Genomic DNA, 72,089 nt, shown 5'->3' with positions numbered 1-72,089 from the left:
AACTCATCTTGTGTAATCCATGAGTTATCTTCAACTGGTTTATCTTTCCACTAAACTAGGTATTCAATGTAGCCTTTTCCTCTTGTACTCTTGCTTATTCTACTATTTAGGATTCTATGAATGTCGTCTTTCTATTTCTTAAGATAATCTAGGTTATCTTCAATCTCATCATTGGACTCATAGTACTCAAAGAAATTTATAATGTTCAATATCTATAACTTGAAACACATAAGTCCAAAATCTTTTTTTTTTTTGTTCCACTCGGTATACATGTCCACTATAACATAGTTCAAAATTAGACCAAAATGTGATCATTTGCATATATTTGTTTGGTGGGAACGAAACTCTATATTTTTAGCATTTTTAAAAAATTAGAAAATATACTTAAAAAATTTAAAAAATGATAAAATTTTCACTCAATTAAAAAAATATATAAATATTACAGGTATATACTTCATCAAATTTTACACCTTTCATTAGTTTACATCATCTTCAAATTCTAAACACAAATGTCCCTTTTTTGTCATTAAAGTTGAATAGTTTAAGTTCTGATATCCTTTTCCTTTATAAAAGGTGACACAGTTTTGCACTTTTATCCAAGTGTTCAAAGTCGAACTTATCATAAATTGACTGTTTTTTTTTCCTGCCAAACATTTTCTATCAAATTTACATATTTAAAAATAAATAAATTACATATTCTTGAAGATGACTCTCTCCTCTAGATGTACACATAAAGTAACTTTTATTTTTTAAACATGACTTACTATTTTTTTCTTTTTTTGAATAGACATCTTCTTGAATCTTAAAAGACCTAATTGTAATATTTTATAAATATAACATATTATAAATAATCAAAATACTACAAAATTTCTAAGACCATAATCTTCACTCCAAGATCTACAAAAGGGTATTTTTAGTTTTTGAAAAAACTTTGATTTGTATGGAGAAATCAATATTGAAAGTGAAAAGTTTGGAGAAATTGCATCTTTTGCTTGTGTGGCTGCCACTTAGGATGACACATAGACAATTACAGTAAAAACCCCTTCATCTGTAACAGTTTCAGTTGTAACCCCTGTCAGCCCAAAAAACTTGGTAGCAGTTACACTGGTGGTTTCATATAAAATAATTTATTATTTATTTCAATTTATAATATGTGTATAGTAAATTGTGAAATTTAAAGGAGAATTTTCAGAAATAAATACTTTTTGAAGTTGTATTCATCAATTGTTTCGTGGAGTTTAATAACAATTACAAAGGATCGTCAATAAGGTATTTTTTCACCTAGTTATTTTTATGTACTCTATATTGAAGAATTGAATTACACTTCTAGTGGAATCTAAATTAAAATATTTTCTTGTAGGTCAAAGTATTAAATGGGTAATAAAAAGGCTAGATCGAGGAAATATGATAGAATAAGAGATGACAAAATGAAAGTTCATACAAAACATAATCAAAACCAATCTACTGAAGTTAATAAAGAAGATGAGATTCATGAAGATGACGAGATTCATGAAGAGGGTGAGATTCAAGAAGATGAACAAATTGGTAGTTCTAATGATAGAAACACATTATTAGGTGTAAGAAATTTGATGGAATTGGATGAGGACCTACTTTTTAGTCAAATTCCATCTACACAAATGGTAAAAGAGAATACTATGAAAAAGCATTGCCAAAACATTTGGGATGAATATTTCAAAAATAAAAGTATATTTGGAAAGGCACAATTATTTGTCAAGTTATTTAGGAGAAAAGATATGAGGCCTATTTTGGAGTTGTTGGGTGTTGATAATAGGAAAAATCATGTGCATAATGTTAATAAAATAATAGTTCAAAATTTGTAAACTGCTTCTAACAAAATTGACAACACAACTCAAGGAGGCGATTTAAGCATTGAACATAGAGCATTGATGACTACTATATCTAGTAGAAAGTTGACACAGCAAATAAGTACATGGAATTTTTGATTTACTACATATATCTAGAAGAATTGTTCAAAGATACATTAGGAGGAGAAATATGCTAGATGAAAACATTGAGAATAATTGGGTGAATATTTGCAAAGTTCCTCGAAAAGATATAATTTATGAAGATGTAAAAAGATAGGTTATTGAATTTTGGACCACATCATCTCGTGTTTCTTCCAATAGATGTGATACTATACAAATTAAAGATCAAGAGACAGGGGTAAAAATTCAATATCCAAAACATTTTATAGATATAACACAAAGTAAATTATTTCAAACATTCAAGCAAGAATTCTCAAATGTGAAAATATGTTAGAGAATGTTTGAGAGCCTATCTCCTTCCTTTGTACGCATAAATAAGATATGTGAAACTTTTTGGTTTCAAAACCATGTTGAATTTGGTCTACACTTGCAATCATATAAAAGTATTATGGTAGTACTTGATCCAATTTTGGTCATACCTAGTAGTACGTCACAATTTGTGAAGTCTATATTATGTGATAAATTAGAAGATTCAGATGAGTTCAAAGTACAATGCATCATAAATCAATGTCTAGATTGTGGAGATTTATGTAAATTTCCAAAGCAATTTGAGAATGTTGATGAATCAACACTAGTTTCATGGATGACTTATGAATATAAGACATACCAAAATAAGACAAGAGTTGAATAAAAAAAATTGTATTCAAGGAGAGTGAATTGTGGTATGTTGAGTTGAGAGATATCATACCCTTTGAAACATTTGAAAATACGAGAGTTTTCTGGTGAATGAATAATCATTAGTAAAAAGTAACAAGCAGGAAATAAATTTTGAAAATTTCATGACATTTGGAGAGATCACCTAGGTTTGGGTCCATAAGCAGTGACAATTCAATTGCCCTATGAAGACCTGCTCTTGCTATGGTTCTGGTGGGTTCCCTTAACCAAGCCACTACTATTGACATTATAGTCAAGTTTTTTTATTAGTGACACAAACACACTTATTCAACTAGTAAGTAGGTACTAAGCTTATTGTATAGTTAACAGTGTTAACCAAGTAATCTAGACTCCACTGAGTTCTATAGTTGCTACCGAGTTCAAGGAACATGATTGAGTTTGCACCGAGTAGCTTCTACTAGGTTGTTGATTATCAGTGTAAACTAAGCTTCTTAGTGTTTACTGAGTTTCTCAGTGCAAATTTAGTTCTACAGTGGTTACTGAGTTCAAAATTATAGTGATGTGAATCCAATGTTGACCGAGCCACACAGTATCAACCAAGTGATTTAGTTTATACTAAGCTCATAGTGATAGCATTGATTGAGCTATGTAGTGTGAATCAAGTGATTCAGTTTATATGCTAAGTTTCTCAATATTCACTGAGTCACTAGTGCAGATCAAGTTTAGACTACTTGGAAGTGATTAGTATGGACTGAGCTTCTACATCTACCAAGTGCATGACAATGTCGAGCATTAACAATGGATGTCAAGTATCTCAACCTCATTGAATTTGTCTTCAGAACCAGAGTTCTTGTATTGTAGTCAATTATGATGAACTGGTATATATGTAATGCATTGTATCACATCCAAAGTAACATATAAAGTATTAAGAAGACACACTAAAGAGAAAAAGTGTGAAGTAAAAGGCTACAATAGTATAAGGAGCAACAAAGAGTTATCTATCACAACAAGGTGATCATTACACTCAAAGGAGTCTCATTCAACAAATCAAGTTGTAGATCAATGATTAACCATTGGTTCATCCAAATAGGTGGAATTTTTAAATCCTTTCACAAGGTAGACTTAACAATCTTTTGTAAATCTCTTTATCGAGTGCATACTTCATTGTATGTTTGTAAATCCTTTTCCAAGGTGGACCTAATAGTCCTTATTTCTCCTAATAGGGTAGATCATTAGAAGTGGTCATTGTAAGCCTTAACATGCCAACTTTACACTGAAGTACTAAAACTTGTGGGTATCATCTGTACCCCAGTTTTACTTTCTATTTGGAAGGTTTCTGGGTCACCATATTATGTGTCAAAGTGTCATGAATGTTTTAATGCTTTTAGTTTTTCATGCATGCAATTATATCATAATACACATGAAGGATTAATTGGTAAATAAAGATTAAGTTTTATTGGTTATTGATTTACCCCTCCCTTCTCAGTAACTTAGCCTCTCATATGTTTCAAACAACTACTTATAAGTCACCGGCTCATTCTTCAATAGGCATGTGGTCAGCTCCTACTTGATTCGATTTTTGTCAAACAAAACAATTTTCTACATTTCATGTTTGTTGTTTCTTCCAGACAAGTGCATTCATTTTTTATTTTGTTGTTTCTATCAAAAAAGGAATCAAAGCAGGTCGACTCCTCCCACTGCTTAAAAGCATTATAGTTTCATATTCTATTTCAATCCCCATTGGGGGTTCTTTTCACCTTTCCCTCAGGGTTCTATTTTGCTATCAGTCACCCAGGAGTATTTAGCCTTGCAAGGTGGGTCCTTTTTTATTCACAAGGGATTGCACATGCCCCATGCTACTCTAGTTAGAGAATAATTTATGACCAAGTTCTATCCTTTGATATATCCACATATCCAACATTGTCATGGTGCACGATGACATGCTAAACAATTTTATGATTCAAAAAATTGGTTTCCAAGTGGTTGTATTGTTTCAGTTGTAGATTTCTCTAAGAACTATACATTTTCACCTCAAGTAGAGCTTCAAGGGAAATATTTTCATTTTGAACAAGTTGTAATATTTGTGCAAGTGACTTATAGACATTCACAATTTGTAGTGGATGAGATAGAAATTTTAGTGGAAAATGAACACATTATATCAAGGAGGTTCACTTCTATATTAGTGTTGATAGAGCTCATGATAGGAGCTATGTCGCTCATTGTTTTACAATGTTCTCTAAAGATCTTAGAAATCGTGGAATAAATGTTTTAGAGCAATGGATCTAGTCTGATGGTTGTGTAGGTTAGTGTACATGTGTACATTTTAATTTAACTTTATTTAAAACTTATATCAATTTGTACACGTATTTCAATTTGATGTATATAATTATTTTTAATCTCATTTCATGAACTCATAGGACAATTTAATTATACAAAAGCATTTAATTGATTAGCCATGCAACATATTAGAAGCAATGTTAGGTTTTTGTGGAACTTCTTTGAAAGTGGACATGGAAAAGGGGAGCGTGATGGAGTAGGAGCATGTATAAAGTGCACACTTCAACAACATGAACTTGTAGGTACATATGTACATACATTTAGTGTCTTCTTGATATACTTATAACATATATATGTATAGATTCTCTCTAGAGATCCACACACACACACACACACAAAGATTTAGTGTATTTTAAATTATATATACATTCATGTTACACATTCAGGTAATAGGATAGAGAGTGTGAAAGAAATTATTGAATGGTGCAAAGATCATTTTGCTACTTGAGATACTAAATACAATAAGTGTTATTTTTGGGAAGTGAAAGGTGAATATTATATATATTTGATATAACACGCATGTGTATATTCTTATAATTCAAGTTTTTAATTATATATTAATTCGAAAACATGATCATTAATTAAATTATCCATATTTGTAACATATATAGATCGATCTAATCCTTACAATTGCCAAACAATTTTTGGTCTTAGAAGTTTACATAAAGTGGTGACTACAAGACACCACAAACCTCCAGTGATTGAAGTACGAGAGAAACCATATTTTTGTGATGATTGCATGAAGGACAATCCAATGAGTGTATGTGAAAACATTGTGAATGGATATCTTTCACATTGGGATTTGAAAGACATAGTCAGAAAGCCTCCTTTTGAAGATGCTGACATTGACATTTATATTCATGATCCTATATATTTTGCTAATTATGAGCATGTTTCTTATTTAGTTATGGCAAGTTTGTGGAATATGTACATATATATGACGCACATGTATATTCATTAAAATAAAGTTATATATATTTAATTTTTTACTTTATAAACATGTCTATTTTTATATACATGCAGGAGATATTTTTGTTGTCTAAGCCTTAGTATATAATGTAGAAAATGCAAACTATTATCTTCTAAGATGCACAAAATCAAAACACAAGTTTCTAGAAGGAACTATAGATGTTGATGGACAGTCATATTGAATTGGATCAATTGTTGTTGAAGGAACATATTATCAACAAAATAGAATAACTAACAGTGGTATTGAATTTATTGAATACATGCCTGCAGAAAAGGTTTTACAATATAGTAACCATGTTATAGCAACAAAGTTTCAATTTGATGCAATACAAAGAAGAGGACATCGTGGAAATCAAAAGTTGAAATTGTCTATTGAAGAATATGAAAATATTCTATAGATAATAAAAAAGAGAGAGGATCATAATAATACAATGTTTGTGGAGCTCTAGTTTAGCTATTTGTAGTTATTTTCTATACGTCTCTCGTACTTTCATATTTACTACATACACATTATTTTAGATATATGTTTTGTAAATTTATATACATTTGATCATGGATCTTGGATATATGGTAGAAATTATGAACATGTATTGTTATTTATATTTTGTGTATGATTTGATGTATATATGTATTTTGGAAGATGTTAAATTTATGCTTTAATATTTAATGTTTTTATGTACATGCTCTGCTAGGAAAACCTCTTAGGACTTCCCCTTAAGACAACCCCTTAAGCCATCCCATTATTACTTCCCTTAGGACCTCCCCTTAAGACTTCACCTTAAGACAACCCCTTAAGACATCCCATTAGAACTTCCCCTTAGGACCTCCCCTTAAGACAACCCCTTAAGACATCCCATTAGGACTTCATCTAAGGACCTCCTCTTAAGACAACCCCTTATGACATCCCATTAGGAGAACCCTTTACTGATTAAATGCACTCTTATTAGATTCTATAGAATGTATTACATTCTTTATGTTCATATGTATTCTTTGTGTTCTTATATATATTAAATTTAATGATTAAATGTTGTAACACATGTATTCTTTACTAGTACTCTTTATTTTCTTAAATATATACTAAATTTATTGATTAAATGTTGTAGCACATGTATTCTTTACTAGTACTCTTTATGTTCTTAAATATGTATTAAATTTATTGATTAAATGTTGTAACACATGCATAAAATAACACAAGATCTATGAAATAAAAATATGAATATTGAAAACATACATACATTCTGTTGGAATTACAATAGGAAAGGTAAACTTCTAAGAGGTGGGTGGGGGGGGGCGAGGGTGGGGTGAATCAATAGATAAAACTTGAACCTATAAAACTTTCACTACACATCCATCTCATGCATTCAATAGATAAACTGAAATAACATGTAAAGCACATACATATAAATCATGTAAACACATAAGCAATCACACACATACCACCGGATATGATTACCTAAAAACCCTCCAAGTGAGAAGGTAGATCTGGGGTGGGGATGACACCCACAAATCTTCAGTACTATAGTTGTAAAGTGTATCCAATTAAGGTTACAATGTTTTGACCATGAATCATGATCTACCCTGTGAAAGGTCTGCCCTATTAAAGGCTTACAAAGACTGTTAGTTCTCAACTTGTTAGAGGATTTCAACACCCTATTGGAAGTGTGCCTTGTTAGAGGACTTCAACTTACAGCTAAGTAAGCACCCTGTTAAAGGATTTCATACAACTTGCTAGGACTATTCTATTAAGAGATTTGACTGAAATTACTTGTTAAAATGTTTGAGCATAGATCCTGTGATTGGCACTTGCTTGCCTGATGAGAAATTACCTCTAAAAACTTATCTTCTTGATCCTTCTCGATTAGATGTCTCAATGTTGTATCCTTCTCTCTATCCTTTGTTCTTCTGTAAATAATTCTATAGTTCACTCTTTCTTCATAACTTCTAAGTCTCCATGAATGCTCTATTTGTGCATGCAAACTTCTCTATGCTCCCCTTCAATTCCTTACACACTCATTCAACATTCATATGAAGTTTAGGGTTTTGTCCTCCTTAAGAAGACTAGGAGACTTAGGGTTAGGTATGAATATAGGATTGAGAATCATCCATATTTCCATTTAAACCTTCCCATTTTCTAATTGGATGCATTTAATTGCATAAGGAATCCAAATAGAGATTTGTCCTTATCTCGAAAAGATCATAATCTATCCTTAAGTCAACTCAAAAATGGTTTACATAGTTGTTTGTGCCATTACAAAAAAATATGTCCAAACTGTGTGACTTGGCATATGAAGTCTTTGATGCTCGACATGCACTATATTTTTGCTCTGACTTGACACTTACACTGCTTGGCATCCATTGTTTACTCAGCTCTTGAATCATCCGACATCCACTTTTCTCAAGATCTGAGAAAATATTATGACTCAACACCTTGAATTGGCTATTGTCATTTGATTCAATCTTCTCTTCATCAGAATCTAGCTATGACACATACTTCCTTCTTTGTTTCTTTTGTTCTTGGCCTCCTTGATTTGTTATCTTTTTCTTTTCCTTGACCTTATGAGTAGTTGCTCATGTGCTAGCTCTAGTGGTAGGAGAGTGGGCTTGGCTGGGTGAGATTTGACAATCTTCTTTTCCCTTGCCACTAGCTATGCCTTAGCCTTCCTTTTCTTTGGCTCGACAGGAGTAGGTGCTTCCTCAACTTCTTCTCCCTCGGCACCTTTAGTTTCATTCTCTTCCTTGTCTTCTCCCATGCCTTCAGTCAATGCAAGAAGTGCCTGTGTTTGTGTTTCTTCTTCCTCTTCCTCCTTGGCACCTTCTCCAAATTTGGCTTTAAGCTTCTTCACTATCTTGTCCTTCTTAATAGCTAATGCAATTTTCACTTCTATGGTAATCTTTGACTTTACCATCTCATAGTTTCCAAAAACTTTTGTAGTCTTATCTATTTCCTCTACTAGTAGTGTTGTTATAGCTGTTGATGCTTCATCTATATTAATTTCATACCCAAGTGGTCTCAACCATATTACCCTTGGTGTGGTAGCTTGCACAAAAGTGTAATCAACATCAACAAGAAAACATATATCATTATAATGTTTCTAAACTAAAGAAATAGGTATCCTCATTCTTTCCTTCATTGATTTCTTGAAATCTTCAAAGTAATTTATCATCAAGGTTTCAGATTTTTCTCCCATCTACTCAATGTACTCATTGATCTGCACTACAATTGATCTATAGGTCTTCCATCCTATAGTACCAAATGAGGGCAATGTGTTTTGTATATAAAAGAATATACAAACCAATAAAGAACCAAACTTGCATTGTGCACTATTCCTTTTCCTGATTGCTCCAAGCTTTTCCATCAATTGTTACAATTGTAGCTCTACCAGATCATATGTAAGAGTAGTAAGTCCATTTTATTACAACTCCTAAGAGGGTTGAGACCTCTAACAAGGTCTAATCCTTTAACAATGAAATGTATGTAAACACTCCTAAGAGGGTCAAATCTCCTAACATAGAACTTTCAGATTACATTGTTGTAGGTACCATCCCTACCAGAGTTTTCTCTTGGCCAGGGAAAATAAATCATGGAGTTATGAATTTTTTATTGTTGCGTACCTTACTTTTTAGTTTATTTATTTTTGGATGCATATGATTAAGTCTTGAAATATTTAGTAGTTGTGAAAGTTATGGATTCCCAAATATTATCTACTTTTTAAAATACAAAACTTATATTAATACTAGTCATGTTAAAATACAATTAATTTTTTTAACATATTGATTCAAAATATATTTTTATGCTTAAAATATTTTGACAATCTTAACAATAGTTAATTATGAATTTTGGCTTTAGCTATATAGTCCAATCCTCCAACTCTAATTATTTTAAAACAACTTACTTGCCTTCAAAAATTTATATAAATTACAATCAATAACTTAATTACTAAAAATGAATTTATAAAATTTTTATATAAAACTATAGTCGGAGCGCTCTTTTGGGAGACAGCTCTGATTTCCACAGCCGATTTCTGTTTTCATTCCGAAAAAAGCTACATTTTTTTGGAAACATTTCGGTCAATTTGAATTGAGACAACGGTAAGATGTATAGCTTTAAAGTTCGATTTGAATTTGATTAGGTTCAGTACATAATTACAATTTGTTTTAAATCTAGTCTGAAAAAATTCAGGCGTCTTTGTTTTGTATTCGCAGTATTGTTGAAGCTTTTCGATTCATCATGGAGAATATTTTGCAGGATTATTTTGACGCGGCTCTGTGGATTTTACTGGTTAGCTGTAAAGTAGAATTTTATGTTCTTAGGTTTTAGCTTCATGTTATTTGCATTTTGAGCCATTTTAAGCTGCATATTTACATGCCCTAGCATAAATCTTGAAGAAGATTATACAGGGTAACACGTTTGTTAATTTTATGTTAGAAAATGACACCAAATTTTTATTTATTTTACAAAAGATTGGTAGTGTTGCAGTGATGCGGAAGTTATTTCCATTGAAAGCAGTCTCTACACAGGGCAAGGTATATGAAGAAATAGGGAACTTAGCACTTAGGGTTTCTTCTGAAAGATCTTTAAGGTTAAATAGGGGAGAGATGGAATCTCGCATAGAGATGTTGGAGAACGAGAAGTATACTTTGCAGGAAGCATTACAAAAGGAAATAGACATGCGGTCGAATGAATGGGCATCTATGCTGGAGAAAATTAGGTCTGAGGAGAGGAGAATGAGAGAGAGGGCCAGAGATCTTGCAAAGAAAAATGTAGAACTGCAAAGAGAAGTTTCATCTCTAAATAACCAGAAAATTCACGTAAAATCTCAGGTGAGGGAATCTCAACAACGTATTTATTTCTCTTGCTGATGCTATAAATTTTGACGATTTGCATTTTTATCTGCAAGTTCAGAGATTTTTTAGTGGATGATATAAATCGAACAATTTTTCCTGAAAAAATAGGTATTGAAATATCTTCTATATGCATTTACATGCTTTGGTTATCAACTAATATTCTGCATTGCTGTTTCAGAGTGAGGAGGATTTCAAAAAAATGCAACAAGAATTTAAAGCCGAAACTTTACTTGTCAATATTCTACGGGATAAATTAACCTCTAGTGAGGCTGATTTAGAACAACTTGAGGAAGAAGTTGCAGATTTGGTAAGGAGTCAAGATGTTTTGACAAGTAACATTGAAAGTCTACAGGGCAGGCTGAGTAGCTCAAGCCTAAAAGAGATAGAGTTGGAGCTTCTGGTATGTATCTTTTACATTTTAGGACGTCAAAGTTCATTTGCAAGATGACATTTACTTTTTGTTTTCGGGATTGCATTGTGTATCAGTAAATGATTCATCAGAAAAATTTGAATTGCAGATTATGTCTTATAAAGGAGAATTCAATAAAAGCAATCAAGATAAAAGAAAAATAATATTTTAAAATCAAAATTTAGAAAAGAATCCCAATGAAGGAAAATTTTTAAATCAAAATTTAGAAAAGAATCCCAATGAGGAAAAATGAAAAGTTCTAAAATGCATAAAAAAATCATTTTGAAACTCTTCTCATTGGCTCATTGCCTTTTAACTTCTTTCCATTGTTTGAATGATTTTTAGTTTTTCTTTTAATTGTGTTGATTCTTCTTTTGATTCTATCTTTTAGAAGGCTTAATTTCTCATATTAAGCTAGAGTCCTATGGAAGGCACTTCCTTAAAAATAGAGTGGGTAGCTATTGAGAATTTTAGGAATATTAAAGGCGAATGGTTTCATGTTTTTTCTTAATTTCTTTTTAGCTTAAAAATTTTAGCTCCTAAATTTGAGGAAGCTAGTTGGAATATTATTTGAAGAATTTAAATTTATGATATCATTATTTTATTATTATAATAATTAAATTATTAAAATAATTAATAAATTATTGACATGTGGCAAAAAAAATATTTGGTTTAAAAACAACCCCACTCCATTTTCACCATTTCAAATTGAAATGGGTAAAATGTCCAAGCTTCTATTTTGTAAGAAATAATTCTAATTAAACCTTTAGCTGCCTCCAAAAAATTATCATGGAAGTACCTGCTCAAATGGAGCCCAAGCCATTCCCATGGGACCCCTGCCCTATTCTTTCTATTGATGATCATTAGTATGATTGGAAACTTAGAACAAATAATCATACAGAGTCAAATCCTAAAAGAAATTACATTCTGATTCATAGGTTTAAAAAAATTAATTCTATAGACTATTATTAGTGTTGTCACTTTTGAATTTGATTTCATTAGTGTTGTTACTTTTGAATTTGATTTCATGATTTTTAAATTAATATTTCCAGATTTGATTTCATGACTCTTGCATTAACATTTGTTTTCACATTACAATAGATTTGATTTCGTAATTTTTTAATTAAGATTTTCTTTCAAATAATATTTTATCTACAACTTTATTATATTATTTGTGTTGTGGCTTCTAAATTTGATTTTGCATTAACATTTCCTTTCAAAACACAAGCACTAATGTTATGATATTTATTTTATCTACAGCTTGAAGGGAAGGAGAATACAATCAGATGTCTACAAGCCGACTTACAAGAATGCCTCGAACAACTGACATTGTTAAGAGTTGAAATGCCCAAAGTTTTAGAAGAAAGGGATGACATTCAGCAAGATGCAAAACAACTTTCTAATCAAAACATGAAACTAATTGGTGAAGTGGAAATGCTTAAAATGAGAGAAGAGAAACTTCAAGAGGATTTACTAGTTAGGGAGGGACAGTTATCAATTTTATAGGAAAGCCTTAATACATAATTTTGTAGAAAATATAGTAGTGCCTGGTTTCATTGCTTTTTTTGATATGCATTTTCAACATTCCTGTTACTTCTGCTTATCACAAATGTAGCATAGTTGATGCATTCACATAGTTTTACATATCAAAGGTGTTGAGCAATTCCAATACAACAATTAAGAAATAATGGAATACACATACAGAAGAAATTATGTGGTTCACCATTGTACGGCCACAGAAATAGAAATGTAACACAATTGATGTTTTCAAATAGTTTTACATATCAAAGGTGTGGAGCAATTCAAATACAACAATAAAACTAAACAAGAATTAACAAATAATGGAATACATAGAAGATATTATGTGGTTCATCATTGTATGGCTATATCAATATGAAAAATAGCCCAATTTTGTTCAGTAAGTGTTACAACATATGCATAGTCTTTTTTCATCTCTTATACAAATGAATTTTATTTTTCAAATATGAAGAGACATCAAGTAAATGAAAGAGCAAGGAGAAGAGTAATGGTTCCGTATCTATTGTGGACTTCACACACTTAACAAAAGGGATATAGAGTACAAGTAGTGGGGATTGAATTGACACCTACAAAAAACATTTCCTTGACAGTTTTAAAAGCCATTTTAACAATTTTATCATGTGCTGCTCCTGTGATGATTTCATATCATGAGATGAAATACTCCATTTGTATTTTATATGCAATTGAATTGGAGAATCCTAAAATCATAGCATTACATGAGATAGTGCCTCTTGAGGCAAGCTTGTCAAATAGTGCTACTCTATATCTTTTATTTACTTTCACATTTGTCATGAGATTACATAATAGTTATTTAAATGTTTTCAACTATTATCCAATCATTTCTTTGGGTCACTAAGACTTGATTCTTGGTGACCTCTTTGTGAGCCATTCAACTTCACCAGTCGACCAAGGGCCCATTGACTTTGTTGAAAATTTTGAAAACATTGCTAAAGTTGCTTTGTTTTGCATAGTGACAATTATAATTACACTAATAGACAATAGGCAAGAGCATATGTTATGATGAATATTGTTGCGAAGATTGTGCAATTTTTTTTTTCTATTAGTAATTGCATTCTCTCAAGAAATTTCCAAGTCCTTTTGATTAATACATTCAATGAATATCTTGTAATCATTTCCAAACATAAGATGGAGTTCCCTTCAATCCAATCATATGAATTATGCACATGGTTTTTCTAGAATCCTACATTTCTCTCAAGCATTTCAACAAACATCTACACACCATGTTTGCACTTCACAATTTACATGCATATCTAGAATTAAACTTAATCTTTGAGTTTTGAGCAGTATTAATTAAGTACATTTTCAATCCTTTTGTTTGACTGTTCAATTTTTGAACATGCAAAATTAGGTTGATTTTGCTGGTTCAAATTTTTAGCATTTCAACCCTTTTGGTTGTGTGTGCTCAATTTTTGAGCATTTCTAACTTAGATATTACAGTTTCAAGATTTTTGAGCTCTTTGATTGGGAGAAGATAACTCCAAGAACTGTTAGAAGTTTTAATATTTCCTTGGTATGTTTATAAACCAAGGTTAGACCTCTTTTTTTATTGTTATAATATATTATGATATAAACCAAGGTATCCTAATATATTTCTTTTTTTGTCCTTTTTCCACTACATCTTATTTTTTCATCTGGTGGAATATGTGAGGACAAATATTTATTGTAATTTGTAATTTAGATTATTCCTCCTTAAGAGGAATCTCACACTTGGCCTCACACACTTATGAATGGTGTTATTCATAGACATGGGAGTTATATTCTAACTCCTCTCTCTCTCATCTCTATTTAAGAGATGACCCTCCTCTCTTATTTCTTATGAGGTTTCTTCCTCTTCTCAATTATTGTATGAGAAAGTATAATTTGCAGGAAGCATTAGAAAAGGAAATAGACAGGCGGTCGAATGAATGGGCATCTATGCTAGAGAAAATTAGGTCTGAGGAGAGGAGAATGAGAGAGAGGGCCAGAGATATTGCAAAGCAAAATGTAGAACTGCAAAGAGAAGTTTCATCTCTAAATAACCAAAAAATTCATGTAAAATTTCAGGTGAGGGAATTTCAACAATGTATTTATTTCTCTTGCTGATGCTATAAATTTTGAGGATTTGCATTTCTATTTGGAAGTTTACAGATTTTTTAGTGGATGATATAAATCACACAGTTTTTTTCTGAAAAAATACGTATTGAAATATTTTCTGTATGCATTTACATGCTTTGGTTATCAACTAATATTCTGCATTGTTTTTTCAGAGTGAGGAGGATTTCAAACAACTGCAACAAGAACTTAAAGCCGAAACTTTACTTGTCAAGATTCTACAGGATAAATTAACCTATAGTGAGGCTGATTTAGAACAACTTGAGGAAGAAGTTGCAGATTTGTTAAAGAGTCAAGATGTTCTGACAAGTAACATTGAAAGTCTACAGGGCAAGCTGAGTAGCTCAAGCCTAAAAGAGAGAGAGTTGGAGCTTCTAGTATGTATCTTTTACATTTTAGGACGTCAAAGTTCAGTTGCAAGATGACATTTACTTTTTGTTTTCGGGATTGCATTGTGTATCAATAAATGATTCATCAGAAAAATTTGAATTGCAGATTATGTCTTATAAAGGAGAATTCAATAAAAGCAATCAAGATAAAAGAAAAATGATTTTTTTAAATCAAACTTTAGAAAAGAATCCCAATGAGGGAAAATTTTTAAATCAAAATATAGAAAAGAATCCCGATGAGGGAAAATGAAAAGTTCTAAAATGCATTAAAAAAATCATTTTGAAACTCTTCTCATTGGCTCATTGCCTTTTAACTTCTTTCCATTTTTTGAATGATTTTTAGTTTTTCTTTTAATTGTGTTGATTCTTCTTTTGATTCTATCTTTTAGAAGGCTTAATTTCTCATATTAAGCTAGAGTCCTATGGAAGGTGCCGCAGTGGCAGAGAAGAGAAATGCTATAGGAGGCAACATTGTTGAAAATGTAATAGGGAATTTAATGTTATGTTTTAAATGTTTTTAGTTTTTGAAGTTTTTAATAACATCCTACATGTGGTGGCATACCTAGAGTAGCAGTTCGATAAGCTCTCTAGATATAGCCACCTAGGACCAGGTGTGTGGATCTTAAATTAGAATAGTTTTTTTTTAGTTCGTAGGTGGAGTGTTTAATGATTTTTAGAATCCAATAATAGGTAGTAGGCAGTTTTTGGAATATTCCTAACTTAGAAAATGACTGTCTAATATTGGTAGAAAAAAAGTTTCAAAGTCTTATCCTTTTCTTGGATAAAAGACGAAAAAATGTTTCTCATCCTTCTATTAGAAAAGGAGAGTCAATTTTAAATAAGCCAGTTGGCTATGTAAGAGAGGCATTTGAATTTCAGTAATAGAGAAAGTTTCAGTTTTTGCCTTAGAAAGGATATAGATAATTGACTATGGAGTTTGGCAGCAATTTGATCTTGGTCTCTCTTGTAAAAGTGCAAATATATTTTCTTTGAGGACATTCCGGGTTAAAGATCTTGGTGTGCGGGTGAAGATAAACTATGGAGATTTATATATTCTGATTAATCCAATCTTGAGTTTGGTTCGATTTTGATCCTGACTAATTGATGTCATGCCCCTTCAAGTAACTCAGTTGAGTGAGTATTCCTCTTGAGTTTTCCAAGGTGTGGCTTTGCATCATTTTTGGTATCAGAGCTCAGCAAAAGGTTTGGGAAAAAGTAGTTGTGTATATGTTTGTGTGATTGTGAAAGATTGAGAGAAATAGTCTGAGAAGAAGTCCAAGAGACTAGATAAGAAGAAAATAACCTAGCTGAGGAATGATGGGACAAGAAGAAGCAGCTTTATTGTATCTTTTTAGAAGGTATCGGCAGAGAAAGGATTTTAAATAGAAGGAGATAGAGGAAAAGAAGAAAAGAGAGAAAGAAGAAAGGAGAAAACAAAGAGAAGAGTTAAGCAAGATAGAAGAGGAGATAAAAAATTTTAGAAGGAGACTTGAGGAGAATGACGCTAAGTTGAAAGAGAATAAAGCTAAGTTGAAAGAAGTGCAACAAGAACACAAAGTGCAGCAACAAGAAGTGTGGCAAGTATCTCTTGATGAGAGCAGTAACAAGACAAGCCCTATTGGATTTGAATGCAAACAATTTGTGGTTGGAACAGTAACATGTCCTTTGAAAATAGAGAAGAGTACAATGTTGGAAGGTACTCCTATGGAAAAGATTTTGGAGGCAACTGATGAAGCCTTAAATATGCATAATGAAGAAAAATGTCAAGAGGAATGGCATGAAGATGAAGCTAAGGAATGTGTAACAGCAAGTTCTAAAGAAGAATCTGATTTATGGGAAAAATTTGCAGCCATTGTGGGAGAATGGAAAAGGCATGGTGGTAGTATGGAAACTCAGCTTGAAGAAGAAAGGAAAGACTGCAATACTATTATTGTTTTTGAGCAAAGTTGTAATAAGAAAGAGATATTTGAAAGTGAGATTACTACAAAAGATCAAGATGATGATAAATGTTTAATAAAGGAAGAAGAGATAAATATGATTCTTAAGATTCAAGATGTGAAACTAGTTGATAGTCAAGAAGTAGATAAGTTTATGGTTACTATTGATGAAGATAGATATGATGCACATTACATGGTGTATAAGGAAGCTCATATTCAAAAAGAGAATTCAAATAATTTTAATGCTGATGATATGTTTTCTTCTAATAATGTTTATGCAGGGATGCAGATTTCATGTATAGTGAATCATGCTGCAGAATTTTCTGTGACATTTACAGCATCAAAGAATCAAAGCGACAAGGTGGAGAAGTTGGATTTTATTTTTGTTTTTCTTGTAGATATGCTCATCCTAGTGCAAAGAAATTGGAAAGTTCGAAAGAAGAATGAGATTCATTACTATAACACATCATCTCAAGAGGACTTGAGATTCATTCTACAGGGGAGTATGCCGCAGTGGTAGAGAAGAGAAACGCTATAGGAGGCAACATTGTTGAAAATGTAATAGAGAATTTAATGTTATGTTTTAAATGCTTTTAGTTTTTGAAGTTTGTAATAACATCCTACATGTGGTGGCATACCTAGAGTAGCAGTTCGATAAGCTCTCTAGATATAGCCACCTAGGACCAGGTGTGTGGATCTTAAATTAGAATAGTTTTTTTCTAGTTCGTAGGTGGAGTGTTTAATGATTTTTAGAATCCAATAATAGGTAGTAGGCAGTTTTTGGAATATTCTTGACTTAGAAAATGACTGTCTAATATTGGTAGAAAAAACGTTTCAGATTCTTATCCTTTTTTTGGATAGAAGACATTCTTCTTTTCTAGATAGAAAGAAAACGTTTCAATTCCTTTAATTAGGAAAAAGAAAGTTTTAAGGGTGAGCCAGTCGGCTATGTAAGACACGAATCGAATTTGGAGAGATATGGAATGTTTTTTTAATTTTGTCTTTGTGCAAGTTTTCGATGGTCTGAGTTCTAAACAAATTTTTCTTATCTTCTCACTGGAAAAAAGTTGATAGCTTGCAGAAGATTAAAAAAATTTAGGTTTGGGTCGGATTCGGTATGTTTGCAAAAAATTAGTCACAATGCATGGATAATATCTCCCAAATGCACCGTTGGATTTTCATGAGCTTTGGATATGTTATTATAGGCCTAATTACGCCCATCTTCACCAGAGTGATTGAAGAGTTTTGATCTGGTTTAAGAGTTATTCATGTCTGAGTGCAGGCCTATCTAGAGATAGCAAGAAGCAATGTTTTGCAGAAAAATGTACTCTGATGCGTGGTCAATATCTCGGATTTGAACCGTTGGATCTCTCTAAAAAATTTATACACTGTTTGAAACTTAGTTACGCCAAATCTCAACGGTTGGATTGAATAAATCATTTCTGGTTTAATAGTTATTCTTGTCTGAGTGCAGGTCTATCCAGAGGAAGCAAGAAGAAATTTGTGGGAGGATTTATTTTCAAAGTTTTGAATCTAGTGGATGGTTATAGGAGTCTTATGAGTTGAGTCTAAGGTATCTCTTGTTGTGTTTTCATAATAATAATAATGATAAGAACAATTGGTTCAAATCACAATGGGTGGTTATAATATATCATGTGTGATCCTGAAGGTTGTAGATGCCCCTTGAAGCAACTTAGTTGAGTGAGTTTTTTCCTCCTGAGTTTTCCAAGGTGTGGCTCTGCATCAGAAGGCACTTCCTTAAAAATAAAGCGGGTAGCTATTCAAAATTTTAGGAATATTTAAAGGGGAATGGTTTCATGGTTTTTCTTAATTTTTTTGAGCTTAAAAATTCTAGCTCCTAAATTTGAGGAAGCTAGTTGGAATATTATTTGAAGAATTTAAATTTATGATATCATTATTTTATTACTATAATAATTAAATTATTAAAATAATTAATAGATTGTTGACATGTGGCCAAAAAATATTTGGTTTAGAAATAGCCCCACCCCATTTTCACCCTTTCAAATTGAAATGGCTGAAAAGTCCAAGCTCCTATTTTGTAAGAAATAATTCTAATTAAACCTTTGGCCCCCTCCAAAAAATTATCATGGAAGTACCACCCAATCCCTTCCCATGGGACCCCTACCCTATTCTTTCTATTGATGATCATTAGTATAATTGGAAACTTAGAACAAATAATCATACAGAGTCAAATCCTAAAAGAAATTACATTCTGATTCATAGGTTTAAAAAAATTAATTCTATAGACTATTATTAATGTTGTCACTTTTGAATTTGATTCCATTAGTGTTGTTACTTTTGAATTTGATTTCATGATTTTTAGATTAATATTTCCATATTTGATTTCATGACTCTTGCATTAACATTTGTTTTCACATTACAATAGATTTGATTTCGTAATTTTTTAATTCAAATTTTCTTTCAAATCATATTTTATCTACAACTTTATTATATTATTTGTGTTGTGGCTTCTAAATTTGATTTTGCATTACCATTTCCTTTCAAAACACAAGCACTAATGTTATGATATTTATTTTATCTATAGCTTGGAGGGAAGTAGAATACAATCAAATGTTTACAAGCTAACTTACAAAGAATGCCTCGAAGAACTGACATTGTTAAGAGTTGAAATGCCCAAAGTTTTAGAAGAAAGGGATGGGTTTCAGCAAGATGCAGAACGACTTTCTCATCAAAAAATGAAACTAATTGGTGAAGTGGAAATGCTTAAAATGAGAGCAGAGAAACTTCAAGAGGATTTACTAGTTAGCGAGGGACAGTTATCAATTTTATAGGAAAGCCTTAATACATAATTTAGTAGAAAATATAGTAGTGTCTGGTTTCATCCCTTTTTTCTATATGCATTTTCAACATTCCTCTTACTTCTAGTTATCACATATGTAACATAGTTGATGCTTTCACATAGTTTTACATGTCAAACGTGTTGAGCAATTCCAATACAACAATTAAGAAATAATGGAATACACATACAGAAGAAATTATGTGGTTCACCATTGTACAACCATAGAAATAGAAATGTAATATAGTTTTAGATATCACAGGTGTGGAGCAATTCAAATACAACAATAAAACTAAACAAGAATTAAGAAATAATGGAATACACAGAAGATATTATGTGGTTCTTCATTGTATGGCTATATCAATAAGAAAAATAGCCCAATTTTGTTCATTAACTATTACAACAGATGCATAGTCTTTTCTCATCTCTTATACAAATGAATTTTATTTTTCAAATTTGAAGAGACATCAAGTAAATGAAAGAGCAAGGAGAAGAGTAATGGTTCTGTATCTGTTGTGGACTTCACACACTTAACAAAACAGATATAGAGTACAAGTAGTGGGGATTGAATTGACACCTACAAAAAAGATTTCCTTGATAGTTTTAAGAGCCATTTTAACAATTTTATCATGTGCTACTCCTGTGATCATTGCATATCATGAGATGAAATACTCCATTTGTTTTTTTAATGCAATTTAATTGGAGAATCCTAAAATCATAGCATTACATGAGATAGTGCCTCTTGAGGCAAGCTTGTCAAGTAGTGCTACTCTATATCGTTTATTTACTTTCACATTTGTCATGACATTACATAATAGTTATTTAAATGTTTTCAACTATTATCCAATCATTTCTTTGGGTCACTAAGACTTGATTCTTGGTGAGCTCTTTGTGAGCTATTCAACTTCACCAGCAGACCAAGGGCCCATTGAGTTTGTTGAAAATTTTGAAAACATTGCTAAAGTTACTTTGTTTTGCATAGTGACAATTATAATTACACTAATAGACAATAGGCAAGAGCATATGTTATGTTGAATATTGTTGCGAAGATTGTGGAATTTGTCTTTTCTATTAGTAATTGCATTCTCTCATGAAATTTCCAAGTCCTTTTCATTAATACATTCAATGAATATCTTGTAATCATTTCCAAACATAAGATGGAGTTCCCTTCAGTGCAATCATATGAATTATGTACAAGACTTTTCTAGAATCCTACATTTCTCTCAAGCATTTCAACAAACATCTACATGGCATGTTTGCATTTCACAATTTACATGCATATCTACAATTAAACTTAATCTTTGAGTTTTGGGCAGTATTAATTAAGTACATTTTCAATCCTTTTGTTTGAGTGTTCAATTTTCAAACATTCAAAATTAGTTTGATTTTGCTGGTTCAAATTTTTAGCATTTCAACCCTTTTGGTTGTGTGTGCTTAATTTTTGAGCATTTCTAACTTAGATATTATAGTTTCAAGATTTTTTAGCTCTTTGATTGGGAGAAGATAACTCCAAGAACTTCAAAACTTTTTCCTGGCATAAACATGTTTAATGTGAAATAATTAAGAATAAAATGCAATTTTTAAAAATTATTTGGAAAACTAGTTTTAATTATTTGTCATTGAAAGCAAATAATCCTTGTTTGAGTGAGCTTAAGGAAAAATAGGAATGTACGAGAACACCTATTATAGAGTTCACAAATGGGCTTTGGGTCATTAATTTGTGTATACACATCACATGGTTTCTAAAATAAGGCTTTAAATTTGACATAATTTTAAAAAAAAAACTAGTTAATAAAAGTTTGGGCAATACTTTGCTAGTGAAAAAAATCTAAAAAATAATATTCAAGATATAAATAATGAATCTAATTGTTAACATGTAAAGATAAATGATGGTTTGTTCTTCATGGGTAAGTTCCTTTTTTTTTGGTTGCTTTTAATTTCAAAAACATATAAAGATAAAAATAAATATAGAACCAAATTATGTCTCTACGATAATAAAAGAAAGCTAATATAAAATGAATATGACGTTGAAAAGCCATCATTGAACACATGGAAAACCTAAAAAGTAAGGTGTGTATTGGTATGACCTAAGTTTTCTCACCAAGGAGATATGTAGTTGAAAGTGTAAGAATTTGTCTTAGGCTAGAATTCACCCAAGAACTAAGGAACTCAACACAAGCACACAATAGACTAAAATAGATAGAGTATGATCAGAATGATGATATTCATCAATATTCAACATAGCCAACTTGAGAGTGCACTAGGAGTGCCTGTATATAAAGGCCTCAGGAGAGCTTCTAGAATGCATAGAAGTTAGCAACATGATAAGTCATACAACCAGGCACATGTCCACTAGAAATGGGTTATCCTCCATTGAGCACGAGATTAAGTGTGATGATGTGAGGATAAGCCTACAATGGTGTAGCATGCAAATTAGTGGTGTAGACAACATGTGCTAAATAAGGAGTGCAGATAACTGTGTTGTTATCATGAGAATTGAGTGAATGATGCATACTCCTGTGTTGTAGACAACATGTGCATAATTAGAGTTGTGTAACTCAACGAGAGTACACAAAGTCCTAAGTGTCTCACCTCAAATAATAATAAAATAATGCAAAATAATTAAATAATGCATTAACTTAAGTAAACTTAAGTAAGTGTAATAAGTAAATACTTATTTACACCAAAAGAAAGAATGGATATATAGGCTTCTTTTGGAGATTGCATTATAGATAATGCAATGGACTAGTAATGATGATTATGTTGTGTAATTTTTGGAAAATCATATATATTATTGTAGGGGACAACTTCCACAACCCTAAAAAATTCCAAAAAACTCTACCCTCCAGATGATAAGAACTAGAATATAATAATAAAGAAACATAAAAATACAATGATCATTTTATTTTCAATTCAAATGGTCTCTAGTCTATAATATAATCCAAACTACTTTAGATAGTAACATGCCAATTAACAAGAGGATGAGGAGCACCAATTGCACTTGTCAAAAGCAATGAGGGTTATATCCTTGAATGTCAGAGGCATTAATGCCTTTGAAAAATGTGCTCACACCAAGAAACAACTTGATGTCAATGGAGCAGATGTTGGTTTATTGCAAGACTAAATTGTCACAACAAACATTTACTAGCCCAATCACAAAATGGTAGAGATGGAACTCTTTACATGTACCTTCTTTGGGTGATTTGGGGGTCTTTCTATTTTATAAAATCAAAAATTTGTCAATGTATCTCTAGTAAAAAGTGAATTAAACTCGGTCATGCCAAAAAATCTGGGCAGGAACACAACAACAATTATTTTTTAAAAGTTAAATAACACCATATTTAACTGATACAAATTTGAATATGTTACAAAAATTTTAAATGGGATAGAAGTGAGTTTCAGTTGTAATTCATCATGATGTAGAGTCAACATTTTGACCCTACTGCACCATGACAAAACCTTAGGATATGTTGCTACAGGTACACCTAATTCAGGTTACACAATTCGCTTCGATAAAACTCTAGTTAAAGTGTGACATCATATTTGAGAAAACATTAGGCTTCCATGGTTCCTAAAAGTTGAATTAATATGTTTGACTAATTACATAAGATACATTAGGTTTGTTATGACTCCATATGTTCATTTGTTAAGTCAGACAATTTCCTTAGGTGATCTAGTTATGCACCTCCTAGGAGGTGATTCGGAACTTAAAAACTCGATCTTGTTTAGATTCATACTTTAATTTAACTTATTGATTCACTATTTAATTACTTTTGACATTCATTTTATATCTACGAAACCTTCTTATTTCACTAACGGGTCACCTACTTAAGACCTCTTCATTTTTCTTTTGATTCCTATGATCTTAACAATTCGAGTTAAATAACCCATAATTAAACATTATAAAATATTAAATAAAATAAGATACTACAATTATTCACCTAATTAACATTATATACCTTCCTTGATAAAATGACTTGCCTAATAATCTAATATAAGAAATATAAATTTAACACCTAAATAATCCTATAAAAAGAACTCTTTAAGTATAATCTCTTTCTTTTATCTCACAACCTATAATAACATTACTAACTTTAATATTTAAAACCTAAACCCACTTAACTACTAACTAAAACCATTTACCATTATTACAACTAAAATATATCTAAATATTATAACTAATCCTAAACTACCCCTAACATTATCCACTTGCCAAGTGGGCAAGTGTTTTCACCTACTTATTACACACTACCCTAAGCCCTCCTTGCATTCCCCAAGGTATTCTTATGCTTACCTAAGGAGTATGCACGTTACCCAAGTCTCCCTGTCCCATAAAAGGGTGAGGTACACATGAGGTCGAGTAAGGTGGAAAGGGGGAGTAGTAATTTTCTTTAAAAACAAGTAACATTTAACTTTCCCTGCCCTCATGTAAGACATTCGAATATGTTCTTCAGATCAACAGTTTAGCTCATGTAGGAAGTGGAAATGGAAGGGAAGGATGGGTGGGGTGGAGTGCACTCATCCCTATTCATGTGTAAGTTAATACATAAATTTTGGGGCATAATTTGATCAATTTGAAATCTTCTTGGTTCTCCATTAATGTTTTAAGTTGACTTTGCCTCTTTCCCATGGAGGGCTGTGTGAGTTTTGGGGGATGATTTAGTGAGTGGAAAGTTGCGTCCAATGCATAGGGATTTGGGGAGTAGTTATGTTATAAAGACTTATAGGTGTGGGTTGTGAGAGAGATGAGTGAAGAATAAATTTGATTTTTATTGTTTTATATATTTTTTTTGTATTTACTTTTCTTTTCTTTGAATTTTTTAAAAGAATTTAAGAGAGTATCTTTAAGTAATATTCTTTGTTATTTTTTCTTTGAAAAGATTTTGTCATACAATTTTTCTGGAGAGCATTTTGGTTCTCTTAAATAGATAAAGTTCATAAGTTCTCTTTTCTCCTTCAAAGTGCTAGGTTTCCCATAAGAATTTTAATAGTGGCATAGTTTAATAATGTTTAGTCATATTATTGAGTGAATTTGAAAATGCAATATTGATATAAATTTTATATCAAGTTAGGAGTGAGTTTAGATGGTTTATATATATTACAACATAAGGTAAAATTCATTGATTTGAATAAATTTATACAAGCTAAGGTTTTAAGATGCAATCAAGATGATCGTATCTAAATTGAACATTGATTGTATCACATGATCTAAAGGATGACCTATTGCATCTATCTATTAAATGAATCATATATCCATATTCTATAATAAGAAATTTCAAATACAATGAATTAAAGAAATGATTTCATGGAGAAGATAGAGAGTTTTCAACTCAAACTTTTTGTAAATCAATATAATTGAAAGTAAGGTATGATTTAAAATTTAATAACACTTGATCACATAACTTTCTTATTTCACACAATAGTTTAATTTTTAATTTATCAATATTGAAATTACAACATTAAATCCATTTCTTTCATGGTCATTCTCAACTTGGAGATACAATACAACAAGTGGTAGTACAGTGGAGAAACCTCCAATAGCATGACAACAAGAACAACATTAGTGCCCCAAAAAAACTAGGATTGCTCCACCATGAGAAGCTATCTAGACAATCTACAAAATACAAAGAATGACCATGGAGAACTCACTTCCAATCCTAGGCCTCAAAAGAGCACCCACTGATCTAGGAAAACCAATAATATGACCAAGTGAAAAATTCAAAATCCAAACACAATGACACAACTCAACATATAATTCCCATCCAAGGTATGCACAAAAGGTTTCAAAATGAGCCTATGCCTAGGGAGAAGGTGGCTTTTTTCAAGTAGGAGAGGTCAATCAAGAACACAAATCATATGGCTCTTCCAAGACTACCAAATCAAATAAACTTCCATTTATTTCTCTCCCTATTTCTCCAAAATAAACTCAGTTTTGCATTGACAAACAAGGGACCATAACACGTTGCTTTCTCCCTCTGAACATAAGAAGAGACTTTGCATTGACCTGGAGTCTAACTAAATCCCTTCTCCTGTACATGGCCATTTCTTCCCTATTCGAAGGTGAGTAATGCCAACACTCTCCCTTCATAGTTTCCCCAAAAAAACAAAGAAAAGAAACATGAAAATAAAGCAAATAAAACTCATAATTGTAAGAAAACTTGCAACAAAGAATATAATTGTTTCCACATAACCAATAATAGATCTGAAATGAATATGCAATTGAAATCCCCATACAAGAGAAAATACAACATATCCACAAAAATGTGACACCTTGGGAAACCTTTATTGAGGGAGAAAACCTATCCTTCAAAAACATCAATCACCATGTATTATTCAGCAAAAATACCATTTCAATACAACCATGGAAGCCTTAAAAGCCATAGCCATAACCAAGCAATCCATGTGAACAAGCATGAATCGACACATCCCATGTCAAGCTTCCAACCTTCACAAATGCTTCCTTGGGTAAACTATCAATCCTTGTCCCGCTTGACTCTTTCCCTTTTTACCTTCTTTCTTGTCACACCAACAACCACCCTTTTGGTTGCTTATGTAGTAGCAAGTCCCACAAAACTACCAAGTGGTATTACATAAGCCATGTGCTAAAACCATGTGCTACCTAACCCATTGACCCCACATTTAATATTGAAATTTTAATTCTTTTCCCCAATATTAAAAAATTACATGAAATATTGTCACAATGTTACAATACAACTCATCAGGTATATCCTATGGGAATCTTTACATTTTGCACATCCATCTAGGTGCAACATTACATAATAAAATAAAATAATACAATATAACAGTATTATACAATGTGTGCAACACCTATTATCTCAACAATCTCCCACTTGTTGTATTCATTGCATAGAGTCAACTTGTAGCCACATAAATGAACAAGGGAACAATCCCTCCTAGCATATCCACCATCATGGATCAAAGTACACCATGTGCTCCATCCTAGTACCCACAACAAAATCAAAGTATCCAGCATCTCAAACATGAAAGATCTCACCTCCTATTATGCCACTGCCACCGAACATACATAGAAGCCATACAAAGAGAAAACCGCTTAACCCGTCACATTAGAAGATCATAAAATCTTATACCAACTGAAATGCCAAGCACAAAAACTTGATCCAAAGGTAATCACATGTATCCATAGTTATCAAAATATCCATAGCTGAAATAACACCCACAACAAGTGCCAAACCCATCCAACTATCCATACCTCCAAAGGTATACCAAGTGAATTTCACATCATCAACATATCCAATTTGTAACCTACAATCATAAGCCTCAAGAGCAATACCTACCACATATATACCAAAAAGCTTCCACTATGAAAGGTAAGGTCAAATCTATAATCAATCCACTCACAAAATCTCAAAGAAGTGAATCTATGTATGTTGAGATAATGGGTGTTGCACACATTGCATAATATTGTTATATTTTATTATTATATTTTATTATGTAATGTTGTGCCTAGATGGGTGTGTAACATGTAAATATTCCCATGGAATATTCTTGATGAGTTGCATTGTAAATTGTGAAAAATATTTCATGTAATTATTTAATATTGTGGAAAAGAATTAAATGCCCAACATTAAATGTGGGTTCAGTGGGTTAGGTAGCACATGGTTTATGTAATACCACTTAGTGGTTTTGTGGGACTTTCTACTATATAAGTAGCCACAAGGGTAGTTGTTGTAGAGAAAGAGTGAAAAAGGCAAGAGTCAAGCAAGACAAGGCTTGACAGGTTAGCTAAGGGAGCATTTGTGAAGGTTGGAAGCATGGCATGAGATGTGTGTATTCATGCTTGTTCACATGGATTGCTTGGTGGTGGCTATGGCTATGAAGGCTTCCATGGTTGTATTGCAATGGTGTTTTTTGCTAAATAATACATGGTGATGGATGTTTTTGGAGGTTAGGTTTTTTCCCTCAATGAGGGTTTCCTAGGGTATATGTTGTGTCACAATTTTGTGGGTATGTTGTCTATTCTCTTGCATGTGGATTTTAATTCCATATTTATTTTAAATCTATAAGATGGGTTATGTGAAAATTGTTATTTTTCATGTTGTCAATTTTTCTTACAAGTGGTATTAGAGCTATGGTTGTGTTTTTGTAACCCTAGATTGAATCCATGGGAATGCAAGAGAGGATAAAAGAAAGGGCAGGATATATGAATGATTTATTGCAGATCAAAGGGTTTTGGATTTGCTGTTATGATGGGATGTTAAAAGATTTGGGCATGTGAAATTTTTTGGACAAAAGGATTTTTTGGATGTTTCATTTAAAATGAGGGTTTTAGGGGGAGCTTGTAGAATGACCTCCTGGGTAAAAATAGACCTCACCATTGGATCTAGGTCAACATTTCCATAAATTTTGATATATAATATGCCCTAGTTTGGCGATGTTCAGAGGAAATGAAAGAGTTTTTTGGTTTCAGCCCATGATGGCCATCATATTTAATCCTGTTGGAAATTTTATCACAAAAAAAATAAAAAATAAAAAAATCATAGTGAAAATGGTAAAAAGACTATCTTAGTAAAATGACCATAACTTTCTCTTAGACTATTGGATTTCAAAGTTCTTATAGGCATTGGAAAGCTAATTCAGAGCAGTACAACTTGGTGTAAGTTTGGTTCTATGATTTTGATATTTTTCAAGTTTTAAGATCCCTAAATGAAGATGTTGTTTATTTTGAGCATGGATTAGGGCATAACTTGGGCATACAGAGTTGGATTTTGGACTTCGAGTAGTCAATGGAAAGCTGCTAGAAAGCTCTACACATTGGTTTAGATCTAGTGCAAGTTTGACATGATTTATTTGTTGATATATTTATCTGAATAGTTTATAGATATATTTTGACTATGGTAACATTGTGAGTTTATGGCATTGGAGATTTAAGATTTGATTTCATTGTATACTCAATTCATATTTCAGATTGGTCTCATGATGATATGGTTATTAGTGTTTGGTTTGGAAATGTATGATGACTTGGATCTACAAGTTGTGCAGTGTTGTAAGTAGTCTGTACCTATAGGTTGCATTTATAGCTTGGTTATGGGTTGTTTTTTCCCATTGATCTTTCATTATTGATGTATATTAAGATTGGTGACTTGGATTTGGGTTGTCTATGGCCTAAGTCACATGATTTACTATTTTCTTCATGTAGAAGGGATGAGATGTTGTTACTAGGTACAATCATGGTAGAGAATTGTGATTGACTATTTTATGCTGATAGGTTAGACATATTGAGAGCTGGATGCTCGATTCATGGATGTGATCATGGTGTCATGGATTTTGGCATGATATGATTGGATATAGAGGTACTTCCTTGATATTCATTAGCTTGGATTTTTTAATTCAGTTATGGTGGTATATCTTCTTGTTTGAGGATCATGGTTATTTGGTTTCTTTTGAGGAGCTCATGATGTGCACTTTGAGTTCTTTGATGGTTTGATGACTTGGTTGATTCTCATGGTTAGAGGATGGATTTTTTCATCATGATGTCATGGATAGCTTGGATACACAGTTTAGTGGGAGCTTGTGATAGTGATAGTGCAGGATTAGTTCTTAGTTTGGTTTGGATCTTCATATAGGAGATGGATTTTATGATGCTATCCGTGACTTGGTACCACGGTTGAGTGGGAGTTTTTGGCATTGATATATTTATTGAGTGTTTGCAGATGTTAGAAGTTTGTCTTAGATCTTGTTACTATAGAAGCGTCTTTGACATTTTCATGGTACACTTGTTATCTTCATGGTGTGTGGAGATGGTTCTTCCTGGTATGTAGAGATGGTTTTTTTTTCATGGTGTATAGAGATGGTTGCATCTTGAGGACTTATGGATTTCTTGGTCAAGGTGGGATTTATGCTTTTATTCAGCATGTTATCCTTGGTATGAAGATGGTTTCATTATTATGTCATGGTGTACTCTTGATACATTTTTAGAGTTGTGACATGTTATAGTATGTTCATGTGGAGCATGCTATCTCTTTGGTTGAGATGGTTAGATCATGTTGTCATGTTTATGTTCTTGAGGCCATGGTTGGATGTTTGACATTGATCTTGATTTAGTTTCTTGGTATTAAGTACACTAATCATAAGCTGGATACTTCATGATATTGCTATGTTGCATTTGGAGTTGGCATGGATTGATTAGTTATAGGTGCTCATGGATACCTAGAGACAATGGTGATGCTGATTTATCTTTGATTAGAGAAGTATTTGTTGGGATGGTTGATGGTTTCAACAAGAAGTATAAGGGGTAGTCACTAGATGTGGACTTGAGAGGAGATTGTTCTTAGATGAGTCTTGCTTGGAGACTTGGGTATCTTGATGAGCATTCTCATTCCTCACTCTTGGTCTACTCGGTGGTTTTCTACTTGAGAGGTATAGCCCATTGTTTCTCTCAGTCACATTATATTTATGCTTATCTATCATGGATATGGATCTTGAGCTATGGTACACGAGTTAGTTTTGGAGGATTCATTTGAGAATTGGTTTAGCATTGGTTATCTCCACATGCATATGTTGTTATGTTGGTTGAGTTTGGGAGATGTTTTTATATTGAGCATTTTCTTTGGATTAGGAATGGTTATTCCTTGGTTTAGGAATGGTTTTATGAGTTTGATCTTCTTGTGAGAGGCTTACATCCATGATTAGTGATATGGTATGGTTTGGGTGTTGTTGAGGCTTCTTGTTGGGGTTTTATGGAGGAGATCATACTTGCACAGTTTACATCTAGTGGTGTGTGTAGAAGGACATGATATAGGTTATGATTTGCATGGTTTCTCTAGTTTTGGTTATCTTCTTGGATGTTCAATTTTGCCTATATTGGATTTGAGATTGGCTAGAGATTGTGATCACTAGTTTGTGTTCATGTATGTCATGTGAGAGATGATATGGTTATTCCATTATCTCTTTCCTCTGTTGGTTGTGGAGAATTTTTGAGACTATTGGAGACTTGTTACAAGAGTTGTTCTTGTAGGATATTAGTTTATGTATTGTGGATGTCCTTAATACTACATGGATTCACTTCATTGAGAAGTTGTGAGTGGATTGGTTATAGATTTGACATTATCTTTTGCAGTGGGAGCTTCTTGGTATATATGTGGTAGGTATTTCTCTCGAGGCTTGTGATTGTAGGTTATAGATTAGATATGTCGGTGATATGAAATTCACTTGTTATACCTTTGAGGTATGGATAGTTGGATGGGTTTGGCACTTTGATGTGGGTGCTATTTTAGCTATGGATATTTTGACAACTACAGATACATCTAATTACCTTTAGATCAGGTTATTTGTGCTTGGAATTTCAGTTGGTACAAGATTTTATGATATTCTAATGTGACAGGTGAGATCATTCATGTTTGAGATGTTGGATACTTTGATTTTTTTGTAGGTACTAGGATGGAGCGATTGGTGTATTTTGATCCATGATGGTGGATGTGCTGGGAGGGATTGTTCTCTTGTTCATTTATGTGGCTACAGATTGACCCTATGTAATGTATACAACAAGTGGCAGATTGTTGAGATAATGGGTGTTGCACACATTGCATAATATTGTTATATTTTATTATTTTATTTTATTATGTAATGTTGTGCCTAGATGGATGTGCAACATGTAAAGATTCCCATAGAATATTCTTGATGCGTTGTATTGTAACATTGTGAAAATATTTCATGTAATTATTTAATATTGGGGAAAAGAATTAAATGCCCAATATTAAATGTGGGGTCAGTGGGTTAGGTAGCACATGGTTTATGTAATACCACTTAGTGGTTTTTTGGGACTTGCTACTATATAAGTAGCCACAAAATTTGTTGTTGTAGACAAAGGGTGAAAAAGGAAAGAGTCGAGTGGGACAAGGCTTGATAGGTTAGCTAAGGGAGCATTTGTGAAGGTTGGAAGCATGGCATATGCTTGTTCACATGGATTTCTTATTGGTGGCTATGGCTATGAAGGCTTCCATTGTTCACTAGTACATTTGAGGTCATTTTTCAACCATTATTGGTCAAAATTTTGACCCAATTTTTGACCAAATCTTGACCAAGATCAACCAACCCATTGGTCAAATTTTTTTTGGTCTAGTCGAAACCTTTCAAAAATGTTGGCACAAGTTCTGCCAAGAATTGGTCAAAATTTTGACCAATTCTTGGTTGAAAACTGTCAAGTATTGGTCAAAATTTTGACCAATGATTGGTTAAAAATAGCCATGCATTGGTCAAAATTTTGACCAATGCTTGGTAGAAAACTACTTGGAATTGGTCCAAAAAAATTTTGAGGCTCACACTTGTTGAGGTCCACTTCAGCAATGGCCCTTCTTGTAAAATTGTTCTATAAAACCTTTCTAATGAGATAATGTGTTATGAGCTCTTCATCAGTGGGATGGAATGTGAGTCTAGGAGGCAGTTGTGCGTCACCCATATCATGACTATAACTAAAGTTAAGAGCCTCTATTATTGAATTCTCTTAACTTTAGTTACAGTCATGATATGGGTGATGCACAACTGCCTCCTGGATTCACATTCCATCCCACTGATGAAGAGCTCATAACACATTATCTCATTAGAAAGGTTTTACACAAAAAATTCACAGGAAGGGCCATTGTTGAAGTGGACCTCAACAAGTGTGAGCCTCAAGGAGGTTTCAATTCCCTCGTTTATTATTCACTATGCGTATAATCCCACACACCCATTTGATCTTGAATGATTATATGTACTAAATTCTAAGTGTTTGTGTTGAGTGCTCCAAAATGATCCATTTCATGCCTTCATTTGTACACAATGTCTTTCTAGTTTCTTTCTACTCGCACGCCCATTTCATTTCATATGATCATCTAAAAATTGTGCCACTCTAAGCTCTAGTCAACTATTTCCTCTTGATTGATCATCTCATAACTGTTGAATGAGAGCTTTGGGATAAGCTATAGGCATCCATCAAAGCATAAAATATTTTCTCAAATGATTTAGATGAAGTAGTACAAGGATGGGTGACAAGTATTTTGGTAATTCTTTATGTCTTGTTAGATAAAGATGTAATCATGTTTAGCAAACAGAAATCCAAAACTAGTAACATACATTGCAAAAACCAAAAATTTCACGTGACGCGAATAAAAGGATCACTAATTTCAGTATCCCAGTGTTTTAAAGTTCCATTCCATTAGAAGTGAGCTATTTGTGCATAGTAAACAACTTTGCCTTGCCTTAGAGAATCATTTCAATATTATGATACATGTTAACACTATATCCATCGTGACACATATTTGAGGGAAATAAGAATAATTTAAGATACAACATAGATAAATAGTCATTACCAAAACAATATATTAAATTGATTTTGTATGAGAAACCATGTTATTAATTCACTCCCTAATATGTCCAGTTGTTCTACCCAGCAAAGGAGCTAGCTATTAGCACATCACAAATTGCATTTTCCCAATCATGTGTAAAAATAATGAGATGATTAGAGGTATGAGAATAAGATAATACCATTGCAATGCAATTTTAATAGGTGTTATGAGACATGAAGTGAAGATATCAGCTGGAAATTCAGGACTCTGAGGAAGAATCTCATCTACTCCACAAGCTGCAAGTAATATACAATCCTTCATTGCGACTGCAGAGGAAATACCAGAACCCAAGTCTTGATGCTGCACATCAACCAAAGACACTGTCAGGAAATATATTATATATACTCAAACAAATAATTAACTTATAAAGGGGCATATGTATTTCTTTGGATTAAACATAGAAGATTCAATGCACTTCACAATTTATTGAGTAAAACTTATCTCCAAAAATACATTCACAATCATACAAGCAGTAGAATGATCAAACACATAAATTAAGGGTGTCCCAAACCATGATTCTAATTCATAAACTGATAGGGGAATGTATTGTGTGTAATCTTGCACTAAAAAAAAAAAGCCTTTAGCCACCTAACTAGATTATAAGAGATACAAAATTATGTTCTACTAAGCACTTAGCATTAAATGTAACCTTGTTAAACAACCATGATACCAACATTCCAACATGATGTTCTCTTAGTATCCCAGCGATTATTGAAAATTGTAGAGGAGTCAAGTAACAATGAATCTCATCTTTAATTTGCATAAAATAGGAAGGATAGGAAAATTTTCAATAGCTTTCTTCAAATCTTAAATTACACCAAACAAATTTGTATAAAATGCCAAGCAGCCCCACTGCTTTAATATCAACATTTTCTCAGCAAAAATCCATAAAAGCTTACCTTTGCATTCCTTATTCATGATTCTAATGATGCAAAGTAGTCTTGTTGTTGGCAGGTATAAACTAAAGTCTGAAGGATACAATGTTGAAGCAGCTTCAAAAAGATCTTCCGAAGGACATGATATGCTCAGGCTGAAGGAGCTTTGAGATTCATTACCATAGTTGGGAATGGGCTGATATTCAATCTTTTGAAGATTGAAAATGAGACCATTCCTGAGTGTAGTAATGAATCTATAAGCTTGACACCCATCTCTTTGTAGACTTGCACATAGGCTTCAGAATACTGATGACACAATTCATTGTCTATACTATTGGAGCAAAAATACTACTGTAGAATCTAAAAAAGTTAGGCCAAACAGGTAGATTATAGAATCATGAAATTGTGAATCATTACATACACACACAAGAAGAATAGTACCTTGAAGCACTACTAATCAAATCTTCATTAACAGGTGGGCAACTTAAAAAAATCAAGCATGTTGACTTTTAGAGGTCCTGATTAAAGAGGGCTGTTGAACTGCATCCTAGGTGAGCTAAAGCAATAAATATATTGGAGTTAGAATATCCAAAATTTGCATATAAAGCAGTTGCAACACCAACTTCGATATCAAACACATGAATAAACTATTGAAATGCTAAAAAGTATATGACCTCATCTCTATGGTAATCATATTATGGTTTCGCTATTTTTTGGAGGACAATAAGACTAAGTCAATGTTAACATATTATAAAGTTTCTTTAGGAACAATGTGCAAATTTTACAATTTATACAACTATACCTCAAAAACCTATTCATATGTCTTTTTTCAGTCGGTGATATGGAAAAATGAAGTAGTTCACAATAACAGTAAATAATGGAATCATATTCACAGTAATAATCTACAACACATAGGTTCAAAATAACACACAGTTCATATTATTGGCAATTTAGGGAAGAACATCCTTTTATTTGTATCCAAACATGATGGGTGAAGTAATGAAACATACCCTAAGTAACAAGGTCACTAACTTGACAACAGAAACTAGATACAGTAAGAAGGGTTAGTGAACCCATGTCATTCCTTTCCATATACATTCATTAGCCATAAAATTGTATATACATTATACACACTTGAGGTGAAGCATCAAATCTGATAACTGAAATCACAGCCAAACTATCATAATATTCTGAATAGGTGATTGCAATCTAGACGGCACATATCCATCCTACAATTACATCATATCAGAATGAACTTAATATAACTTTTAATCCTATGGTAGAAATATCAAAGCAGGGTAAGAGTTAACACTTGGGTGGGCATGAAATTACATATTTTGCCAACATCAACATGCTCTTTGTGACCACATCTTATGACAATGTTTTGGAATGTATTTTTTGATCATAACTAAAGCTCTTAAATCAAAGAGATTATTTTTCCTTGCCCAGTTGCATAAAATAGTTAGGAAGGAAGAGCATTTGAGGGTCAAATTCTACATAACTTGATGCTATGAAGGAGATGCTAATAAAATATATTTTTTTACCTCAAAGCATATCAAAGGTGTGAAAGGAACACGATCAGAAAAATTGTGTTAGGCAATGGCAATATGATTTTTAATAGAAAAGGAATTAAAAAGATCTTTATCACAAGTCAAATGAGACCTTGTTGTTCAAGCTTCTCTCCTTTAATGACATTCCTAATATCATCACTAAAGAAATTAAAAATATTATATTGTCAAATGGTCACCATGAAGGAGGTCAGGGATTTTTTTTTGAACAAGGCTATAAGACAAGACACCTGAACCTGATGAGATCTCAGACTCTTTTAGCCATTAGTTTTTTGAATTCATTGTGGTTGACCTCCAACTGGTTGAAGATGTTCACAAAGTGGTATGGTCATTGAAGCCATCAATTCTGCCTTAGCATTGGTACCTAAAGAAGAGAACACTCTCGCCTTTAATAGGTTCACGTCTGTTTCTCTTTACAATTTATCTGACAAATTCATAACTAAAATCTTAGCTAAGAAAATAAAAAAGATTTAAGTTTTAACATCCTTGAGGAGTAAGGATGATTCATTCTAGGTAAGTAAATGTATGAAAATATTGTTATTGTTGCACTAGATACCAATAGCAAGGTGATGGTAATTTATCTATCCCAATTCCATTTATCTATCCCAATTCACAAGCTTAAAGTAGATGGTCATTTAGCTCTTCCCACTCATATTTATTGTGCCTAGTTGGCTGTGTACCTAATTACTATTAATTATTTAGAAATAGACTTTCCCAACTCTTGTAATGTAGTCACCCATGAAAGGCAAACTGTGGACTTCTAATCCTGCATCATATCCTAAAGATGGATCTCATACATAGTGCTATCCAAGAACATTTTTCACAATGTTATGAACCATGGAAACTAAATATCTTTAAAAGTAGGTATTGTATGACTAGAAAAAAAATAGCCAAAAGGATATTGAGAATAAAATTTGGCACAAAGTGCAAGCTTTTTCAGTCTTCGTTGTTCTTCTGCAGATTTCAAATTTTTACTGTCCTCCAGGCTATCATTAGCTTCATCTCCATATTTCTCTCTCATCTCAAGATCTTCAAAATCTCCATAGGAAGAGTCATCATCTTCATCACTCTCATCAATTGCTTCACCTTTAAAATAGTGAAAAAGTATGGCAATAATGCCTATCAAATTGATTTTCCTTGTGATCTTAATTTATCACCCATCTTTAATGTATCTAACTTGTATGCTTTTAAATGTGCTGTTATAGATGATGTAGGTACTACAACAGACCTCAAGGAAGAGTTGGGGAAAAACATTCCACCAAAGCCCAAACTAGTTGTGGAAGCCATCCTAGACAAAAGGATTAATTAGTAGACTAGAAGGGGGACTTATTTTGAATATCTTGTATAGTGGAAGGGACAACCAATAACAGATGCAACATGGATATCAAGAAAGGACCTTAAGGCACATGGTTTTGATCCCTCACTTGACACCACTCCAGAGATTGGAGATTCTTTTATGCAGGGGAGAATGGTGCAGAGCACCTAATCTATTGTTTTGTTTTATGTTTTTTTTTATGCAATGTCATAAGGCCTAGGAATAATAAAGGCCAACCACCATTGTAACAGACACAAGACCCCAAGTAACAATATGAACTTGGGCATCAATTGGTCCTAGGGTGGAGTTAGATTCATACCTTTTTTTCTAGGTTGTTTTAGGGGTCTAGAGTCTTAGAATAAACATTTGGAAGGTTTAGAACTTGTTTTGTTTGGAGGGTAGTTAAAATATCAAAAGGAAATGCAAAAGTTGCAAAGTTGCATTAGCAACTTTTTGCAAAATTAATAACTCTTAATAGAAACCACTCCCAAATGGCTACAACTGCCATGGGGTGTTTCTACCCACTTTGTACAAGCCTATAAAGGCTCTAAACATCCATTGGATGAAGAGAACCATTGTACTTGCTTTGAAATTAATAAAATCTAATATTTCTAAGCCTTTTTGACTATTTTTTGCATACTGTATGTACTCCTAAAGGTTTTATGGTGGCTTTTTTGCATTGAAAAGTTGGAGGTTGAATTTTATGAAGTTTTGGCATTGGTTTCAAGGAGAGATCTGATTTCATTTGCAAGTTATATATTTTTCTTCCTTGTTGCCTGTGAAACCTTCAAAACAAGGGTTTTGGCCAAAGGAATGGCCCTAGTTTGAATTCCCACCATTTGAATTTTCTCCAGTTTGGTATGGAGAAAACTAGGGCATTTTATTATCAAATGTCAAAAGCCTGGAGCCAAGAGATTGCAGCAAGAATTTTTAAGAGCAAGCGCTAGGTCTAATAAGACCCATGTATTAGACCTTGTTTTTGCAATTTGATGAGTTAGAGTGATAAAAGGAACTTGGGACTTGGTGTGGAGGCAAGGCATCTTAAATTTGATCAGGAGGACACATTGAAGTTGAAGAATTGATCCATGCACCCATATTTTTAACCTTTTTATTGTAGACCAAGCGTAAAGTTGCTAATTAGGCCAGTGTGCAAGATTAAGGCTAGGGTATGCTGGAGTGGAGTTAGGTTTTGAAACATTGGAGTCTTTTGGCAATTTGAAAAGGGTGTTTGAATTTTTCTTTTCTTTGCCTAGTCCTTTGTAAACATTTTGAGTTATTGGTGGAAAACAATGCTAAGAAACCTAAGCGCTTATTTGGTTGGTTGCAACACTTGGCTTGGTAAGTGGTTGGTAGGGTTTCCAACCTTTTTTGCACCTTTTTTTGGTCATATAGGAGTTGTTCCAAACTATCCTTGGTGCTTGGGAGTTTTGGAGGATCCAATTGCATTCTTGGTTGTGTGTATGGTATAAGATTCAAGTGTTGCAATTTAGGTTATGACTGGTAACATCAAATCTACCATATACCTAATTTGTTTTGGGTGTATTGATGTTTTTTTTGGTTCCCTTGGATGTTAGGAAGGTTGGGGTTTCTTGATCACCTTGTGCCAAGTTTGGTGTATGATGCTTGGGTTGTACAAGTGAGAAGAAGAAGAGTTGCAACATTTCATGAAGTGTTGGGTCTATGACTTAAAGCAGCAGCAAAAAACCTCAGTAAGGTCCTTCTTGTAAGGTGAGTCAAACCTTGTATAACCTTGCGGAGGTTGTAGAAGATTTGGTGGTAATTTTAGTTGCTTTTTTGTTCCAACTCTTGCAATGTAGTCACCCATGCAAGGGAAACTCTAGACTTCTAATCCTGCATCATATCCTAAGGATGGATTTCATACACAGTGTTATCCAAGAAATTTTTTTCACAATGTTATGAGCCATGGAAACTAAATATCTTTAAAAGTAGGAACTGTATGACTTGAAAAAAAAATAGCCAAAAGGATATTGAGAATAAAATTTGGCACGAAGTGCAAGCTTTTTTAGTATTTGTTGTTCTTCTGCAGACTTCAAATTTTTATTGTCCTCCAGGCTATCATTAGCTTTATCTACATATTTCTCTCCTGTCTCTAGATCTTCAAAATCTCCATAGGCAGAGTCATGATCTTCATCAATCTCATCCATTGCTTCACTATTTTCACTTTTTCCTAGCATCTTCTACCCTTTTCATAAACCTATTATGGTCAACCAGTACATTTCTTGCAACATTATATGTAACCACTATTAATGTTGTGTATGAAGCACATGCCATCAAAAAGATCTAAATGATTGTTGACTAGGGCATAGACTTATTTAAGGCAGTTCTCAAAACTTTGCCCTATATGGGGAAAATTAGTAAAATATTAACACCTAAGGCTTTCTTACTATGAAATTATATCGAATGAATAAAAAATTATTATTTTCCTACCTGCCCATAACAGAGGTATTCCCAACCTTAACATAATAGAGCTAATTCTTTAGACAGATGGGAAAAACTTATTTAGTCTGAAAGGAAGAGCATAAAATCCTATTTCAGTTTTCTCATATCCTTACCATTTTGACCATTACGTTAAGGAACTTTAATCCTAGGAAGGAGGATAAGGGTGGTTATGGAAGAGGGGAACGGCTATGGATTCCTCACTAGGTACACCCACTCAAATGGATAGTAAAGGGACACATGAGGACACAAGGGATGGTATCCACTCTTGGGCCTTAAGTAGAGGAATGATTGGATATGAATTTTTCACTAGGTACACCCACTTGTATGGATGGCAATGGCCATAGGAAACCAAGAGTGATTGAATTTTCTCTTAGACCTAGGGTAGACAATTGATTAAGGCACCCTAATATTCCCCTTATCCTACCTCTCCTATAGTTGAAATCCATTAACAAATTCAATATTCCATATGATTAAATTAATTGTCCTAATCCTATTTGGAATGATATATGCTTTAATATCGCAAATAAGGAAGATCTATTTTGGACTATGTGTCAAAGATTTCCTAAAATGTTGTAGTACCAAGTACATGATGTTAGACATTCTATTCTACTTATTTTTCTACTTGGAATCTTTGATTTAGAGCAAATACTCAAGCATTTACAGAAAGGGGACATTACATACAACAACCATATAAATCAAAGTCTTCCTAAGAAAGTAGCACTATGAAAAGTATATGAAAGCTTTCTGTATAACATCAGGTACATGTGTAGTATAACATATTTTAATTAGTCTTTAAAATAAATGTAAACAAGAAAAGATAATTTTTCATAAGGATTTGATACCTTTTTGAATGTATCAGATCCAAAAGATGGATATGTGCAAGTTACTAGTTTTGTGACTAGCAATCATATAGAATTTGAAAGCCTAGCAAACAACCCAATCATATCATATATACACACCACTATAAAAAGCACATTTATAACAAAATAAATGCAACATATATAATTCATAAAAATGTACCACACTTGTTCCTTAAAGTAGGCAACAACACGTTCTGTGCACATTTCAACGCTTTCACCATTTGGGGGAGGAATTTCATAACTGCGACATCATTCATGAACATTCTCCTTTACATATCTATCAGCTATTTCCTATTTGTTGAGGCCTTACAATTCTCCATACTTGCATTGCAGTACAAATTTATGGAGTAATCATTATAAACTTATATTATACAAAGTTTGAAACTATTAATATCCAAGAATTGTTAGCATTAAGCTTTTACATGTGCTTATTGAGTTGCTAAGCTGTTATGATTGGAATAGAGTTTTTTTTAGTATCTTCACTGAATATCCTACTCCATGCCTTGGCCTCCTCACTCTCATTATGTATTATTATTTGTACCTACATCACATGGAATTCAACTTCAAGCTTTAGTCCTATTTAACAAGTCATTATATAAATGTTAACATCCAAACCTAATCACTCATATTATAGATGTGCTACTAAAACCACAACAATAAATTTGAATTTAAGAACTAGAATGACATCCTAAACACCTCAACCTACCTGGGATAGTCATTTCACAACTGCCTCCAAAGAAATGAATCTAATATTTTTCTCAACGAATAAAATTCCATCTATGCATTTGTCAACTCTTGCTGGATACATAATTCCAATTTCATGAGAATGGATATTGAACTCAAGTAATAACCATTTAAACACCTACCCTTGCATATATGGAGAAGAAAAGTAGTTAATGTTGGCATAAACATAAAGTAAAGATTTGACTAAAAAACCTTTTTCTTGTGGTGCTGATTCATCACAAGCATAGCATTCATCTAAGCTTGAACCAATACAAAAGTAAATATCATATCAACTAGAATGTTGCTAATCCTTTTTCTAGCATCAACAACCGCTTCTACTCCTTTTTGAGTTAGGGGTACATCTACACACCCAGTGAATAATTTTCTCATTCCATAATGACTCCTTGTGATGGATCAAAATCAAGGCTACTTTAGCTGTAATTTAAAAGATGATAGAAAATTGCATTATAGATAATAATGCATTTTCCGTATAGGTCAATTCTAGTGCAGGGCACCTAACCTAGGAAGGAGGGAGACAAGCACCAAGGAGGCAGGGGAAAAAGTTGTAGGACACCTCGCCACTCAAGGAAAGGGAGGATTCAAGTAGATTAGGAAGTTTTAACAAGGTTTGGTCCATACTTTAATAAGTTGGTCTTTGTTTGATAATGTTTTGTCATAAGGCACATGTAAGGCCCATGAGAACTTTGGTGTGGTTATAAACCAAGTGACTCCATGGGACAAAAAGGCCTTAGAATAGGGAATTAAGAGTCTACATAGGCCTTGTGTGATGTAGATGAACTTGTTCGGTTCATAACATTTACCTATTTGCAAAAAATGCAAAAATTGCATAAAGTTTTTGACAACTTTTTAAAAACTGTTGATCGGTATTAGCAAAAAGTGGTTGTTTGTTTTTTTTATTGTTGGCAACACCTATATCTTTGTTCCAATGGTCATGTAGACCTTTATAAATTTCATATGTGATCTCAATTTGTAGGAGGAGATCAGATTGTATTGAGGCTTGGAGAAAAAGCCATAAAAACTTCAATCTTCTAGAAATTTACTAGTAATTGCTTGGTTGTTATGACTGTATGGATCTATACGAAACTATTATGATTGCTAAGTGTATGAAATAGTTGTAGGGGTGTGTTATGAAACTTTTTTTTTTACTCAAAAAGGAGTTGTGGTTCAAAAGTTATCTGCATTTTAGTAGCAAGGGGTCTGAAAAGCCTTATTTTCTAGGCCCTTCAACAAATGCAGCCCTAACTTGCATTCCCACTGATTGAAAGCTCTAAAACTGAGGGATATGCAAGTCAAGGGTCCTATCTCAATGATTGCAAAAGTTGGAGGCATGGTGAGAAGGGTAAGTAGTTTTTCAAGCCAGCCCTAGGTCAAGCAAGCCCATGTGCTTGACTAGATTTTGCAAGTTAAATGGTGATAGTCATGGTTGTAGGCACCTATGATCAGTTTGAGTGCTGAAATTGGGTGTATTGAGTGTGTTGGAGATTTCCTTAAGTGTTTGGGGTCTTGGGAACCCACCTTTCCCATTCTTCCTTGAAGCCCTAGCCTAACTTGATCAACTAGGCCTAGGTACCAAGCAGCAGTTTGGAGGGTGCTAGAGTAAGACTTGCCCAAAAGCTTTTGGATTATTAGTAGGTGCAAAGAAGGGTGTTTTAACCTATGGAGAAGTGCCTGTTCTATTAAGGGATATTGGGAGAAAAGTGCAAAGAAGCTAATCAAAAGGCTACAAGGTTTTTAGGCCTAGATGTGCCAAGGTGTATGGTGAGTTTGGTTGAACCGAACAAATTGATGATTTTTGGTTGAAATAGTATGTCCATGATTGTCTCCATTTCCAGTGACATTTGGTGAAGCTTTTGAAATAGGATTGCCTTGTTTGGCTTGTGGTTGAGTATACCCGGTGTGCGTAAGAGGACTTGTGAGAAGTCCTAGAATCCTAAGTTGGATTGTGACAGCCATTTATTGGCTTGTGGAAGTAGTTACTGCACTACTCTACATCAAATTCCTAATCTTTTTAAACCATCATGCATTCACCTTAGTGTGTTTCTTTCTAATCTAAACCTTAAAATAAGGATCCAAACACATTTATTGAAGCTACAACTATGAATTATTTAATTACCAATAGAAATCAATTGAAATAGCCTAATAAAATTTCCTAGACTTACATGTTATGAGCTAGAGAAAAAAATTAAATGCTATGAGTACCATTACTAGGTCTACACGGAGCAATAGCCTAGCACATATCTTATGTCAAGTGAAATTCTTGTCTTGATAGCTTCTAGATTTGACTATTTGGTCAATTTCTTCATCATAGTTCATTGGCAACTGTGCATGGTCCTGTGGCAAGAGAAATATAGTGGCAAACTTTTGCAAAGGATGGAATAATATATGCATCACTATACCTTTATTGAATGCAATATTAGCTAGCTTCCTGGAGAGCTTGGTTCTTAACTTTTCAAGCTATCTAGATTCGAAGTAGATTTCACTCCCATGAAGGGTTTAAATTGAATTCATGAAAGCAAATGGAAATCTATAATGTTAAGAAAGAAAATGAAAGAAAATGTCCCTCCCATAATGGTCATTTAATTCACCTAATGCATAGTTCAGAATATCATTATTGACAACTATTGCTGAGGGCAAAAAAAAGGGTAAATATATAAAGGGAACAAAATCATCAAATATCAAACATTGTAGGTAGCAACACATAAATCCCATATCACATTTGCATTGTATGTTATGGGCAATAGTAGTTGTGGATCATTTTAGACCAACGGCATGCAAAGTGTCCATTTTATGTTAGTTTGGGCTTCACTTGGTTTCAAGAATACTATAATATTCTCTACTTAACAAGGCCAAACACGTGAAGGTGGAAGCTCATTTGGCCTCACCCCCCCTCCCCCTAATATCAATCTAAAGTACCCATTATCATCTAATTACATACTTCATTCATTAATTCATCCATTTATGAACTATAACATTCAATCAATACAATGACATAACATTCATTAATATGATATAAAATTCATTAATACACAATACTAATCAAAACTTCATTAAAACATAACAATATTCATTAACATAAAATAAAAATCTATATTAATATGCATGATTCATACATAATTACTTAAAACAAAGTTCTTTCATTATCCAACAAGGTTCATCAAAGAAGATTTTTAAAACATCATTTCTTTTTTTTGTTTTCTGAGCTCTCTTAAGAAAAATGCTCATAGGAGCATCCATATCTACATAATTTTCCTCCTCTTCTAGCACATGTAATGTCAAATTATGATGGCTCCTTCTCTTTGGAGGAGCAGGAGGTTGCTGCACTAAAGGGGGCTCTCTTGCTAGAACAAGTGAATGGGATAAATTGGCATACTCTTTTTCTTTTCCTAACTGTTACAAGTTTTTAATTAAGCACGAGTACAACATAAAATGCATTTTTCTTACCTGAAAATGCCACATCATGTATATTAACATTTTGATCTACCACTGCATCAACATGTTGAACACTTGGAACATGGTCCACTCCTTCAGCATGATGTTCAACATGCTCTGAAATATTCAAAAAAATGATACACGTCAAATTCCAATTGAAGATGTTAAATTGTATTCATAATTGCATAAATAATTTCCAATAGTAGATTAATACCTCCATCACTATAATTCACATCATGGCCCTCGTCACAAGTAGGTTCTGTGGTAAGATATGAAGGCTACAGTAAAATGTTATGCACATTATTATGTAGTCAATTTATGTTTAAAACTAATACCAAAAAGGAATCTTCTCAACTATTTAATTTCATTTACTTTTCATCTAACCAATTTACCTATGAGATATCATTTGGTGCACTGGATTCTTGGGCAAGGCTTATAGATTCTTCATGTAGGCGTGCAACCACAACTTTATAGCCTTCCTTCAAGGAAATTTTTCTATCTTCATCTGTGACCTCCACATTGAAATTTGTGCCCTATGGTTTTTTCTTGATAATCTCAATTTTCCATGTATGGTTTCATTAAACAAAACTGTTTGCAACATTATATTAAAAAAACAAAATTTCATTGCTCTACTTAAAAGTCGAGACTAGAGATTCATATAGCCACCAAAGCCAAGTTTGTGTTGGCCAACCTTTTCTACTCTTTCTTTTGTAGCCACAGATGGGTCCTACAATCTATGAACATTTTCAAACATCTTAGACTATATATTTACAAATATCAATAATTAGTGCATGATTACAATGTACTTAATACTATAATGACATACCTCTTTTTGCACTATGCTGCTTCATTATCTCTATCTTCACATAGCCTTTTCTCCTTTGCATCTTCTATTATTTCATTCCACTCCATTAGTGGAATCATAGGAGGATGGTCGTACTTTGGGTTATCCTTAAGAGCCCTTCTATATTGATCTGTCACAATCTTTATATGCTTTGTTGCTCTTTTCAAAAGTAGGCCAGTGTCAAAAATGTTTTTCCCAAATTTCTCCCCAATAGATGCAATCAACTAATTTTTTAATTCCACAGCTTGTAAAGTCCACCTTTTAAAAACAAATAGATTGTTAGATCAATAACTTTAATATATTACAATAAATAAAAGAAAGGAAAATTTATGTAGTAATGATATGAAACTACGTACCTTTTACGTATGGTGGGTCAAAATAGTCTCAATTTCATATGAAAAAGATGTTCAAAGAAAGCATTATTACCTACAACAACTTAAAGAATTTATCAGTCCAAAATGAGTAATGTAAAAGTAAACTAAATTTACACTATAAATAATATAAATTTTAAAGTACCTAGAAGCTTTCGTTCTTTTAATGAAAACATAGTTTTCTTATTTAGCAACAATATCCCTTCATATGAACCAGTACTAATCACACGAATTGCTCTAGAAAATGGATCAGTTTTAGTAGTACTGCTCTCTGTTGGTCTATTGACTGAAACATCATAACAATTAAATGACAATTTTAGTGCTACTCTCTATTGGTCTACCTCCCTGCCTATGTCCATGTCTCTCTATGTGTGGGTATATATATATATATATATATATATGTATATGTATGTATGTATGTATGTATGCATTGTGTGTGTATGCATGTGTTTTTGTGTATGCAGGCTTTTGTAGACATCATTTAAGCAATGATATGCTACTTCTTTGCTCATCAACTTGTAGAAAGACATTACAAAATATAGCACATTACAAAATATAGCCAAACACGGTTTTACCAATTTTAGTGGGCACATATGATGATGTTTGCATGGTCCTTATTACTGACAATGCAGCAAATAATAGTGGATAGCCAACTGAAGGAGGAGTCCACAATTCATCATGAGTTGAAGAATAAAATATTTTTAGCAAAGACATTTGCAATGGATAAAGATCAAATGGGATACTAGTGAGAAACAACCACAAAAAAAAGGTAAGTGTTATAATGTTGATAAAAAAAAAGTGTTACATGAAGGTACTGCGCAACAACACTGACGATGTTCACCATGTGATGTCCCAACTGGCACATATGTCTATACAAGAACACATAAAATTAGAGATCATGATCCATAAGATACTATAAAATATTAATATCTATTGAACTTCCTCTACTCCTTTAGTCAAATTACTGCTTACCTTCAAAGATTGGATTCTACAGTCCAATTCTATTCTCAGTGCCTCTTTCTCCTCACTTTTGTCATCCTTGATGATAATGTTAACAAGTTCATCAGTGTATCTTTACATAATTTGTTGGGTGATGAATACAGAGTCAGTACTAAGGCCAATGTCATGTAGATATGATGCTCGTATTTTAGATTGCATTTGATTAGCGATCATTGTAGCTTTTTCCTACCATTTGTGACATCAAATATTCACATACTTTCATCAAAATAACTCCAAAGCCATAAATAAAAGAGCATAATAATATGATTGGCTCAAATGACCTTGTATTAATCATAGTAAATCCATTATCATGTTCAATAATAGTCCTATCTGGATCATTTTGATTCAGTCGTAACCTAAACCATTTGACAACAAATGGAACTATTTTGAATGAATTAAAGTCACACTCAAGTATATCATTCGAAATTCCATAGTATCAATTTTCAAAATTTTGAGGATGTATGTCAGTTCAAGATGAAATATTGGTGACCGCGAAGACATTAGTTATCCCAGAATCACACATTTTCTTCATTTCATCTAACTTTTTTGTGCCAAATTTATAGCCATGGTAGTACATAGCTTTGTGGTGTTTGACCTGCAATTATTCAAACATGTCAGGAATCTTCTCATTGATCTGTGAGTTGATATTAAAATTATGTCTCATGATTAGTAATCTTATGCATACCTTTGTATCTCTTAAGCCATATATTAGATCAAGTACCATTGGCATAACATTGGGATATCCATTATGATGAGCTTCTTTAACCAATGATGCAACACCATTCCATGTTAATGAGCGACCATTTTCTTGAGTCTGTTCAATCCATACTTTCATCCAATCAATATTGTTTGCAATATACAAGTGTAGTGCATCCCACTCACAAACAACTATAAAGAAGAAAATTAGACAAGTTAGAAACAGCTTATATATATTTATGATGGATAATAATTGTTAAATTACAAAAAAAAGCTCATAATCACCTCTCACCCTCCTCAATCTACCTTTCCCCATTAGGTACTCCCCTTTGAATTTGTCATTACAGTTAGGATTCCAAATGCAATCTACATGGATACCTGCTACAAACTTTGAAAGACATTCACTAATATACACCATGGTCTAGTATATCATATATCCCTCTATCATAGAACCCTCAGGATCTGCTCTTTTTTTAACCAAGCCCTTCATAAATTTCAAGTGCCTCTCAACCATCCACATTGATCTAGCTTGTATAGGTCCACACAATTCAATCTCCTCAACTTGATGTATGAGGTAGTATTCTTGAGCATTGAAAAATGTTGGAGGTAAACACTTTTTCATTTCACACATAAGCTGTGGAATTCTTCTCTTCCAATATTTTATATCTTTTTTATCAATTTCTTTAGATGATAACCACCTAAAAGAGATTCAACACTCAAAAATACATAAAGGAGATTTCAAATAAAATTATACAACAGATTTTAGATAAAAAGCTACAAATCTAAGAAAAAACACTTCTAACCTCATGTATTTTCCAATATCATATATAACTTGTTTAATATTGTTGTCAAACTGTTGTGGAAGGGATAGAGGTAGGACAAAATGCAATCATTAAAAAATGATCATTTCAATATATTATTAAATAATGCAACTAGTACAACATTCAATCTTACAAATATACTATAAATAGAAAACATGACTTACCTTGAGGAAGGTATGCCGATCATGTGTTTTCAACTCTAGCCCAAAATCACCTTTCTTTTCAATAGAAGAGTTCTTATATTTGCAGCAAATCTTGTTAGAATTTTTTTTTTTTTATAACTTCTTTTAATGCATCACTTTGTTGGTCCGTTAATAACCAAGGAAGGGCACTTGTGTTACTGCAATCTCCATTGTTATATTTGATTCAATGAAAACTTTTAGTGCATGATTGGATTCATGAATGTTAGTACAAATTTTAGCAATTTTTTCTCTATCATGCCTTCCATCCAACATTTTCCATAGTGTCTCTGTTACATTCTTTCCAATATGCATAGCATCAAACAAATTCATGATTGCGAGATCCTTGTAGTATGGTAACCTACTAGATTGAGTAGGATAAATTTTCATTCCTCTATAAAGTTGGTCATTGATGCCTTGATGACCTTCATGAGCATCAATTACAGCATTAATAAATATAAGACAATATCAAAATACAAATTGTAAACTTTAGATGAAAAATATGACATTACCTCAACGATTTAGTGGATCGTATTCCAACTTTCATAAATGAGGTGTCATTCTTTGTGGCCTTGATGATGTCTCTTCTTTCCCATTGAAAAGGTGTTTTTCAGCAATTCGATACCTATGATTATTCTGGAGAAAGTGTCTAAAATCATCAAATACCTACTCTCCTAAACTTCTCAAATGACGACATTTCATCTTCAGACCACAAACTGGACATGTAAATTTTCCCTTTGTCTAAAGACCTAAAAGATCATGTACAATTATTATGCGCAACTTAAGCATTCAATAGTAATGTGTAAGCACTATAACATACGAAAAATATGTGATCTTAACAATATAACATACCACAAAAATGAGTTAGCCAGGGGCATCATGTATTGTCCATAGAAGCATTGCATGGAATTGAAATTTTTGATGTCCTAGCAATCTAGAGATGTCATACATAGTGATGCCATTCCATAACTTCAACAACTCATCAATTAGGGGCTCAATATACACATTCATATCTTTAACTTGGTACTTACCTAGAAATTGAATGAACATAAACATTACGTAATTATTATAACCATTTTCATGCACTATTTATAAATTAATTTAGATAACTGTAAAATAAAAAAATACCTGGCACAATCATTGACAACATTATGTGCTCCCTCTTTATGGACATCCAAGGAAGAATGTTATTGTTAATAACAAAAATAGGCCATACTGAGTAAACAGATCTCATATCTCCATATAGATTGACACCATCTGCCGCCAATGAAAGTTTCAGATTATGAGGTTCTTCTTTAAAGTGTGACCATGTTTCTTCTATCTCTTTAAATTCAAAACCATCGACAAGAATTCGCATAATGTCATCTTGACATCTATTGCGTGCATGGTAATCCATAAATTGTGCCAAGCTAGCACACCTGAATAATCGTTCAAGACGTGGAATAATGGGAATGTACCAAAAAACCTTGTGAGGCACATTTTTTGTTATTTGATTTGACTAATGTCTAATAACATGACAATCAGGGCATTCTATTGCAAATTCATGTTGTTTGTGATATAAAATGTGATCATTGGGACATGCATGTATTGTCTAATACTTCATTCCAATCTGATCCATAATGTTAGATAATTCTCAGTATGAACGAGGCAAAATGTTTGACGGTGGTAAAAAAAACTCACTAATCAACCTACAACAACAAATATGCATTGTTAATATAATGAATAGTAATTTTATGCTAACATTGAAGATGACAAAAATGACATACCTTAGCATATGTGACATTTCTACATTGGATATACTATTCATAACCTTTAAGTTCACCAACAACACTATAGCTGATAGTAGAGTTGTTTGGGAGTCTTTGTATAAGGGCTTGTGTGCCTTCTCAAGTAAAGGTATGTCAAGAACATCTTCATCATTATCATCAGATTCACTAGTACCATCATTATGAGCCTCTTCATCACCTACCCGAAGACCATCTTCTTCAATCATGTCCTCTGGCACATTATCATCTTCTTCCATGGAAGTGTTATCCTTAGCTTGGATATTCACACCTCCATGTTCCTCCAGTAGGAAATCCACATTCAACAATGGACAAAAATCGTGGCCCCCTTCAACATGACCATATTGCCTACAATGAATTTGGGCTGTTGTGATTATAATTCTTTGATTCTTTAAGCCCTTACACTTTTTGCAAGGACAATAACATTTATCAAGTTTTCTTCGAAACTAAGCCCACAATGCAGCCATTGTCTCATTATTTTGTTTTGGGTTCATATTGTTAGGCATGGTCTTTCTTCATAGGAAAATATACTTGCAAATAAATTGGAACATGAAGATGACTAAAAGATTGAAACATATTAATGGAATCTTCAATTAAGAACATGTGAGCTCAAAAGATGGGTAAATCTCAAAAACTTGTGAGCCTAAGATCATTACAATTTCAGCCATGAAATAATTGCAATTGAAATTTGTTGAAAAATAGGCCTAAGTGGGTTGGCCTAAGGGTCAAAACAAGAATTCATATTTCACTTAATTACAAATCAATTAGCTTATGCAAGTTTGGCCTCATGGTGGTTGTACAATTTTAAAAAACTTAATCCTTAAACCATTTGGGTTAACATCAAGGGACGTGAATTTAGGACTCAAACATCTATAAATGTTGGATGTTGAAATTCTTTGGAACATCAACCCTTCCAAGCACTTCTTGATCCTTACAATGGATCCAACACCTTCTCTTGGTCAAATCCTGACCTTCTATGCAAGAAAACATACCCCTCATGTGGATAGAATCTCCCAACTCATAACTGTCCCATTCACCTAGTGACCCTTAAACAACACCTTGTCACATTTAAAGATCTTTGTCTCTAATCTCCGTTCATTTCTCTGCACAAAATCATATCAAATAGGTGCATAATACATTAGAGACCTCTCTTCCATGAGTTACATATACAATACAACAGTAAGAGGGGTCAAATTCATTGAGTTTTCCTTAGAAAGTCAAGTTTTGTCATGTGACAATGACAATCTCTTATTACCTATCCAAAATCCTTTACAAATGACTTTTCACAAATAAAATCAACTTACAAAATAATTTTCTCAATCATTTTCATATTCAAAGAAAAGCTTTGAAGTGAAATAAAACTTTCACCAATTAAAAACAACCAAATTGCATAGTCATTGTTTTGTGATAGTTTTAACAGCGAAATAGAGAGTTTTTTTTATTGATTTTCAAGGGCTATCACATTGAAATCTACTCAACACTTTTACACATTCATCTATCATGTTCATATAAGATTTATTTTTTCCTTTTTCAAATTTCCTAACACCCTAAAACCAACCAAATTCCCTTTAACTATCTTGGGACAGTTTAGAACAATTTTTAATATCTTTAATAACAGTCCTTTATGATAACCTAGAGCATTAGGACTCAATTCTTGTGACATTTTTGAGACTAATTGACCTTTCTAATGCTTAAAAGACTCATAAACCTTCACTTAATCCCATGACTCTACCATAGTGCCATATGTGGCTTTTTTGGCAACATTTTATCATATTTCCAAATTACATTGCATTTATTTCCATTTTATATGCATTTTATGACTCTTTGACCCCATTAAACCTAGTACATTCTAGGACTCCCTTTGCCCATGACATTTTACTACATTACATAAATGACACTTGTTCTTTCATCTTGATGCCAAGAATGGCTTACAACTTGAACTTTAATGATTACAAACATATCAAAAAGGACCTTCACAGGGTCTTATTACATCAAATCCCACATAGCAACCCTGCAATTCTGCAATAAGGCACATAACTTGTTGAAGGTTTTGATTTTTGGTTTCAGCTGGGTTTCACTTAATATAAATGGGTGTAACACCCTCACTAAACATTTTACAAATAGGTAGCAAGCTAAGGGGGCTTGACTACAGGAAAAATTCAATGGTTTAATATGCTTTAGCCAAAGTGGTAACATGCCAAGAAGTTACAAGGAATGGTTCACAAGACACCATTTGCTGACCCTTCTACAAAGAAGGTAGCAAACCAAGTAGTTTTGATTGAGAGGAAAACTCAATGGATATGCATGTTGGTGTGACTTTTCACAATATAGAAATATTCTGATATTTGGGGTAAAAAATCAATTAAGTTTTTTTTTTTAGTCTTGCAGATTAGGGTTTTATTTTGTGAAATCCTGAAAACAATTAGGTTACCCTAACTATGCCCTATTATGTAAGTTTTATATTCCTTTCAATTTCTCAGGGTTTGGCTCTAAATTATCGACAAAAAGGACCTAAGTGCCTGAAAATCCCTTATACCTTTGTTTTGTGTTGCCCTAGTTTTCAAAATTTTCAAAAAGGTTATTGTTTCAAAACCATTTTGGCACGATATTTTATCTTAAAGATTTGTTTGCATCAGAATACCTTTATTCCTTATGATAAACCTTTTATGTTCTCTAATTGGATATTTTATTACTAAAAGGATGCCAAGTTGAATTTTTTTTCAACACCATTGATTTTAGTTCAAATCTACGGTTCCATCATTCTTGCAGTATCAAAGTGCTAGGTTTTTAAATAATGCAGGGAAGCATATTTGTGACACATAGCCTCGGATAGTTTTTGAGATATAGTGTGCCACAAAAGGTCTGGTATGTCAGCATGGGTCAAGACACTTCTACAAATTTGTCAGATTTGCTAGGACACATTTTATTTTCCTATATTTTCATTGATGGTCTAAATCAATAAAGCTTTACCTTATGATCAATATGCATCAACCGTGGATCTAGTTCAAATCTACAATTCTCGCATTCTTGCATTATCAAAATGCATGATCTTTAAATAATGTGAGAAAGCGGGCTCATGATGCATGGAAATGGTGATATCATGGGCCCACCTTTTGCAGAAAGGTAATTACGGTGTGTCTTCTATGGCAATTGTCAAATGACATGGAATGGATAGAAAACTTTTCATTGATCCATTCAGATTGAATGAATGCACAGTCATTACATGTTTCTGATCACCATTGATTAAAGCGAGATCAACGGTTCCTGCATTCTCACATTATCAAAATGTGCAATCTTTAAATAATGTGAGCAAGTGGGCGTGGTGGGACTGGGACAAAGCTTTAAGAATTATGCTGAGTCATGCCACGTTGGAAAAGACTAAAAGAAATGGAACACACCAATGGTGGTGGGAGATAGGTATGCCATGTCGGAAATGGCAATGTCATGGGCACCAAAACTTTAATTGCTATGAGGAGCACATTGACAAAAGAGCAAGTTCTCATTGGTCAAGTTGATCTAGTAGGCCGTAAAATAAAGAAATCTTAATTTTCCATTCATCAGAGTAAAATTGACGGTGCCCACATTCCCGCATTATCAAGATGTGAGGGTTTTAAATAATGCGAGCAAGCGAGTTTCCAACATGTGTCCAAGGATCCTAAAGTTTTAAAAGGCTTCTTGTTTTTGAAATGAAGCAGTCCGATGCATGGGAGATCAACGGGTAGAATTCAAATTCAAGATACAACTTGAAAATAGTAGTTGCAGAAATAAATATGATACAGAGCTTCCTTTGTGTGACCTAAATACTCTAATATAGCACACAAATTTCCTTTTGTTGAAGCATAGTTACAAATTTTTGTAGTACGAGAGGATTTCCAGAGCTAGGGCATAGAATTTTTCAAGGGTTTCAGTGTAATTCACAAAAGACATTGCAGAGAAAGGAGGGTAAATCTAGTGGGTAAGTGATCTGTAACTAGTAGAAATAATAATTTGCTGCTATAAATTTTTTGAACTCTTAAAGATGCCTCCAAGAAAGGATTTTTCTGGGAAAACTGAATATTCAAAAAGGGGTGTGCATGATGATTTTCTAAAACAATTTCCTTTGTCAGTATATGAGATAACTAAAGGGAGGGAGTTAATTCCTAAAAGCCCTAGAGTAGCTATAGTAGAGGGTTTTTATGACAAGGCCAATTAGGTACGAGATCCTCAGGTATCCATGGGAGGTTTGGAATTATTCAAAAAGTGGTTTTCAGAGTGAAAACTAGATAATCCTCTAAGAAATTTTTGGGAATTTGATATTGGAAAGTTGACAGTCCCTACAGTTTTCTTTGACAATGATTTATTAATGGATTTGGCCAAGAAGTATGACCCAATTATAGGGTGGATAAAGAATCATGCTGGACTAAACCTCTTTAGGGTTTGCTATGAACTGATTAGAGAAGTTTTCAATCTTAACTCTAAACATGTTGTGCACGAAACCATTGACATGGATAACCTACAAGCAAGGTATGATGCACAAAAAGTCTACTTGAAAAGAGGGCCACTGTAGGAGCATGCTGTTAAGGTTGGTAATTTGTCTGTAATTACTATTAGCACCCCAGAGCCACTATTAAAAGGACATTTTAACATTAGGGCTAAGGCATTATATGTTTCCCTTTGTAAGATTTTTGGAATAGATGAGGTAGAAAAAAATTTAGGCCCAATTGTCCTCATCATGGCACAAACTCTTCAATTTGGAATGAGCTCCATCCTAGATTTTGCAACATTTCTCGCAAAAGAAATTCACAATGGTTTGGTTGGGATAGCAAAAGGAAAAGTAAATAAACCATTCTATTGGTATTCATTGCTTATGTATATGTGCTTGTAGAAGGGATTTTCCTTTTTCTCCACAGGTATGGAATTGGAAACAACTAGGGAAGGGGAGAAGAATCCAGTATAGTTATGGAGTGTAGATATGACCTCTAAAGCCACAAGTGCCAGTTATGTGAGCTTTGATAGGTATTTTGCATCAAAGCTTAGATTTTTTTAAAGAGGAGATAGCCCTAGAATCCCACAAACATTGTTAGAATTGGTCAGACCCAAGGACTATGCTAAAGGGCTACTTGTCAGTCACAACTGGGGGGATATAATAACCTACAATGTTTCAATAGTAATAATAGTGTATGGTTTTTTGGGAAAACCTCATGTGCTACCATTTCATGTGCCATTGAAGATAGGATTTGTTGAGTTGTTATGGCAGATAGGTACCATAGATGAGAGGGAGTTGACCAGGAAAGACACATTTTTTCCAATTGTCACGATGGCCCATGATTTTGTTTTTGTGAGGAAAGGTTAAAAACACCTGAACTTTTTTTTAGACAAATATAACATGGCAGAATCTCATGCCTGATTTATTGATCCTGAAGGTTTCTATGATATCTTCAGGGAGAGAATAAAAACTTCTCACATGGTCCAACAAGTTTATTATCCTGAAGATGTGATTAGAAACATTTTCACCTTACAAGAACAAGAATTGAGAAAAGAAAAGTGAATGATGTTTAGCAAAACTCTTGAATTCATTAATGCTTTTGACCCCCACTATGACCCATTGAAAGAAAAGAGATACTGGGGAGCCAAGATGCAGGTCTCGATAAATAATTTTGCTAAGATAACATAGGCTATGAATGAAAAAAGGGCTACATATATTAAGGCATACCTAGACAAGGCTGCAGAAGTGCAGAAAAGGATTAATAGTAAAAACATAGTAGCTCCTGGCCAATATACCTTGCAAAAAATGGCAGGTTATGTAATGATTCAAAGTGTGCAACAAGGTCCTCCTCATCAAGGAAAAAGACCAAGAAGTCCATCTACAACTAGAGCTCCAAAAAGATAGAAATTAGAATAGGGATCTTTTTCTTCTCTGCCAGAACAATATTCCCCAAGCCAATCCCCAATTAGGATAGATGATGAAGCATCTTTAGGGGAACAATTAAGACAAATTGGAGGAGAAGGGGATATAATTGTTACTTCCATAGATCTGGAGATTGGGGAACCACAAGAACCCCTTGCACCTTCATTGGAGCTTACTGTTGCTGACTATAAAGGTAAGGAAATTGATCCTATAGTTGCCCAAGCCTCTGAGAGGTTTGTAAATGATGAAAACTTTGTGAAGTCTAGAGCATTTGCACAATTTTTGTGGAGGCTGAATATAGGCAATTTTGAAAATACTTGTAACAAAATAAAAGCAAAACAACCAGATAAACTATACTCTGTTATCAAAGAAGAGGTGAAATCTAAATTTTTGAATGATTTTTCCCAATTTACACCTGAGGCCGGGAGGCAGTTAGTTAAATAGTCAGGAGTTTTATCTTACCTAAATGGGATATTGTGAATGCTATGGCTTTTGATTCGATAAGAAAACAAAAGAATGTCTAGTTACAAACTGAAGAAGAAATTTTACAGGCTCATAGAGGAGATAAATTTAGTGATGATCACCAAGACCTTGTAATTTGGTCAAGTGAGGAAAGGGATAAAACTAGGATGCAGGAAATCTCTATTGCAGAATATACTAGTACATTGACAGTATACAGGGCTAGTGAAGTAAGTAGCAAGAAAATAATGGGGATGGCCTCAGAAGTGCTGAAATTTGGTGGTGTTGTATCTGGCAAGGAAGAGGATAGATTTACCCAACTCAATGCTATATTTGAATAAGTTTTAAAAGCATATGAGGAAAGGGGAATACATATACAGTCACTAGAAAAAAAAATGTCTCAAATGGAGAAGATACTTGGGAAGAGAAAAGTAGGAGAATCCAGTGCACATAGGATGACCTACCCTTCACAATCACTTTTTGGAGCAACCCCTATTGTTGAAATACTAGACACCCTTGAAAGGCCTCAATTCTATAATGCAAAGGACTTTGAAGAAGAAAAAACCAAATTACATGAGTTGTAGGTAGAATTAAAGAATCAATATGAAGGAAAATTGAAGCAGGGTGTGATGTATTTAAGGGATAAAATACAATGGTCAACTTTCTTTGATCAGTTGACAAGAGTTACAGCTCTCATGGATGAGTTGAGCAGAGATGAGGTTAAATTAACTCCTCTAGCACAGAAGTAGAGGGAGAGAAACAATGATATCACATTCATGTGTATATCTGCTATCCAAATGCCTTGTCATCAAGTAGAGAAAATTTTTGATTTATTAAATAAGCTAAGAGATTTTGGTGATAAGAGGGATTCTTTGCAAAATATATTAACACATTGTTTTTCCAAATATATTTCTAAAAAATTCATTTTATTTCCTTGTGCTTTAGAATCTTTTGACACAATAAAGAAAAAAGAAAAGTGGAAAAAAGAGTTAGATGAAATATTTCATGAAAGGATCAAGAATATCATGAATGAAACTAGTCACTAGTTTTGGGCAAGAAAAAATGAAGAGTTGGTAAAGATACAGTCATTCTATAATGCCATTAGAAAAGAGCTTGATGATTTAGAGGAATTGGCAAATTCTTTAGTAATCATATGAAGAGAGGCTCTAAATTTTAATTGGCCAGATGATTTTGTTTATAATGAGTGGAAAAATCAATTTTTAGTACAAATGTCAGAAGATGATGAGGAGGAAGATGCAAAAGTAAAGGTTACCCTCATAATTAGTAATGAAGACATGGAAAATCCCCAGATCAAAGTAAGTTTGTAGGTAGTTGAAGATGATACATCACTTTTTAACCTTATGGCCACTTACTTTGAGGATGAAGAATAAATAAAGAATCAGATCATATTCTTTTGTTTCAACAACTGAGAAGCATAACAAAAAGGGACCCACCAAGGAATGTTTGATGTAATAGCTTTTCTATTGTTTGCTTTGGTCTTTTGTGGTAGACATTTGTCAGTATCTTTTAGAAGACACATGCCACTTTCTTTTAGCCTAAATCTTGTTGCATCTCACACTATTTAAGTGAGATTTCAAGGCTAAAAAATGGTCTGAATTCTATTTTTCTAAGTAATATGCTTAGTCTATCTTTGGTCAAAAATTTTAAAAGCAAATCCATGATGTATTTTCTCTGTCAATTCTCTGAGAATACATGAATATAGAATGAACTGTGTCTTTTTCTGAAGGTCATTCTGAGTTTATTGTAAATGGTATACCATTTTCAAAGAAAATGAATACAAATTGTGAATTGTCTCCATATCAGTTCTTTTTAAATCTTGTCTCCTTCTAATTACATGGTTATCTTGATATTGTATAAGTAAAGGCTTGTGCAATTGAATGCAATCTAGTTAGGTTGTATATCTATTTATCACTCCTATTAATTCAATGTATTAAATAAAAGCTTTGATGAATGTGATGAGGTTTCTTTAGTAATGGAAAGGGTTTTGAATGATGAATTCTAATAAGATTTTCTCGTAGAATTTGTTGTAAGGCAATGAATTAGATCTAAGAATTTGATATAGACTCTGAACCCCAATGGATTAGGCACTGATCAAATTGATTTAGCTGAAAGAGAAATATATCATAAATGGTTATCAAAATGCAGCATCCAATCAAATTTTACTTTTATTTCCTGTAGATCTTCAAAGTCTGGCTAGTACTTGTCTACATGGAATGTTTTAGCTTTAGTTAGCCAATATTGTTAAGAATATCTGCAGATCTATAGAAGAAATTTTGGCCAATATGTTATGTGGGATGTATTTAGCAAATTGTTATGAATTATGTATGTATTTGAGGATTTAAGATGAGAATCAGAATGAAACTAAAATAATCCTCCTATGGTCTTTTCTAGTTGTGAATCATCCCTGGGTATACCCACCCTGGTTTTGCAGAGCCAAAAGAGTAGAAAACCATATGTGGTTTTGTTGAAGTTGGGTCCAAGTACTTTGCATATGCAATTGTTAATAAAAATTGACTAGCCTTTAGATTGTATATGTACTATCATCCTGGTATTAAGCATTCTGTCACTTAGTAGTTTTACTACATTTTAAAACACCCAACAATGCATATTCAAGAAACAACATTGCTAGCATGAGTGACCTCTAAAGAAGCATTTGTGTTTCACCCCTACTACTCATGAGATTTGTCTCAATAAATATAATTCAATACTTCACAAAAATATCTCTTATATGAAAATCCACACCATTTTTGCCCTTTTTCTAAATTTACTTTATAAAATATTTCTTTTAAGATGCAGTGAGAGGACACTTTCATTTCTAGTCTTTTTCAAAGCAAAGCTACCATGTTGTGCACAATTTGTTCTTTGCAATATTTAAAAGAAAAGAAAAGTAGCTCAAAGTGACTCAAAGATGGTTAAAGGATTCTTGGAAAAATATTACACTCTGTAAATTGATATTTTCTTAATATTAATATCAAATTAAGGCTCTTTTTAGAAATCATATTCCTCTCCTTTGCCTACCTACCATATAGTAATAAAAAAAATAATACTCTCATATTTAGTGTATACAAAAATTGATGTTCTCACTTTAATCATTTGTATACTTCAACAGGTTTCTTGACATGGGCCATAAACCATTACATTGCAACCTAGAGCATAATAATGTCATCAACATTCTAAAGCAAGATTACTACAAGACCAAACTTGCTTGTGCTTTATTCAACTTGTAGCTATCTTTCCTATATATTACTTATAAATTGAATTTTTTTACATTTCCAAAGTTTCTCCATACTTCAAAAGGCTTCTTGACATCAACCATAAAGCATTTAAGATACACATCAAATCCTGGTCATATCATCAGCATCAAAAAGGGGGAACTGCTGCAAGAATAAAGTTACTCGTACTTGTTATGAGTTGGGAGCTACCCTATGTATAGTTTATGAAATTGATTTTTTTCATATATGAGTCCCTCCAAATTATCCTATACCATAAAAAATCAGTGCTAATGGTGAGCCTTATATGCTCTTTAAAATTAAGCTCTCAGGTATTGTTCAACTTCTTAGAATTCTTGAAGCTAGTACTTTCATCCTATGGTCAGAGGCCACTTAGATAAAAATAGTAGCAACTTCAAGACTATAAAATACAAAAATTTAATATTTTTTAAGCTTATGCTTTGATATGAACAAGATCTATACAATGATAAATACATTTTGAATAGAGAAACCGGCTAGAACTCAGAGTAAATTGGATATAAGTAGTAAATAATTTAATTTATCATTAAAAAGATCCTGTAATCTCTATTTCATTCTTTATCCTACTGAAAAACCTATCAGTCATCATGAGAAAGTACCTATAAATATATATGATCAAGCTTGTGTGCAAAATGAAACTGGGGTTATATAGAAACATCTACCAGTTTAAACTCTGAAGCCATGGGAGTTGGCACAAAATCCACAATCATCCATATCATAATTTTGAATCAGTGAGAACTTGTAGCATCAAATTATGTTCTTGGTAGTAGCAGCTGAAGAGTTTGTGCATGGCCACACATCTGTTGACATGCCACGACTCTACAATATTTTTATTCTACATCAACAAAGTGTAAAATGGACTTAAAAGTACAACACTTTCTCTGCACCTTACATGGACTCTAGAAAGGTGTTCTGCCAAATGGTTGAAATTTGTTCAGTCATATGCAAAACCGTTTGCTTCTATCATTTTTGTAATATAGCATCTACTTCAAGTGTACCAATCCAGCCCTCTATTGAATGTAACAAATCCATAAATACATTTTCAACATTTCTAATGTATCGATTCCTTTTATCCTTACGATGGGAATATATGTTGCATAGATAACAAATGGTTATTAAAATTTTAGGGCCACTGACTCAATGAAGGCTAGGGTTTTCATTAGAACCTAGATTTCTAAAATTTGGTGCTACTTTTGTATATTTACTCTTATAGAGATGCTTAGTAGCACATTCAAAAAAAAATATTTTTCTTGAAATCTATTTGGTGTGGTTTTGATCAATGCTATATGTCTAGTTGCAGTTGGATTTCCAAATATATTACAATTGCTAGCACTGTGATAATCTAGTAAAATTTCAAAAGCATACCTTATTTAAGAAGTTTTTTGAATCAGTACTCTGAGTTTGTTGCATTACATCCTTGCCCAACTACACTTCTACAATGTAAAGAGATAATAAACGGGTAGATTTTCCTTCTACAACAAACTCATTATCTTCAGGATTAGTGTGTCTTTAATTAAAATATTTTAAGACATAATGGGTAATCAAATACTTTTTTCTTTCTATTGCTAGGAAATAGCATATTGACACTCAAGATATGGTTAAAATTGGCTTTGGTTGACAATAGTAACAAAGTTATTTTTGGCAAAATTTGAAATGCTTCAGTGTCTTTTGGTGTGTAGTGTTAACTATTGGCTCCATTGGGGGGGGGTTAGCTAATCTAGAAGAAATATAGGATCAATGATGGTGACTCCCTATATTAAGTTGCACACAAGATCCTCCAAGTTCGAAATGCTTCAGTGTCTTTTGGTGTGCAGTGTTAACTAGTGGTTCCATTGGGGGGTGTTAGCTAATCTTGAAGAAATATAGGATCAATGATGGTTATTCCCTATATTAAGTTGCACACAGGATCCTCCAATTTTCAATTGATTGATTGCAACAAATAAAATATTGGTCTTTCTATGTATTCAAATAAGGAATTTAGTTGAACCAACCAAGAAATGTATTCAAGAAACACTTGTATCCTGATTCAAATTCCAGGAGAACTCAACCAATGTTGTTCCCACTTTAGTAGATATCCCCTTTCATGTCCTCCCTTGCCTCTCTAACTAAGTGAATACTTGCAGAAGTTGCCTATCCTAAGAAATTGAGCCATGGGGATTACATTACTACCTTAAAATTTAATAATAAACTAGGTGTTCCAACTATTCATATATCTGCTATTGATATAGATTTGGAAATGGTCCTTACTATCAAGATAATTCGAATGGAGATTGGATGTGAACATTGATTATGAAGAAAATGCCTGCCCGAATCAACTCAGAGTAGCAACCTTATAAGGCACAATAAGCTTGTCTCTGAAAGAGGAATAATAGTTAAGGAAATGCAAGGCTTAACTAATTTGATAGCATTGTGGAAGCATTCGAGCCTATTCAAGCTTCTTATAAAGAATCAACTCAGAGCTATTCAAGAAGATACTATTGTGGAAGATATCAAACTTAAACACCTAAACGAGTCAACCAAAGCCATTCAGAACTGATTTGATACCAAAGAAAAGAGAATCAAAGAATTAACTTGCAGGGAACTCCAACTAAATTCTTTTCATACCAAACACCAATGCTATAGAACTACAAAATAAATAAGTAGATGAAGAATTTTCAAGCAAAAAGACAAAGCTAAGCCCAAACTTAAGCCTTGATCATCCTTTAGAATGTACATATGGATTCAAAAGAATTATTTTTTAGTTCTTTGTGACAGTGCATGATGGTAGCTTTAGAATATTAATTATTTTAGGCTAAGACTAGCACACAGGCCATTGCAATATTTTGAGTCTAACATATTTAAATGACCAATGATGCCTATGATTATGGTAGAATTGTCAATGGATATGTTTTACATCTCCAAAGTAGGATTTTTTAAATGTGTATAACCCCTTACTTTATCTTTGGGCATGAATATTTTTGATGTTTAGATCTTGATATTTTTGTAACCCTATTCTGATAACATACAAAATGTTGAATCTTGAAAGGAATTTGGAAGTTTTTGGAATCCAAAGTCGGCACTTTGTTATTTGTATCTGAATTTGTCAAGAAGTCAAGCCCTTCGATGAAGCTATAAATCATTTAGAGTATCTCAATAATCATTAAACCTTGTCCAAAAACTAATTTTCCCAAATTTTTAGCAAATTAAATCTAAAGCCTTTTGTAGTCCAAAAATGGGCTCCAAAATGTTCAATTTTTTTTAGCAGAATACAAAAAGAAATTAGTTGTGAGGACTTGCAGGAGAAATACATAGACAAACTTGTAGATTATAATGATGGACTAAATCAAAGAAATGAAAGGAATGTCAACCAAAGAAGAACAAAACTATAGGTATTCCAATCCACCTTCAATCCATGGAATGATTTGAAAACCCTAAGCAAAAGAGATGGAACAACAATGTCCAGTATAGCCACAAAAATTAGCACTGAAACAACTAGAAGAGATCCCAAAATTAGCAAAGAAAACCATCATCTCTACCCTTACCATATTTTGGCTCATCCACAATGACCATACATAGTAGATTCCCAATTCTTGAGTGTCCCTCTCACATTTTTGTAGAAGTTTCTCATAATAATGAAGTAGGGCACAAAATTGACCTTTTTACATTTTAACATATGAAGCCCGTGTTGGTCAAAATTTCGACCAACACAAGCATGGATTTATAAAAAAAAGCTATTTCTCCTTGCAAATTTTGACCAATCTAAAATATTTTAATAGATGGTCAAAAATTTTGGTCTAAAATTTTTGTTCCTTATCAAGATTTTTAATCATGTAGTTTCGAATAGGAGTGGTTAAGAATACCCATCTCTCACAAGCCTAAATAATCTACTTCACACTCACTACATCTAGGTGATGCTCACAGAAATGAAACATTATGACTTCTTGAGAGCTCAACTGTGATAGTACTACTCTAATTCAAGTGCAATTAATAAGCCAACTTAGCTTGTTACCTCATTTGCAAAACCTTCATAAAGTGTTGTGTCCTATGAAACATTGATTATAGAGTTTTTTAGATCATTCATTAACAAGTAGGTGAGTTTTTAAGCTTGTAATTTTTAGATCCCTCAAATATCTAGCAATAGCTTAGAAAGAAAATGGAACTTTTGTTGACCATATATTTATGGTGCAGGTTAGTGGCTCAAAGTTTTATTACCTAAAAAATGAGGCTATTTTATTGGAGATGGGACTCATTAACTAGGCTCTATCAGAACTCACAAGAACAGGATATGTGCCTTTGAGTACCCTTGATATTGTTTGGGCATTTGTTCTTGAAAAGTGTGGCTTTCAACCCTGGGCAGAGAATACCCAGGTGTTAAATCCTTTTATGATACAAAATTTGATTGATAGAACAGCTTCTATCATTAATAATTTATTGTCTTAGTTGTCCTTTTTATATGTTCCAAGTTTCAAGTCATAAATCGTTGGAGTTATAAGAAGATCAAAGGTTTAAAGATAAGATGGTGCATTTGAAAATTTGAACCACCGTGATATACATATACTAATTTTGTTTTGAGCAAGTATATTCTATATATGGAACCAACCAGTGTTTAGCAAGAACCTTAGAGATCCTAGTAGGGGGAATGTACATGGATCTCATTGTAGCTGACACACTCTTGCCAATAAAACATGTTGCTTTTTCACATTGTTTTCAGACAGAGGCTAGTGCTGGAGGCTATGCAACAAGGTATGATTGCATTTTTTTAATGGAAGTGTCACTCTCTTGAGTAAATGGAAGTGCACATGTTTTCTGCTATATTAGTTTTTATTGCATTACATCAACGTTGGAATCTATGATTGCATTAAATAAAAGGTAATCTATTCCATCCAACATGCATTTCTTGAAATATGAAAAAACTATTCAACTAAAAAAAATGTCTGTAACTTGTATGCACTCTATTCTAATAATAAATGTGCTTTGAGGTTCTTGAAAGAGCCAATGTTTAGATTCAGTATATTACAAGATACTCATTAATGTTGTTTTGGATTGATAACGCTATGTGGAATGGTGTCCAAAATGTTCGGTAAAGTCACTATTATCTACATAATGGAGACCATTGAACATGTAGAATCAGCAATTTCTTGAGTACTTTGATTTGTATAATACCACATAAAATGTATGGTTACCTTATATTCTACTAATATCTTGCAACTATGTCAAGTTGAAAAGAAATGCATGCTCAAAGGAAACTATATTTCATATTGGAAAATAAAACATGCTTTCAAGTTAGTAAATGTCAATAAACCTCCCTGGCTGAAGGTCTGATCTCTCTTGGTAGGATAGGTTAAGGTTCCTAGTTCTTTTAAGGGACTTGATTCCCTCTTCATGAACCCTTACATGTATACTTTAATGGAGGTTGGTAGTACTTTTGGATGAGTGTCAATAATCTTTTTTTTCATGTTAAGATTTGAGCTCATTATTTGGGGAGTATATCCCTCTAATGTGTGTATTTCATTAGTCATTAAGGTTGTCAAAAATATTCACTCAATTTCAAGAGTGACCTTTGTTATGTTAATACATGTTGTTCTGACTATTTTTATTATTTTAATTGTTGGCTAAGATATTTTATCAGATGACTATACATCTTTAAATGCAATAGTTAGGTTTAAATTGACAACTATTGGTCCTTAAAATGAAACTAATGCTATCACATAAAGGGAACATTTATGAAAGACACTCCTTGTATCACTTGCATTGTAAATGGAAACCTCTGGAACAAGGCATTAATTGTTATATACTAATGCAATCATTTTGGTCTGAATTGTTATTCTTTTTTTTCCTACCATGACTTATTATCTTCTAGTGTGGTAGGATTTTTTATGGTTACATCATTGTGTGCATGTCATTGTGAGCTCATCCCCCGTACATGGTTCCCCCATAGCTTCTTTAATGTGTGGACAAAGGCAATGGAAATGGATTCTTAGCCTGTGAAGTGAAACTTCATGATTCCATTCACTTGCCTCTACTCCACTAGACTAAAATAGTAGTGCTTGGAGGAGAGTTCCAATGTGTTCCAACTCTCTTATAGTTACATGGCACATGCACTCATTGAGTTTGAACCCGATCCTCTCTTGCAATTATAACTAGTTAAAAGTGCAAGAGGATTTCTTCATTCATCACTTTCCCTTAACCTGTCTAGATATACGAGTCATTCAATTTTAGGGAAAACAATTATTTTTGTAATTAGACATACTATGTTTTATGCCTTCATTCTTATTTCTTTATATACTAAGTTGTGCCCACTATCCACAAATAGAATATTGGTGATAGATGATTGAGACTCCAAGCCATAATGATGAAAAGATACCATGGTTGTGCACTGCTTTGTTGTTTGAAATGATTCATAACTAACAATAATAGATCTATGTTATATAGATTCCTCAGCTCCTTCTGGTGAGTGATTAGTGAACTGGGTTGTTTTTGAATTTCTATTGCCCAAAGTATAGCTATTTCTTTTGTGTTGTTGGGCAGGGATTTGTACCGTGTCCATTAGTTTAGTAAGGTTGAAGTGTTTGTGATATGTCATCCAGAGGAAAGTAAATTATTCCTTGAGGAGCTAATTAGCATTGAGGAAGATCTCTTTTATTCACTTGGATTACACTTCAAGTGAGTTGGAAATCTTTGGCTATTTAATTGATTATACAGCATAATTTTTTTGTTTTTTTGTTTTACAATTTTTTATTTTAAGCAGGACTCTAGACATGCCTTCTGAAGACTCAAGTGCACCAGCATACTGCAAGTATGATGTAGAGGCATGGCTACCACGTCTAGGGTGGTATGGTGAGGTATACACTAAACTGTAATTCCATTTAGCAAGGAAAAAATTTGATTGGTAGATAGGAAAAAAAAATGCCTCTACAAATATCCATAATAATTATACAAATTTTCTTATTTTTATATATCCAATGCATCAAACTACACAGGTTACCAAAGTCATCGACTTAATATTTGATTTCGACCTATAAGTGCAGAATCAACTCTTTTAGTGGCTATCAAGCCCAAGAAAGGGAAAACCCCATTGCCACCATTGTAGTTCGTACATACGTTAAATGCAACAGCTTGTGCTGTACCTCGAATGATTATATCCATACTTGAAAATTTTCAGTAGGAAGATGGGTCTGTAATTGTTCCAAATTTTTTGAAACCATTCATGGGTGGTGTTGAAGTCATATATGCAAAGTCAAAACAATAAATCAATTTTCTAGATGTGAAGATAATTTTGTGATAGTTTTTTGAACCATTGTTTATGAGCAGGACCTCAGATTTAGCTACTGAGTGTATGAAATGTTTTCCACCTCATACATTTTAGTACTCATCTTTCTTGACCTTAGTAATCCTCAAATGGTAGGTTGACTATACATTTATTGGGATAAATTGTAGGTAGGTGTCTTAAATACTTTTCTGCATTGCTTACTTGATCTGTTGGTAACTTAAAGATCCAAAAAGGTGTAAAATGGTGTTCTTTCAACATTCATTTTGTTCAAATGAAATTTAGAGGGGAGATTATCCCAATACTAGAAACTATAAATAAGAGAAGATGTAAATACAATATGTTGTGTACTACATCACACTTTGAAAAGGGAGGGAATTCTTACAATCAAATAATGTCAAATCAAAATAGAAAATTGCTCTTGGAATAAGAGGCAATCCTGTGAATAACACTATATTTGCAAGAATAATGCAGGTGCACATATGTTAAATTCACATTGGAATGGTTAGGATTTTATTTGTGATCTTTATAGTAATTTTTAACAATGGAGTTCAAGAGATTGGACTACTCATTCTCTATTTAGTATGCACTATTCTCAAGAACTGGTCCAGTTATTTATCAAGGAAGCTTATGAAAAGTCCATTTCTTGTTAAATGTTCAAAGAGTGACTGTTGAGTGACCTTAATAGTTAATTACTTTCGTGTTTTCTAATTGCAAAAAGGGTGATTATCAATACCAACACATGTTATCAGAGGGTCCAAAAGAACAATATGATAAGAATATGCTTGAAATGAGCTAGATGCATATTTTAAACATTGATAAAAGCAACTGACAACTGTTTGGTATTATGCTAGTGTTTAGGAAATGTATAAAAAAGTATATTTACAAACTATGTCGTAGGATGGTATGTTCACTTGATTATGTAGTTTTAATTAATATGGATGACTGAAGGAAATCATAAATTAGAAAGTATAAAAAGAGCTCCTTGTCTTCCAACTATGCATACCTTATCCAACAAGCCCATGCCCAAGCCTCACTTGTTTTATGTTGAATAATCATCTCTGATGGCTCACGAATGCTTAACTAGGTCAGTAAGAGTAATGTGCTGTAAAAATGCAAAATTTCTCATTTAAGACAAAGGACCCACTTTTCAATATCACTTGGTAAACCCTATAATAATCAATTTACAAACACCCATTAAGTTAAGCTCTCTTCAACTACTGTTCTAGATTGCTACTTCTAATTTAGGAAAACAATCTTGTTTGTTTGCATCTGATTCAAGAACTTATTGACCAAATCAACTTTATGAATTATGTTTATACTCTTTGAACTATCTTGAAGCAACTTATCCAACTTTATATACAATATTCAAAGAGTTTATGTCAGAACTTCTTTAAGCTAAATAGACTACTTCCAAACAAGGAGTTTTCGCATTAAATGGATGATTTAAACACACCAACTATACTATTTTACCTTTTAATAAAAGTGAAAGCAAATGCAATACTCTTGTATGTGGATAGGCAAGGGCCTCTATATGAGAAAAGAATGCCCAATGGCCTAATTCATTCTCATTTGGAAGCAAATGCATTGCATCTTGAGGACCAGTTATCCTAATCTCATGTGTGCTATGTTGATGAGAATGAGAAATAAGTATCTGACGTAGGCTATGGTCAACCACCCGAATGCTATTCACTCTCACCAGTCGGTCATAGATGGTATTGAAAGAATGGTTCCACACTGGGCCAAGTCAACATAGGGCACCTGTAAGAAATTTTTTTCATGGGCAAACCCTATGAGAAATGCCAATCTGATATCTACACTCACCAAACTCTAGAAAACATGAGCGAAAAAGACACAATTTCATCCTGCCTTCCCAACCATATCCAAGATCAAAAAATGTGGGCAAACACATTTGGCGTGCACTCACCAAAGTTTAGAAAACACGGGCAAATATTTGGCATTTCTAGTCTTTGCATTGACTTTGTGTAATTTGATGTTGGAAAAAAATTTGACCAAAGGGGGGGGAATTTTTTTTTTGCCACCAATGTGGGAATGATAAAACAAAAAATAAAGAGGATTCATAGCATTTAAAAAAAAAATTGGTAGAAAAATGGATGCAAATGTACTAGTGCCACTACACTTTAAAACAATATGAGGTTTTAATAAGGAATACTCAAGTGCTACACTTAAAACTAGATCTTAGGTTGTCTGAAATGGTAGTTTGAAGGAAAAATAGGTCATAGATTAGGTCTATACATAAAACAAAGTAGGTTACTTTTAAAAGGAAAAGATAAAATAGACGTGAGTTAAATAACATAGATTTACATTGCATCTTGAGTAATCCAGATTCAAAAAGGATGAAGAGGAAATATGTGCCTAAATAAAAATGCAGTCCTAAAAGATCATCAAGAAGGAGTTGAGGATGCTACTAAGAAAAATAGTGCTAACACCCACAATTTTGCCAATTTGCACTAGAATTCTTCATCTCAGGTCCACTTGATTCTAGAAAACAACTATTAGCTACTCCCTACCAGAGATCATGTTCACCAATTACTACAAAATTAAAAAAAAGTTTAGATTTTATTAATGAGGGGCCAAAGCAATGCAAGTTTTTCTTTCTAAACTAGCATTGTTTTATGAAGTTGAATGGCTAGTTACTAATTTACAGAAAAAAGATTAGCACCCTAACTAGAATTATTCTAAGGTGCCATCATGCAGATCCATGTTGTCTAGAAGGAAAAGGAAAGCATCAATGGTGCATCCAATTTGTGTTGAGCTTGTTTTGTAATTCACCTAAAAATGAAAGAATGGCACAACCTTGATTGGGAGAAATTTTGTTACTTGTTAGCTGAAAATAAAATCATTTCAGCAGGCAAGGGTTCAATGCTTGTTAAATTTTTATGTGTTTCTCAAATAGATTATGTGGATTGCCAAGCAAAAGCATCATATATGAGGTCTGAACATGATACAAACTATGCCACTTTCCAAAGAAAATATTTAAATCACACAGATCAATATTATATGCAAAGCAATCTAGATCCAGAAAAGATGAAGACAAAAGATATGTCTAATTAATTAACATAGACCTAAAATATACTAATAGAGGATTTGAAGATGATTTTCAGAAAAATGGTGCAAATGCACATGATTTTTCTAGTGCACACAATAAATCTTATAGTCAGGTATGTTTGAAGTTAGAAAACAACTATCAACTACTAATTGCTAAATATAGTGTTCACCAATTATTACCACATTGAATCACATGCTTTTCTTTTATTAATGAAAACAACACAATATTTCCTTTCTAAATTGGTATCCTTTCTTAAATTTGGATATCCTATAATTTTTTGTGAAGACAGAGTTAGTGCCCTTATAGGAACCGATGTGAGTTTCCATCATGCAACCCACTTTGTCTAGAATAAAAGACAAAGCATTTATGCTACATCCAATTTGTGCTTGACTAGTGAAATAAACCTCTACCATGGATATAAAGCACAATGAGAATGAGAGAAATTTTATTACTTGTTACTTGAAAATAAAACCAGTTGAGGAGGCAAGGGTGCATGAGTTGTCAAAACTTCATGTGCTTCTCAAACAATTTCTGTGGATATCAAGAAAAGTCTTCACATACCCTCATACATTTTAATATTTAAACACAATCAATATTTTTTGGATAGGTAATGTTTAGTAAAATGAAGTAGAGAAAAAGAAACACAGTTACAATAGCACCCTTCTACCAAAAAAACACACCCAGTATACAATAATGGATAAGATCAAGACAACAATAATAATTACTCATTGCTAAAGAATGTGGTATCAAACAGCCACCAAGACAATTGGGTTTAGGGTGTACTAACATCTCCTAGTAGCTATATATAAATGTAATTTATTGGTGACATCATTCTTTCCCAAGATATAGGAAAATTAATTAAAAAGACACTAAAGAGTATGATATGGTTCAGGCCAAGTTTTACATCAAAATGTTGCCTAATTAGGTGTCACAAATCCTATTGTTGTTTAGTTAGAGATGTGACTTTTAGGTGTCACAAGGATAGATTGATTCCTCTTCTAGTTATGTGTAACTTGGTATTTGGCAAAAAATGCTTGAAGATGCAAAATTTCTCCATAGAAGAATTGCAAATTCAAGCATAAGAATAAAAAGCATGCTCCAAAAGTTATAGAAAATCAAAATATAAAAGTTGAAGAAATCCACAATCAAAGTTTTTGACATAAACATGCTTCATGCTTCACCTTCCCTCATTGCCATTCTCTTAAATAGCAAATTATTTCTAAGACAAAAAAAAAGAACTAAAGCTTTGATTACATATCCAATTGTCAAAAGCATTTTCCTCATCTTCAAATATCAAAGGGCTTAGAAATTAATTCCCCTAGAGTTGAAAATAAAACTTAATGAATTCTTCCTAGACACTTTATTATATTCACTTCTGTACCATAAATCAATGCTATTAGTGCTGGCTCATCCTAGTCCAAGTTTTTTTTTGAGTAATAGAACCACCAGAATCTACAAAATTTGCTATGTAGCACAACAGTCTGAGTTGCACTCATGCAATGATTCTGATTTCAAAATAAGCTTCAATAGAGAAATTATTAAGTGGGATGCCTGATAATTTTTTAGAGGGTTCAATAACATTAACTAATCAAAAATTGACTCAATCAATTTGTGAGGAGATATATGCACCATGAAGTCCTTGGATACAAGACTCATCATATCTGTTAGTATACTTCACACTTTGCTTTTGCTATGTAATTTTGATAGGTAATCAATCTATTGGTATTCTATTTCCATTTTTTCTCTGTATGTAAGCGTAAGGGCAATAACAACAATTACCATATCTAGATAAATATTCAAATAGATAAAGATTTGTATTGTAAAAACAAGTTTATAAAAAAATCTAAAGAAAAATTTGAGGATAGAAGCCACCTAT

The sequence above is a fragment of the Cupressus sempervirens genome, chromosome 11 (genome assembly GCF_028749045.1).
Source record: "Cupressus sempervirens isolate cs-2001-9-10 chromosome 11, ASM2874904v1, whole genome shotgun sequence".
Classification (NCBI taxonomy): domain Eukaryota; kingdom Viridiplantae; phylum Streptophyta; class Pinopsida; order Cupressales; family Cupressaceae; genus Cupressus; species Cupressus sempervirens.
This window is presented reverse-complemented; position numbering follows the sequence as displayed.